The 55,164-nt window shown below is 41.4% G+C and overlaps 1 protein-coding gene and 1 pseudogene across 3 annotated transcripts; both read left to right on the plus strand.

Moving 5' to 3' along the window:
- Positions 1 to 10,732: 10,732 nt before the first annotated feature.
- Znf329 (zinc finger protein 329) lies at positions 10,733 to 25,520 on the plus strand. Of its 3 annotated transcripts, none has more exons than XM_029480011.2 (3): positions 10,745 to 10,773; positions 11,052 to 11,218; positions 18,105 to 25,520. In XM_029480011.2, the coding sequence occupies exon 3, from the start codon at positions 18,176 to 18,178 to the stop codon at positions 19,742 to 19,744; it is 1,569 nt and encodes a 522-aa protein (XP_029335871.1). In that variant the 5' UTR covers positions 10,745 to 10,773; positions 11,052 to 11,218; positions 18,105 to 18,175; the 3' UTR covers positions 19,745 to 25,520. The 3 variants fall into 3 exon arrangements, with proteins under 3 accessions (XP_021021619.1, XP_029335871.1, XP_029335872.1); XM_029480012.2 differs by having other exon boundaries at positions 11,052 to 11,195; XM_021165960.3 differs by lacking the exon at positions 11,052 to 11,218 and having other exon boundaries at positions 10,733 to 10,773.
- A 15,742-nt stretch (positions 25,521 to 41,262) lies between these two features.
- Positions 41,263 to 42,369, plus strand: LOC110297374 (dnaJ homolog subfamily B member 6 pseudogene; annotated as a pseudogene).
- Positions 42,370 to 55,164: the final 12,795 nt, after the last annotated feature.

Raw genomic sequence — 55,164 nt, forward strand, 5'->3', positions numbered from 1 at the left:
ATCGGAAAGGATGGACCATCTAGAGACTGCCATACCTGGGGATCCATCCCATAATCACCCCCCAAACGCTGACACCATTGCACCCACTAGCAAGATGTTGCTGAAAGGAACCTGATATAGCTGTCTCTTGTGAGGCTATGCTGGGGCCTAGTAATCATAGAAGTGGATGCTCACAGTCAGCTATTGGATGGATCACAGGGCCTAGTGGAGGAGCTAGAGAAAGTACCCAAGGAGCTAAAGGGGTCTGCAATCCTATAGGTGGAACAACAATATGAACTAACCAGTACCCCCTGGAACTCCTGTCTCTAGCTGCATATGAACCTAAAGATGACTTAGTTGGCCATCAGTGGAAAGAGGGGCCTATTAGTTTTGCAAACTTTATATGCCTCAGTACATGGGAACGCCAGGGCCAAGAAGTGGGAGTGGGTGGGAGGGGAGTTGAGGGAGGGGAGTGGTGGGGAGGGGAGTGGGACTGAGGGTTTGGGGACTTTTGGGTTATGATTGGAAATGTAAATGTAGAAAATACCTAATTATTAAAAAATAAAGAAAACGTTGAATAAAACCTATATAAAAATTAAATGAACACAGGAAGAAAGAGAGAGAGAGGATAGAAGGAAGGAAGGAAGGAAGAAAGGAAGGAGAGAAACAAGAAAGAAAGATTCTTTTGGAGAATAGATATTCAGAATTGAAATGCCATCTTGTTGGATTTTTTCTTTGAGGTGTATAAGGTTTTTTTTTTTTTTGATTTTTAATATTTTTATTACATATTTTCCTCAATTACATTTCCAATGCTATCCCAAAAGTCCCCCATAGCGCCCCCCACTTCCCTACCCACCCATTCGCATTCTTTTGGCCCTGGCATTCCCCTATATTGGGGCATATAAAGTTTGCAAGTCCAATGGGCCTCTCTTTCCATTGATGGCCGACTAGGCCATCTTTCGATACATATGCAGCTAGAGACAAGAGCTCCGGGGTTCTGGTTAGTACATCATGTTGTTCCAACAATAGGGTTGCAGATCCCTTTAGCTCCTTGGGTACTTTCTCTAGCTTCTCCATTGGGAGCCCTGTGATACATCCAATAGCTGACTGTGAACATCCACTCCTGCGTTTGCTAGGCCCCGGCATCGTCTCACAAGAGACAGCTATATTTGGGTCCTTTCAGCAAAATCTTGCTAGTGTATGCAATGGTGTCAGCGTTTAGAAGCTGATTATGGGATGGATCCCTGGATACGGCAATCTCTAAATGGTCCATCCTTTCATCACAGCTACGAACTTTGTCTCTGTAACTCCTTCCCTGGGTGTTTTGTTCCCAATTATAAGAAGGTGGACAGTGTCCACACTTTGGTCTTCATTCTTCTTGAGTTTCATGCGTTTATCAAATTGTATCTTATATCTTGGGTTTCCTAAGTTTTGGGCTAATATCCACTTATCAGTGAATACATATTGTGTGAGTTCTTTTGTGATTGTGTTACTTCACTCAAGATGATGCCCTCCAGGTCCATCCATTTGGCTAGGAATTTCATAAATTCATTCTTTTTAATAGCTGAGTAGTACTCCATTGTGTAAATGTACCATAATTTCTGTATCCATTCCTCTGTTGAGGGACATCTGGGTTCTTTCCAGCTTCTGGCTATTATAAATAGGGCTGCTATGAACATAGTGGAGCATGTGTCCTTTTTACCGGTTGGGACATCTTCTGGATATATGCCCAGGAGAGGTATTGCTGGATCCTCCGGTAGTACTATGTCCAATTTTCTGAGGAACCGCCAGACTGATTTCCAGAGTGGTTGTACAAGCTTGCAATCCCACCAACAATGGAGGAGTGTTCCTCTTTCTCCACATCCTCGCCAGCATCTGCTGTCACCTGAATTTTTGATCTTAGCCATTCTGACTGGTGTGAGGTGGAATCTCAGGGTTGTTTTGATTTGCATTTCCCTGATGATTAAGGATGTTGAACATTTTTTCAGGTGTTTCTCTGCCATTCGGTATTCCTCAGGTGAGAATTCTTTGTTCAGTTCTGAGCCCCATTTTTTAATGGGGTTATTTGACTTTCTGGAGTCCACCTTCTTGAGTTCTTTATATATATTGGATATTAGTCCCTTATCTGATTTAGGATAAGTGAAGATCCTTTCCCAATCTGTTGGTGGTTTTTTTGTCTTATTGATGGTGTCTTTAGCCTTGCAGAAGCTTTGTAGTTTCATGAGGTCCCACTTGTCAATTCTCGATCTTACAGCACAAGCCATTACTGTTCTATTCAGGAATTTTTCCCCTGTGCCCATATCTTCAAGGCTTTTCCCCACTTTCTCCTCTATAAGTTTCAGTGTCTCTGGTTTTATGTGAAGTTCCTTGATCCACTTAGACTTGACCTTAGTACAAGGAGATAGGAATGGATCGATTCGCATTCTTCTACATGTTAACAACCAGTTGTGCCAGCACCATTTGTTGAAAATGCTGTCTTTCTTCCACTGGATGTTTTTAGCTCCCTTGTCGAAGATCAAGTGACCGTAGGTGTGTGGGTTCATTTCTGGGTCTTCAATTCTATTCCATTGGTCTATTTGTCTGTCACTATACCAGTACCATGCGGTTTTTATCACAATTGCTCTGTAGTAGAGCTTTAGGTCCGGCATGGTGATTCCACCAGAGGTTCTTTTATCCTTGAGAAGAGTTTTTGCTATCCTAGGTTTTTTGTTATTCCAGATGAATTTGCAGATTGCACTTTCTAATTCGTTGAAGAATTGATTTGGAATTTTGATGGGGATTGCATTGAATCTGTAGATTGCTTTTGGCAAGATAGCCATTTTTACAATGTTGATCCTGCCAATCCATGAGCATGGGAGATTTTTCCATCTTCTGAGATCTTCTATAATTTCTTTCTTCAGAGACTTGAAGTTTTTATTATACAGATCTTTCACTGCCTTAGTTAGAGTCACGCCAAGATATTTTATATTATTTGTGACTATTGAGAAGGGTGTTGTTTCCCTAATTTCTTTCTCAGCCTGTTTATTCTTTGTGTAGAGAAAGGCCATTGATTTGTTTGAGTTAATTTTATATCCAGCTACTTCACCGAAGCTGTTTATCAGGCTTAGGAGTTCTCTGGTGGAATTTTTAGGGTCACTTATATATACTATCATATCATCTGCAAAAAGTGATATTTTGACTTCATCTTTTCCAATTTGTATCCCTTTGATCTCCTTTTGTTGTCGAATTGCTCTGGCTAGGCATCTAGTTTTAAAATGGCTTGGCATGGCAGTCCATTTTTGTGATGCCAGCATGTGGATCCTGAGGTAGAACAGTGACAAATTCAACATCAGCCTGAGCTTCATATGGCATTTTGGGCTAGCCTGTGATGCACAGTAAACCCTGACCTCAAAAAAGCAAACCAAATCAAAACAAAACTGCAAACTGATACATGTGGGCTTGAAGATTGCTCAGTGGTTAAGAGCACTGGCTGGTCTTCCAGAGGACTTGGGTTCCATTTCCAGCACTCACATGCTGGCTTACAACTGTCTGTAATTCCAGTTTCAGGTCATCTGACACCCTCTTCTGGCTTCTGAGGGCACCAGACATGCATGTAGTACACAGGCATATATGCAGGCAAAACACAATTTTTTTTGATATGTGATACATACTTACATACATACATACAATGACATATCAATGTATATATACTGACAAGTATAAAGTCTTCATCTTTGCAAATCAATGACATTGTTTTTTTTAGATAATATTTCATGTAGCATAGGTTGACTTCAAATTACTGTGTAGCTCAGATGACCATGACTTCATGACTCCTTACCTCCCTTCTGCTGAGATTAGAAACCTCTACCATAGTACTCAGCCTCAGTGGATTGTCTAAAACTCTGTTTGTGTCTGTGCCAGTATGCATTTGTGTGCACTGTGAGCAAATGGACACCCATGGAAGCCAGAAGTTATCAGGTCCCCTGCAACTGGAGCTACAGGGAGTTGTGAACCACTAAGCATGGGTGTTGAAAATTAGCACAGGTCATCTTCAAGAGTAGCAAGTGCTATTATTTGCTGAGTCATCCTTCTAAACTCCCCCAATGGATTTAATATATAAAAATATATATGTGTCCATTATATAGATCACAACTGTATAACTTCCAAAAACCCTGTGCAGTATAAAGGTCACTATTATCTTGATTATCCCCCATTAAATAGTTTTTCATTTTCTTGTATCTGGCTTTTTCACTCAACAATGTTTTTAAGTTTGTGCTAGTTACTGTATCAGAAGTTTACTAACTTCTGAGTATTTCACTGTGTACTTGTACCACATTTTGTCCCTTAGTATTGAAGGACTGCTGGAGTGCTTGCAGGGTTGTCCCCCTTAGGACTAAAATGTCTATAGAGAGCACCTCTGTTACATGTCTTTTGGGACATGGCTCACATATCATTATGAATTATTACTGTTATGTCCTCTTGGGGAATTTCTCCTTGAAAGAGATAGTTTTTGAATCTTTGCCAGTTTGAAAATGTTTACTCTCATGTATGAATGCTATCTGTGAAGAGGAAAATATTCTAAAACTACGTCCTTTTGTTACTGGAAGGAATCATTTCTTGTCCTCAAGTTCTTAGGATCTCTGAACAGGAGCCAGTGCTACATCCACTCTCCCTTTGCTGTGAGGGCTTTGGTTTGAACTTATCGTTATTCTTGGCATCCGAATGCTATAAGACAATGGGATGTCTTTAATTCTGCCTAGATGTTGCACCCCTAAGTAAATAGTGTAATGCTACTGACAACAAACACATTGATAAGTTATTATACTCTGTCTGATTTGTTTGCAATGAAAACATAGAATGTGCAGCAGAAATTGATGATATAACCTTCATCCTTCTTTGAATATTTTAAAATCATATACACATCGCTCCTAAAGAGTATGCTAGGATGTATGATCTCTCTGAACCTTCAAGGCTGATGGTCTTTTGGTTATCTATGATAAAGAAAGATATGTTGTTGTGGATAGCATTTGCATGCAAATTGACTATCCATTGCAATAATATTTTATCAGACATTGATCATCAGATCCCGAGTCCCATTAGTTGGTGTTTTTTGAGGCAAAACAAAGGGACTTGTAGTAAAGAACTGCTTGTCTGTGACTGAAGGAAGCCATGACAGTCTTCATGAATTTAGGTAATTTATTTGTTTATGGCCCCCAGATCACTTTGCCCATTTTATAGTTTATCTCTAATGGCAAATAAAATTGAATTTCAGCTCTACTTCCATATTTATTATGTGTGATGATATTTCTCTAACATATTTGAGTTTCCTGGCTTAAAATAAAAAGCTGTGCCTTTAAAGTTATTATCTTCAATCCCAGTACTCAGGAGGCAGAGGCAGAGGCAGAGGTAGGAAGGTGAGCAGTTCAACGTTATCCCCTGCTACATAGTGAGCTTGAAACCAGCTTGGGATACACGAGATCTTGTCTTAAAAAAAAAAAAGGTAAAGCTGTTGTTGAAAGATTACAAATTAACTCTCCCCACAGAGAGTTCTCCAGTATGAATCCTCTCACACGGAATACCCGGAGTGTGAAGCAAATATACTGTACTGGCTGGTTTTGTGTGTCAACTTGACACAGCTGGAGTTATCACAGAGAAAGGAGCTTCAGTTGAGGAAATGCCTCCATGAGATCCAACTGTAAGGCATTTTCTCAATTAGTGATCAAGGGGGAAAGGCCCCTTGTGGGTGGGACCATCCCTGGGCTGGTAGTCTTGGGTTCTATAAGAGAGTAGGCTGAGCAAGCCAGGGGAGGCAAGCCAGTGAAGAACAACATCCCTCCATGGCTTCTGCATCAGCTCCTGCTTTCTGACCTGCTTGAGTTCCAGTCCTGACTTCCTTTGGTGATGAACAGCAGTATGGAAGTGTAAGGCGAATAAACCCTTTCCTCCCCAACTTGCTTCTTGGTCATGATGTATGTGCAGGAAAAGGAACCCTGACTAAGACATATACCTAGAGGTTTTTGTACACTGGGTACACAATACAGTTCTCTCAGTGTGAGTTCTCTGATGTTGTCTCCTGAAGGCTGAGTGTGGTAGAAAGCCTTTTCCCTCACTACTCCCTCCCCCCACCCCAGCGTCTATTTTATGATGTGAAGAGAAGGACAACTTATCAAAGATCCTACTTTTGTCATTTTTCTCCTATATGACTTTTGAAATGTACTGAGATGAATCTTTCCTGGGAAAGACTCTTACATACTTAGCACACTTAGAAAGTATCTATCGAGAGTCGTGAGTTCCAAAGGGAGGTGCCGTGTGTAAAGACCATTTTACATTTATATAAACTCCATCCAGTGTAGTATGACTTCTCTGCTGCCCCCAAACCCTGGATTTTCTCATCAGGAGAATGGCAGGAGTTTAGCTCTTTCCTGCCCCCTGCTTCTTCCCTCTGGCTCCAACAGACCCCAGAAACCTGGCTTCCTAGGCACAGATTGTCCTGGTGTTTATAACAATTGATAAGCTCATGTGTCTCCATGTGTAATGAGGGCTGGTTGCCATTTTATCTGAGTACTGGACCTGAAACATTCAGGCTTTGACTTCCTTTGTATATGACCTTATAAGATTCTTCCCCTGGCCCCTACTGTACTAGAGTATGCAAATGAAGCACCCTCAATGTTCTTGCCCCATCCAATGCCCATCTAGCCATCCTCCTTAGGGTATAAATATCCCCTGCCCCCTCCAAACAAATGAACTATACTCTAACACAGTCTCCAGGATATTCTTTCCTGTTTTACTCAGTGCTGCTCAGGATCTTCTCTGTCCCTGTACCCGGCTCCCCCGCCATTGGGCTAGTGCAATAGTCCAATCATTGTCATCTTGGAACAAAGTGGGACTCTTATACTTGGGATGTCTATATTGTCTGCCACTGGCCCATTCTGTTGAGTCAAATATAATAAGGAGATCTGCATAGCTATTATTCATATTATAGCTATAGTTCTTATATTTAAAGGTGAGGGGGCCACCAGATGATTCAGCAGTGCTCTTCTAGGAGAACCAACTTAGGGTCATTATCATATTTTATTTCCTACATTTAAATGGATTCCTCCTCCAGGAATTACATGTAATGAGGATTGTGTTACATCAATAAAATTTTTGGTGCATAGATGTAATATACATGATTTATAAAAAGAAAAAAAAAAGACAGCTGAGATGGAGCATACCAGCACTCAGGAGGGAGAGGCAGGGAGATCAGAAGTTCAAAGTAATCCTCTATAATCCATTTTTTAAAAAATTCAATATAGTAGTCAATAGTATTCCTGTACTCCCTACTCCCTTGCAGTTTATGCAATACACAATTATTCCATATAAAATAAAATTCAGTGTATCGCATTTTTTCCCACTGTAACATTCTGAAAGTTGGATAGTGTATGGCCTCTAGGTTGTTTCCCCCCACGCCTCATCACAGATAGTGTTCTAATAGAATCCTGAATGTTTATACTTCCAGTGGATTAACTTTTACCACTGGAGGGCCTGGGACAAGTGTATGTGTAATTAACTTTTTGCTGTTGAAGATATATTTTTAGTAATGTATATGTATCTGTGAATAGCTATTGCATGTGAGTCCAGGTGCCAGAAGAGCCCAGAGAGAATATCAGATCCTCTGGAGCTGGAGCAGCAGGCAGTTGTGAGCTGTGAGCTGTGGAAGCTGGAAATGTAAGTTGGGTCTTCTAATAAAGCAGGAAGTGCTCTTGCCTGCTAAACCATCCAGTGGCCCTTAACTTTAAAGATATTGCCAGTACCAACTTACTTTCTCATTAGTAGCCATGGAAGATTATGTTCGCTCTCCTGTTAATTTTGCTAGTCTGATGACTCAGAAAGTATTTATTTTTGATTAGATTTTTATTGATTAATGGTGTGTATGTGTGTGTATGTGGAAGTCAGTACAATTTTATCTATCTATCTATCTATCTATCTATCTATCTATCTATCTATCTATTTTTATTTTTATTTTTACTTATTTACTTTACATCTCACTCAGTGGCCCCCTTCCAGGCACCTCCTTCTACAATCCTTCCCCCTTCCCCTTCTCCTTTGAGTAAGTGAGGGCCCCCATGGGTAGCCCCCCTCCTTGTACATCAAGTCTCTGTGAGGCTGGGCACTACCTCTACCACTGAGGCCAGACAAGGCAGTTCAGCTAGGTGAACATATTTCATGTACAGGCAACACCTTTTGGGATAACCCCTGCTCCAGTTGTTTGAGATCCATATGAAGGTCAATCTGCACCTCTGCTACCAATCAGTGGGAAGGCCTAGGCCCAGCCTTTTTATGTTCTTTGGTTGGTGGTTCAGTCTCTAAGAGCCCCGAGGGTCCAGGTTAGTTGACTCTATTGGTCTTCCTGTGGAGTTCCTATCTCCTTAGAGGCCATAATCCTTTCTCCTATTCTTCCATAAAAGTCCCCAAGCTTCATCCACTGGTTGGCTGTGGGTGTCTGTATCTGAGTCAGCTCCTGGGTGGAGCCTCTGAGAGGACAGCCATGCCAGACTCCTGTTTGTAAGCATAACAGTATTATTAATAGTGTCAGGGACTGGTGCTTGCCCATAAGATGGGTCTCAAGTTGGACTGGTTATTGGTTGGCTGTTCCCTTAGTCTTGCCCTCCACCCCTGGGTCTCTGCATTTCTTGTAGACACTATAAATTTTTGGTTGAAAGTTTTGTGGGTGGGTTGATGTCCCTGTTGCTCCATTGGGGTTACTGCCTGGTTATAGGAGTTGGCCTCTTCTGGTTCCATATCCTTCACATTGTGAGTCATAGCTAAGGTCACCCTCATTGATTTTCGGGTACCTTCCTTATCTCTTCTTGGAGATGCCTCCTACCTCCCCACCACTGTCAGTTGCAGATTTCCATTCATTCTCATAGACAGATGTCCATTGCACCTGTTCCTCCCTACACCTGATTCTGAACCCTCTCTTCCCCTCCCCCTACCTTCCCTTTCTCCTCTCCCTCCTACATCTGCTTCTTATGACTATTTTATCTCACCTTATAAGTGAGATTCAAGCATCCTCACTTGTGCCTTCCTTCTTGTATAGGGAAGTCAGTACAATTTTAGAGAGAGGTATATGCCTCATCTGTATATGTGTCTAGATGGATAGAAGACTGAGTCAAGGGCCGTTGCATCTTTTTCATTTAAGAAGCTGTCTTCTCAGAAAACGCAGGCTATCTGACCTGTGAGCTTCTGGTGCTTCTGTCCTCTTTCCCATCTAACTGTGGGTGTACTGAAGTCATACAAAGATGTGTGACACTGTACTGGGCTCCCCACCCCCTTTTAAAAATATGGTTCTGGGAATGGAATTCCTTGTCAGGTTTGCATAAAGCACTTTTACCCGAGCAACCATCCTGTGTCCCGATCAAGTTTTGATTTTGAACACTGTTTCATTCTGGAGCTTTGGCTCATCTGAACCTCACTATGTTGACCAGACTGGCCTCCAACTCAGAGATCCACCTGCCTCTGACTCCTAAGTGTTGGGATTAAAGGGATGTGCCACCATACCCAACAGTTCAGTGTGTTTCAAACACAGCTTTATAACCACCAGCACAACCAATGAAGAAATCTTTTATCACCCTAAACAGTCCCTTGTAGCAGATTCTGTTTTCCCATTTACAACTCTAATCTGCTTTTGTTGGTATTATTGTTTTTTAAAGAGACTTATTTATTTCTATTTTATGTGTATGGATGCTTTTTTTCCTGTATGTTTGTCTGTAACCCACTGATGGGCAGTGCCTGCAGACTTAAGAAGAGGACAACAGATCCCCTGGAACTGGAGTTACAGACTGTTGTGAGCTGTCGTGTGGATGCTAGTAATCAAACCTGGCTCCTCTGGAAGTGCAGCCAGTGCTCTTAACTGCTGAGCCATCTCTTCAGTACTGTTTTCTTAAAAACAAAAGTACGAGGCCAGCTTGGTCTACAGAGTGAGTTCCAGGACAGCCAGGGCTACATAGAGAAACCCTGCCTCAAAAAACCAACAAAACAAAGAACCCAAAACAAAACACAAAACATTTTATTTTTTGTGTTCAAAATGGAGAAATCCAGTTGTAACTTTTTTGTTGGTTAATCTTCATTGAAAATTGTCTGGGTTCAGAAACATCTAGGATATTGGTGAAATACACCTTTGACACGGGCCTGGAGCACTTATTGTTCTTCCAGAAGATTGGAGTTTAATTCACAGCACCCATGAGACAGCTTACAACTGTCTGTTATTCCAGCCCTCGAGAATCTGACACCTTTTTCTGGTCTTGAGGGCACTGCAGGCATGTGATACATACATACATGCAGTCAAAACACTCATACACATAAGGAAAAAAAAAATAAACATAGCTTACTTCCACTAATGATTGTCAAGAAAAGAGGTGTATTTGGCTGAATTTTAGTATTTTTCACCTATAATCGTGTTTTTGTTAAATTATGCAGTAAATAAAAAAATAAGGCTCTAGAACAAAATTATAACATCGGGAGAGTCCTGGAGATGCTGAGGTAGGGAACTCTCATATTCAGAGCCAACCCTCTCAAAAGATAGAATCGTGGTAGAAAATGAATATCCATGAGTCAATAACTTAGTTATAATTCTGTAAATAAAGGCGAGGAGACGTTTCTTCCTGATCGCAATGCCTTGCTCCTGCCTCTCCGCAGCTGCAGGTACGGGTGCAAGACTCTCAGATCAGAGTGCACAGCAGTCAGAAGCAACTGAACCTCTACGCGTGCGCGTCGCAGGATCAGGATCTGCGCACGCGCAGTTGTTGGGACCATGGCCGCCGCCGGCATCCTGTAGTGAGTCCTTCCGCGCCTCGGTGCCTTTCTGTTCCTTAGCTTCCCCTCTGCGTGTCTTGCGGGAGGGAGTCGAGGGGTGCTGGAGGGTGGCGTGCAGAGCTTTTGGGTTTCACGCGGGCCGAGGGAGTTTCGGGCTCACCCGGAGGGTGTGAGCGGGGACAACGCTGTCCCCGCGGGTGTGTGCACCCCCGGGTCGGAGGGGTCCCTGACTGGCTGGTGTAGATGCTCTCCGCGCTGCTGTCGGGTGAGGCTGTCCCTCTTTCCTGCTCGTTACTTAGGGCGTCCTTGTCTCGAGCCCCGCTGTTCTCGGAGGTTTTGCTGAGATCCTTTGGGCACCTGGCCCTTCTTACTTGCCGGTTTCGGGCTGAGTTGGCTGCCAGACTCCAATGAGCGACGAGGCTGTTTTCCATGGAATCTTCTAGGTGACTTTCCCTTCACTCTGCTGGTACTTGCAAAATCAATCAATCAATCAATCAATCAGTCTATCTGTCCATCCATCATCTATTTAACTATCCCTCCTCCCCTCCCCAGGGAGGTTCACGTATCATCCCTCCTCTGTTTTGTCCCTTCTCTAGTTTGCTGTTTCTTCCTTGGTTTTCAATGGTTTTATTTTCCTGGAAAAACACACTTTTTGTTCATCCTCCTCCAACAACTAACTTTTCCTCCATTCTCCTCCTGCCTTCTCCTAGTCTTCTAATTTGAAAGATTTCACACCCACAGCTAAATTGCAGGCATAATTTAATAGATAATGACGAAACCATCCAGATTATCACGTATTAACATTTTGCTACATTGGCTTTTCCTTTCTTTTAAACACATGCCCACTATATTTTACACACATAATGAATGTAGCACAGGCAGGCACGATAGTGTGTGTGTGGGCTGGGTTACTAGAAGTTATACTGTGAATATTCTAACACTACACATTGAAATTCTTTAGTGATGAGTCTCTTTAAAATGTGAACCTGCTTTTTTTTTTTTTTTTCCTTTTCCATGAGCAAAGGAGAATGGGTATCCTACCAGCCTCCCAGTGGCCACATTACTGAAATTAATGTTAATCTTGTGAGGTTGGAGAGACCCGGTGGTTAAGAGCACTTGCTGCTCTTCAGAGGACTTGAGTTTGGTTTCCAGCACCCAAGCTTTGGGACGTATAGCACCTGTAATTCCAGGTCCAGAGAATTCACCCAGGTATCCGATTCACCCAGGTATCCAATGCACTGTTCTGGCTTTAGAGAGTGTCAACACATAGGTGTCGTTCACTCATATGGACACACATATACCAATATGTAAAAAGAAATGTTTCAAAACAAAAGTCTCTGCCAACAACCTGAACTGCCTGTTTAATCCTCAAGGGGACATGGAATTCCATGCCCCCACCCAGATCTATGATAGAATGTTATTGGGACCAATCATTGTATAACTTATATATATTTAAGTTTTAAAAATTTTTTTTAAAACTGCATTGTGCCAAGGTTCATTCCAGGATCATGTGTGACATTAAGTTTGTCTTTTCAATCACCTTCAACTATTAATGCTATTTCTCTTTGATAATTTTGTAATTTAAAAAAAGATTTATTTATTTTATGTATGTGAGTACACTGTAGCTGTACAGATGGTTGTGAGCCTTCATGTCGTTGTTGGGAATTGAATTTTTAAGACCTCTGTCCTGCTCACTCTGGTCAACTCTGCTCGCTCCGGCCCAAAGATTTATTTATTATTATATGTAAGTACACTGTAGCTGGCTTCAGACACACCAGAAGAGGGCGTCAGATCTCATTACGGGTGGTTGTGAGCCACCCTGTCGTTGCTGGGATTTGAACTCAGGACCTTTGGAAGAGCAGTCCATGCTCTTACCCGCTGAGCCATCTCGCCAGCCCAATTTTGTAATGTTTTGATGGATGTTTCTTTTTTTTTTTTTTTTTTTTTTTAGATTTATTTATTATATGTAAGTACACTGTAGCTGTCCTCAGACACTCCAGAAGAGGGCGCCAGATCTCCTTACGGATGGTTGTGAGCCACCATGTGGTTGCTGGGATTTGAACTCTGGACCTCTGGAAGAGCAGTTGGGTGCTCTTACCCACTGAGCCATCTCACCAGCCCTGATGGATGTTTCTTACAAGACATAGGGTGTTATCTTGTGGGGTGTGCCTTTGTTTAGTTCACTGACAATCCTTTTCTTGCCTTGCAGATAATCACATAAGTAAAACACATAAAGTTGGTAGTGGTCAATTTTTGATCCTGTGGTTAAAGTGCTTGCTGTTATTAGTAAATCCTTCTTGTGGTTGCTACTTTAAATTCCTTGTTACTTTTTTGATTTTTAAATGCCCAGTATTCCTGGTTTTTCCTCTTTTCATATAGTTAGATGTTTCTTTTTCTCTTTCTTTTTTTCTTTTGGTATGTTTTATACCTACAGTATTTTAGAGAAGTTCTTTACCCTGGTAACTTGGATAACTCCTTAGTTCTGTATTTTGCTTTATATCTTTTCTTAGCTCAGTATTTTACCTTAAGACCTCTCTCTCCGTCTCTGCCCCCTGGCACCCTGTGTGTGTGTGTGGTTGGTTTTGAACTAAGCACCTTGTATATGCTAGGCAGTCACTGCCCTTGAGCTACATGATTTTAGCCATTCTAAGGTTTATGGAGAGCCCTGCCCCATAAGTTTTTTCTGCATCTGTTTATAAATATGAATGTGAGAATGCGTGTGAATTAGGAATTAGAATATTTTTCTCATCTGAAAAAGCAGTAAAAGAAATACACACTCTTGTTAGACATGGCGATGGGTGCCTACCATCCCAGAGTTGGGAGATGAGCAGTTTCTACACAAGTTCGGCACAGCCTTGTAACTGTTAATTTTTCTCCTGAACTCTTAATGAATATACCATCAGCTGGTGAGTAGGCAAATAGGTCTGATCCTGGCCAGCACACTTAAATCAACAATAACAAAAACCTGGCTTGTGGGTGTACCATGTAGTTTATCCTCTGAAGGGATATAGTTAAGATTTTTTTCCTTTTTTCTTTTTTTTTCTTGAGACAGGGTCTCACCATTTAACCTTGGCTTGACAGGAACTTGCAGTGTGGACCAGGCTGGCTTGAACTCAGAGATCCATTCATCTCTGCCTCCTGGGTGCTGGGATTTAAGGTCAGCGCCACCATGCCTGTCAAGTTTAGAATTTTTTCATCAATGCCCCCCCAGAAGAAAACTCATTAACTATCACTTTTATATTCTCCATTTCTCTTTGATGTAGCCTTGTTTTGTTTTGTTTTTTCAAGACAGGGTTTCTCTGTGTAGCCCTGGCTGTCCTGGAACTCACTTTGTAGACCAGGCTGGCCTCAGACTCAGAAATCCGCCTGCCTCTGCCTCCCGAGTGCTGGAATTAAAGGCGTGTGCTACCATGCTGGGCTTTTTGTTGTTGTTGTTGCTGTCTGTTTTGGACATTTCGTATACCTAGTTATAGAATCTGTAGTCCTTTGTGTCTGGTTTCTTTCACTTAGAAAACATCTTCAAGACTTATCCATGTTATAGGATGTATATGTATTTTATAGCTTTGTAATACTCTGTTTCTTTTTATACTTTGTAATACTTTATTTCTTCAATGTATTTTCTTGTCTTAGATGTCACAAACAATTTTTCTGTCTTGTAGAATAGCTACATGGATGTGGAAGTGATTATTGCCTCTTAGTGGATGTGGCTTTAATTTACATTTTTCTCATGGCTAGTGATATTGAGCTTTTTTTTTTTTTTTTTTTTTTTTTTTTTTTGGTAAGCTATCAAGTGAGCCTTTACCTAAACCTGACCATCGTTTTGGACTTCTCAATTTACATTTTTCTCATGGCTAGTGATATTGAGCTTTTTTTTTTTTTTTTTTTTTTTTTTTTTTTTTTTTTTTTTTGGTAAGCTATCAAGTGAGCCTTTACCTAAACCTGACCATCGTTTTGGACTTCTCAGACTCCAGGACTGTGAGGTATAAATTTCTGTAATTGAGATCATGAGACTATTATTTATTTGAATTTAGAAAGCATTCTAAAGTAAGACAAGATCTTTGCTTTGTTCGTTAAAAGAAATGGGTTGTTGTCATACTTTGTCTGCCTGTCTGTCTGTCTATCTTTCTATCCGTCTGTCTGTCTATCAAGCTGGGTAGGTATCAAGTTTGTTTTACATACTGCTTTTGTTTTCATTTTTATTTGCTTTGTATTTGATATTCTCCTGTTGATTGGTTGTTAGCTTGACTGCATTATATCCAGTAGACTAGTCTCTTCTGCTGTTGTCTGACCTTTGTTCAGTATGTTCTTTGGTTAAAGGAATGTTTCACATGTGCTTAGAAAACATTTGGCTTTCATTGTACATGGTTTTTCATCTGGCTTATAAGGCTGGCTACTGAACATTTTTGCTGTTTGTCCCTGTCCAGCAGTTTTTCTGAATGTCCATTTCTGAAAGGAACTAAGCTCTTTGTTTTATTTGTACATATTGATTTCTTCTGATTGTAGATGCCTTTCCTCTGTTTTGGCGTGCATTACTACTGTTGTATCGCACTGTGACCTTATCTGGTCAGCACTGCTTTTCTTTTCAGCATTGGATTGGATGTATCCATTTATCATTTCTTTTTCTTCCTGTTCCCTCCTTTCTCCAGTCCCTCCTCCTTTGAAGAATTGCTTTTGCTTTTTCTGAATTTGTTATTTTTGTAATTTGTTATTTTTTAACTCTCATTTCCAAATCTTGGTTAACCTAGTAAGTTTTCTCTTCAGTACTTCAAAAGAAACGTTCCATAATTCTTGGTTTTCTACTTTGATACTTTGATATTGAGTAATCATGACCAGTCATATTAAACTTCATCTTCACTATTATTGGTCTGTTTTTTTCCTTCCTTTTTCTTTTTTTAAAATTTCATTTTAAGATCATTCAGTAAGGGGTTAGAGAGATGGCTCAGTGGTTGAGAGCACTGGCTTCTCTGCAAGAGGACCTGGGTTCAATTCCCAGTCCTTACATAGTGGCTCACAATCATCTGTAACTCCAGCTCCAGGGATCCCACATGTTCTTCTGGCCTCTGCATGTATGGTCTTTTACAGATATGCATGCAGTACCCATTTATCATTTCTTTTTTTTTTTGCAGTACCCATTTATCATTTCTTTTTTTCATACATGCAGAAAAAAGCACCTATACACATAAAATAAATTAGAAAGCAGGTCATTTCGTAGGTATTGATTATTCACTTGTCCTGATTAAGACAAGTTTCTGAGGTAACCATGATTATATGTTCATGCTGGAAGGGAAAGAAAACAGTTTTATGTTTTATGTTTTAACAGCTGGTACCAAATTATTCAGCCACACGGACTGAATAAACACAGGCTTTAACTATCATATACTGTGTGCCAGCTGAGCTTTAAGTATGTTATCAAACTTGTATTTATTCATTTAATTAGTTTATTTATAGACAAGGGCTTTACTCTAACCTTGGCTGATCCAGGACTTGCTATATAGAGTAGACTAGCCTCATAATTGTGGCGATCCTCCTGCCACTGCCTCTCAAGTGCTGTATATACAGCACTGGTTTGCAATTCTGGATTTCCTTTTCTATTTTACTCATACCACACATCTGGTGTTGAGTTTTTTGTTTGTTTGCCTGCATATTTGGTGGTTTGTGACAGGGTCATGTAGCTTAGGTTGCCTCAAACTTACTGTGTGGCACAGGGTGATTCCTTATTTCCCAGTCATCCAGATTCAGTTTTCCAAGTGCTGGGAGTATAAGCAGAGGCCGCTCCACCCATTTTGTTTTTAGAGTTATAGTTTATGAGTCATATGATGAAGAAGATGGGCAGAAAGATCACTTGATCTCAGGAAGTTTGAGATGAATTTGGGCAACATAGTGAGTTCCTGTCTCAAAAACTAAAACAGAACAAACCCCAAACTAAGCCAAAGGAAAACAAAACACAAAACAACCAGAAGATGTAATTGAATAACTGACAGTATGAGAAGATGGTTGTTTTCAGGATTTCTATTTTTGCATTAGGATAAAATACATTTTTTTTTTCATTTCTGTATGAGTTCTTTGTTGATATTGGGTGATAATCTTTATCAGTATTTGTCTCTACCTTCCACTTGTATATTTTTTTATTGTATTTTGTTTCATTGAAAATTTTAGTGTTGACGTTGAATTTGTTAGTCTGTCTATATGGCTTTTGCTTCTTACGCTCTGTTGCTCAAGGTCTGTCCTATCTATGAAAGCATCTTTTGTACTTTAATCTTTGGTTTTATGTGAAAGACTTTATCATCTTAAAATATATGTTCTGAGTGAAGTGGCTGTTTTTACTTTAAAGAGAGCCAGTTTCTTTTTAATTTTTCCTCACAATGATTGACTGGTTGATTGAGGGCCTGGGCATGTGTGAAGGTCATGGCACATGTGAAGGTCAGAGAACAACTTTGCAGGTTCTTTCCTTTTAATGTGTGTGACCTGGGGATTGAACTCAGGTTGTCAGGTTGGCAAGTGCCTTTACCCACTGAGCCATCTCATTGGACCCCAGTTGTCTTAATATTATAAAGTATAAAGAGTAGGAAAGGTCGTAAGAAAGAGATTAACAATGGCGAAGAGCTCTGGAGCCACTTTCCAAATACTTTTCCTTCTGTATTCTTGGACCTTGCCTTAGACATGATGGAATTCTCACAACAACTGTGCAGGATAGTCTCTAAGGAATTTAGAGCACACACCCAGATCTTCTAGGTTCGCTAGCCTGTGCTGTCTTCTCATCCGAGAAAGCATAACTCTGATCATAGATCTGGGGCAAGAACTCCTTATTCTATGTTTTTGTAGATAACTCTGTGAAGTTGGGGTTGGAAGAATGTGTGTTGACTTCTGATGAGGGGCATTGGTGATGGGGATAAGAAGGCAGTGTCTAGCTGGGCAGTGGTGGCACACACCTTTAATCCCACTTGGGAGGCAAAGGATGGAAGATTTCTGAGTTCGAGGCCACCCTGGTCTACAGAGTGAGTTCCAGGACAGCCAGGGCTACACAGAGAAACCCTGTCTCGAAAAACCAAAACCAAAAAAAAAAAAAAAAAAAAAAAAAAAGGGCAGTGCACAAGATGGTAGTTCTGACTCCTTGTCTCCCTTGTACCTTACACAGTATTCCTTTGACCTGTTTTCTGAGAGTATTACAATGTAATGTCACTTCTTTTGGATCTGTTCTTGGCTTTAGCCTTCGACCCTCATTTGAACTCTCTATTTTACAGATATCAATTTGAAAAAGAAAACGAGTGAAATATATTCACCCCATTATCAGTTTTCATTTTCTTCCAGATATATCTGTGTTTACTTAATGTCTTTTTCTTTTTCCTTTTCAGTATGGAACACGAGACTGAGAATAATAGCTTAGAATGTTCCTGAAGAAGAAAGTGTTTCCTCTGAGGTAGAAATGGAAGGATTTACAAGAGAGGCTCCCTGCTTCCCCATTTTAGGTGATAATTGGGACTGTGAGAACCAGGAAAGAAATTTGAGGCAATCTCCTTTAATTGATGAGAAAACAGAGGCGCAGGAAGCAAATTGTGGCCATGTTAATTTGGGGGAGCATTTGAGTACAAACCCAGCCCTTCTACCCTCTCAGAGAGTTCCTGGGACAAACGGCTTCCATGTTTATAACTCAGATATTAAAACTTTTGATTGTGACCAAACCTTACATAGTTGCCCCCAAAGTTATGCAGTTAAGGGAACTGCTGACGGTGATGCTTGTGAGAAAGCCACCCAACCTTCCACGGAAGCCACTCAACTTGTAAGAAACCAGGTGAGAGATAAACCCTACAAATACATAGAAAGTGTTAAATCTTTAAACCACTTTACCACTGCCCTTTGTGATAAAAAAATTAAGAAAAGAAGCAAGAAATTTTATAAAGGTAAGGACTTTGGTGACATCTTAGCCCTGAGCTCATCTCTTAATGAAAAAAGAAGTCATCCTACTGAGAAACCGTATAAATGTGCTGAATGTGGCAAGTGCTTCAAACGGAACTCTTCTCTTGTTTTACACCATCGAACTCACACTGGCGAGAAACCTTATACCTGTAATGATTGTGGAAAATCATTCTCCAAGAACTACAACTTGATTGTACATCGAAGGATTCATACAGGAGAGAAACCCTATAAATGCAGCAAGTGTGGGAAAGCTTTCAGTGATGGGTCAGCACTGACACAACACCAGAGGATTCACACAGGTGAGAAGCCTTATGCATGTCTAGATTGCGGAAAAACGTTCAACAGAAATTCATCCCTGATTTTGCATCAAAGAACTCATACAGGGGAAAAACCATATAGATGTAATGAATGTGGGAAGCCCTTCACTGACATTTCTCACCTTACGGTGCATCTCAGAATCCACACTGGTGAGAAGCCGTATGAGTGTAGCAGATGTGGAAAGGCTTTCCGAGATGGCTCATACCTCACTCAGCATGAGAGGACACACACTGGAGAGAAGCCTTTTGAATGTGTAGAGTGTGGGAAATCCTTCAGTCGCAACTCTCACCTCATTGTGCATCAGAAAATTCATTCTGGGGAGAAACCCTATGAATGTAAAGAGTGTGGGAAAACTTTCATTGAGAGTGCATATCTCATCAGGCATCAGAGGATTCACACTGGTGAGAAGCCTTATGGTTGTAACCAGTGTCGTAAACTCTTCAGGAACATTGCTGGACTTATCCGGCACCAGAGAATTCATACTGGTGAAAGGCCTTATGAGTGTAATCAGTGTGGTAAAGCTTTTAGGGATAGCTCCTGTCTGACCAAGCATCAGAGGATTCACACTAAGGAGACTCCATACCAGTGTCTGAAATGTGGAAAGTCCTTCAGACAGAACACTCACCTGGTAGTACATCAGAGACTTCATAACAGAGAGGGTCCCAGCCAGTGTCCTCACTGTGGGAAAATATTTAGAAGGAGCTGGTGTCTTGCCCGACATCAGAGAACACACCTTGAAGAGCAGCCCACGGAAACATAATGGACATGGGCCATACTCTCCTTGAGTGAACAAAGGATTTGTTTTCAGATGTGACTTCCCTTGCTAACAGAAAAGAATTCTTTTTATATATATAAAAATTAAATACGAGATATTCTATAATTGCATTAACACTGTTATTAGGGAACTCCTGAAGAGAGGATTGAGTGGTAGTCAATGTAGTAAAGGCTTCAGGGATGATTCAGCCTATACCAAACATGTAGTGCATACACTGAAATAAAGCACCTGTCAGCAAGGAAGGCATTTTCCTAGAGATACTCATTTATCTTTACATCAGGATACTGAAATTGGAAAGAACCTGTGAATTCATTCAGTAGGTAACCAGTAGGAGACATCTTTAATAGTATCACCTTATTGTATACAAGCAAATGTTTATTATAGAGTCAAAGCTTGGAAGTGTTAGACACTTTTGTCAGTTTGTACTTTCCTGTTTCCATAAAGGCATAGTGGTGGGATGTCTTACCCAGTGCTCTATAACCTACCACAGGCTGTAGCTAGGGTTTTCTGTTTGAATGCACTTGTGTTTTATGGTCCTGCCAGAGCACAGATGACTCATTTAGTGAGGTGAAACTGGATAGAGGAGTTGCTTGTGATTGAAAGGAAGTTGACCCTCTTAAGACTAAAATACTCTCCATGGTGGAAAGGGCTGCTTCTAAGAAATAGGATCCATTGCTTTAGGCGTTGAACAAGAAAATATTGAATTGTATTTCAGTTATCACCTGCCTTCACTGTTGTTGATTATTTCAGATACTAATTTGTGTAGCGTTCAGGTCCTTTGAAGCAAAATCCAAAGGTTTCATTGCCATCCTAAAAATACTCGGATCATTGCAAAAGAAGGTGTAAAAGTAGATTTATTGTTGCTATAATTATGTTCGTATTTGGTTGTAGGTTAGCAGTGGAAGATAGAATTAAGTGGCTTCTTAGGAGACTACAATTGTGTTCTTTTTCCTTTTTATTTATACATTTTTATATAATAATTTGGTAATGTATATAAAAGTGAAGCTAAAAGGAAACAAATTTGGAGTCTCTTAGATCTTTGCCAGTGGATAGAGGCCAAAGATACTGTCAGACAACCTACAAAGGCTAGATCATGGCTACAGGAAGCCATAGGCAACTCCAGGTGTATACTGACAGATGCTGCTTTGGAATCAGAGCATCCCGAGGCGTAGAATCATTTCTTTTGGAATTTTGGATATAAAGATTATGGCATTATGGAGGGAGAGGTATAAGAGTCTAAGGATAGGGAAGAGAAAGTTAAAGAAAAATCTGGAATAATCTTACCATGTCCTTTCTCAGTGCAGTGTTAGCTGACTGAAAGCTAGTCAGTTTGGTTGAGAGCTTGAAAGGCCTTTGATTCCTCCTGGACATTTTGACTTGATCCTGTCTTCTACCTTTTGGTTCCTGTGAAGAGAGAATCATAAGCCTCTTTTGAGATGATTAAGACTGTTGAGTAGATTCATAAGGAAGTTAGACATCTCAGTCTTCTGTATGCATGCCCTTGACAGCAAGATGGTTATCGTATGATGGGGATGGAGAGATAGTGGTAGAGAGCACTTGTTATTCTTCCAGAGGACCTGGGTTTGGTTCCTAGCACCCGTATGATGGGGAGGGACTGGTGCCTAGTGAGTAGAGGCCAAAGATATTGTCAGACATCCTACAAAAATAGTCCTTGGAACAGTTATTATCTCAGAATATTATTGAGTACTGTGATTGGTATACACACACACACACACAAACCCCACACACAATCATTTGTAACTTACAGATTGTCTCTATAATGAACAAGAAAATATTGAACTGTATTTTAGTTATCACCTGCCTTCACTGTTGTTGATTATTTCGGATACTAATTTGTGTAGAGTTCAGGTCCTCTTGTTATATGTATGAATAAGGCATTAGCAAATACCTAGTGGACTGTCTATATCACTCAAGGGTGCAACACTTTGGTGTCTGTTATTCTCAAGTAAAACATGCATGTACCATTAGGTTAGTAGTGTCCCTGCTTCTTGATACTACATTTCAGATTCTGGAACAAGAAATCATCTCTAGGCCAGCTATGGCCTGAGGGAAGCACCGAAAGGAAGAGGTGTCAACTCTGAAATTGTAGTAAGTTCACATGGGATTTGTGTGAGGGTGAATTGTTTCCCCTTGCTCTTTTCTAAAGCGAGTTTTCTCAGATGAGCAGGGAAAACTGCTCTAGTGAAAATAACGACTGTATAGAAGATGGACACTTTTGACTAAAGAGGGAAAGGTGAGATTTGAGTTGGGAGAGTTCCTGATGACTTCCAGTGCAACCTGGGCAATTTTCAGTTGTAGGCCTGACTGGGGAATAGACAGGAGAGTATACTGGAATATCAGGACGAGTATCACTTAATCACACAGCCCTTAAATAGGTAGAGAAAACTTGGGCTGGAATCAGATGGAGAAAGTGAATATAGAGTATTTCAAAGACTGAACATTTATTTTACTTTTCCTGACTTTGAACAGTGCATAACTTACTGTTCCTGGCTTTAAGGCTGGAGAATCCACATATGAGTGGCTTCTGAAAGCCAGAGAGGCAAGAAAATGGATTCTTCCCCAGAGTCTCCCCAGAAGGAACTATTCCTGTTCTTACAGTCTATTGAATAACCGATGTGTGGTTTTAAGCCACAGTTTTTTTTTGTTTGTTTGTTTGTTTTGTTTTGTTTTTTGTGGTAATTTGTTATATTATCTGAAGGTGATAAACTTCACTTGATAGTTCTTTTTAGACTCCTGACTGAAGTGTGTTCTCTTACCAAGCAAGTTAAGTAAACCAACCCTTTCCACTCCATAGCTACACATTTTTTTTTAAAGGAAAAGAAGACTTATTTTGCCTCTTTTGGCCTCTGTGAGTTCACCACTTTAACAGCCTTGAATTTTATTACTCGTTTAGAGATTTAAATACTATGGATGTTCATGGGCATGGTGGCATACACCTTTAATGCCAGAACTCAGGAGGCAGAAGCAGGTGGATCTCTGAGTTTGAGGCCAGCCTGATTTACAAAGTGAATTCCAGGACCGCTAGGGGCTACCTAGTGAGACCCTGACCCAAACAATAGGAAATAATAAAATAAGTTCTGTGAGTAGCCATTTGTGGAAAGAAATCTCAGAAAAGATAGAGTAGCTTTCTTGTAACTTTAACCCCACCCCCGTCTACTTGGTTGGCCAAGAAGAAGGCAAATTTCAGCGTCATCAAGCATGCCCAGAGCAGATTCTACCTCCAACATGGAGATGGGGAACATTTAAAATTATGGTCAGTGTCTTAACTAGTTAACATTAGCCCATATCCTTTTGATTTTCAAGTTATCAGTGCTCAAGTATGCCTGCCTGCAGATTGCTCGTCAACTTCATGTCTTTCTTAGTTCAGCAGCTGTATAGAGTACTTGCAGTAAGAGTTGGTACTGTAGCAGAAAGCAGAACAAGGTGTTTGCAGTTCAGCAGGGCAGAAAAATAATTGCACAGCATGTATCAGATGGTGGTTGATGCCTGAGAGAAAAGTAAAGCTGAGAAAGGGGATGGGGTGTCTATGTTGGATAAATATGATTACAGTTTTAAAAAGCTTGATCATTCATTTCCTTTCCCAATGAAAGGCAATTACATGTGTGACATGTGAGGGGTATGATGTCATGCAACAAGAGGTTAGGATTTAGGGAGGAGAAACCTTCCACCATGTGAGTTACAGGGAGGAACAATTAAGTCATAGATGGAACTTCTTCATGAGTCGCAGTTAAAGAAATGGTTTCATTGCAGAGACAGGTGTGGAGAACAAAACTTTGTGCAAGGGTAAACCCATTTACAGGAAAACATCTAATCTATGATTCTGAAGATAATGGTTTCAGAATATGAACAATGAAGTCCTAGCAAAAAAATAACAAGTAAATAAGTTTATACTTGTATCTATGCTTAATAACCAAAGGTATTCAGCATTAATGGTCATTTCTGATAAAATAGACTAGTGTTCAAGTTTTAAAAATTAAAGGGACTATTCAGTGGCTCATGTTATTCTCACAAGTTCAGTCACTTCCATTCTGTAATTTCAGGACATTTTTCTTTCTTTTTTTTTAAGATTTATTTATTATTATACACAAGTACACTGTAGCTATCTTCAGACACACCAGAAGAGGGCATCAGATTTCATTATGGGTGGTTGTGAGGACATTTTTCATTATCCATAGAAAAGCCCTTTGTACATATTAGCATCCTCCCATTCCTCTGACTCGGTCAATCACCAGTCTCTTTTCACTGTGCATTTGCCAATTCTTTACATTGTACATCAAGGAAAAGTAAGACATGTGGCCCTTTGTAACTTCATTTCATTTAGCATAATGTTCTAAAGGTTCATGTTGTATGTTCAAGGTCCTTTTTGTGGCTGAAAAATATTTTGCCATATGATTAAAACCGTATCTTGCTTATTGGTTGATGGACATTTCAGCTTTTATTTTATTTATTTATTTATTTTTGGCTACTAAGAATAGTACTGTCCTGAAAACATACAAACTCATGTGCCAATTTTTAGTACTTTTGGGTAGATACTTAGGAGTGGAATTGCTGGATCTTTGTTTGCTTTTTTGAGGAAATGATGTTCACTTTACGTTTGATGTATGACTACTTTGACTTCTTCATGTCCTTACCAATATTAATTTATTTTTTTGCCCTAGTGGTGTGAAGTGTTTTCTTGTGGTTTGGGGAAAATAATTTATATAGTTAAAATCTATACCTTATCCCACAGATCAGCATTTTTTTTTTTCTGCAAGGGAAAAGTTGTATTTTAAACTGTGTTCAATATCATTTCTGCTGCAACTACTCAGCCACAGATGACTGTAATGTGGAAGTAGCTATAGATAATTTGTAGGCAAATGTGTGTGGATGTGTCCAATAAAATTTTACGTATGGACTCTGATTTTTTAAAATTGTATTTCACAGTGAAAATTACAGAAGATTCAAGTTTCATTTTTTAAAGTAGCCAGACTGGTGGTGCTTACTTGTAAATCTCAGCCCTTAGAGGCAGTAACAGGATGATTGCCACAAGTTCCAGTCAGCACGGACTACATAAACAGTCTCAAAAACAAAAAAAAAAACAAAAGCAACCAAAAGACAAAACTATAATAAAATACTCTTTGTCCAAAAACACAAGATTCGGAGTAGCATTTATCCAGGGGCTATAGTTTGATAGACAAACTATTTAAATGGAAAGGTGGCTTGAAGCTTCTAGTTGAGAATATCAAACTTTTTTTTTGGTCATCTTGGATAGGCAAACATTTAAAAGTGAAATGGGTATCAGAGAAAGGTTATAGTAAATTTAAGAATTCATATGCATCAGAAAGTCCATATAAGTGAAATGACAAGCAATAAAAAAAAGACCATTGTAGCTCATAGTTAACTTATATATGTTAAGGATCCAGCATCTTAAAGATAAAAAAAGACTCACTGAAAATGTGGGCAAACGCTTTGGTTCTGTACCATTTTGAAAGAGGAAATCCAAATAGCCAATAAATTCATGACAGTGTCCAAACTCATTACATGTTATAGAAATCCCAGGATACTGTATCTGTATGAGTAGTACAAGTGTTGACAGGTAACTAGTTGATAAGCAACTGCATTTTGTAGTCACCTGTCCTGTCTTCAAACCGAACTCTCCAAACTTAAGACTCAAAAGACGAAAAACTGTCTCGGAGAGGAAGCTGGGTTGCTTTGCAGAGCGTCTTTTCTATGTTCTTCCTTACCCCCTAATAAAAGCTCTTCTGGATGGGTTGATTTCTGTCTGCTCCTGTGTGCTACGTTTGTTTCCTTGCTGCTGTCACCTTAAGAGATTTTTCCTGCTTTTAAATTCTTTGAGGAAAGGCAATCCCTAGATTACCTAGGGGTAACAAATGGAAGGGCGCTGGACTCGCTGGGCGCCCTGGGTCACACCCCGCAGAAGGAGGGTGGGGAGACGGGTAGGTAGGTACTATTGCAAAAGGATGACCTCTCGTAGGAGGTTCGCGCAGTCTGGGACAGGTGGCTCGAGGTTTTCGTTTCATTAAGCCTCAGCAGTTTGCGGGGACTAAAAGCTCCAGAGCTCGAGACCGCAATGGAAAAGGAAGCGTCTGCTCCTGCGGCCTTGGATCTGGTTATCCCGGATAGCCTCACTCAGCTTTTAGTGACGCCAGGCAGCTCAGGAACACCTCGCGCAGACCTCTAGCGTCCCACGTGGGAGTTGAGCCCAAGGTGGTGAGTGGGCGTCTCCCTGGTTCTTAGGCGGTGTCTTCGTCCTTTGCTGTCCGCCCCCTCCCTCTTCCGCAGAGGCCGAGCAGAGCCCTAGACCTGCGTGTCTGGGCATCTTGGGATCTAACGCTGAGGCTGGGCTGGTGGCCTTTTGTTGTGCGTAATGTCACGTGAGTCCTCACCCCGCAGGACGCGGAGAATGGTTCCTTCTTACTCTGGGTCAGACTCCCTGAGGTTCGCACTCCTCCGCCTGTGTGCATCTTGCTGCTTTCCCTCCTAGTGCACTCGCAGACGCAGCTCCTCCCTCTCCCTTCCTCCTCTCCGTCTCAGGATTAGGGACTGGAATACCTACTGTGTTCTGTGTCCACTCCCAAGCTTTCTTCTCTGTGCCTTTCTGCCCACCAGGCCTTTTTCTGCTTTCCCTCCATCCCTTTCCTCATATAGACAGCGTTCCCTCCCTGCACCTGTGTGTGTTTTGTTTCTCTTCCTAGAGGTCTTCCTTCTCTCCCTGCTGAGTGTTGCCTACCTGCCAATACAGGCATGGACTGGGTTGTCTTTACCCACAGCCCCCTGATATCCATCCACTCCCTCTTGGGAGGTCAGACATCCCAGATTTAAGTGAGTTCTTAATTCAGCATCTAGTGTAGTCTCTGTAACTGACTTCTTTTTCTCCATTCCTCAGCATTCACCTCGATGTTTTGTTTTGCTTTTCTTTTTCTATTAGCCACACATTTTCCCCACTGTGTTTTCAGAATACATTGCCTTTACCTCATAAGAAATTCCCAGAATCCAACCACCTCCTCGCTTGTGTTCTCACAAGACAGCAGGGGAACTTGTCAAAATCATGACCAATTTAAACCACGATACTTTCAGCTCCGCAATCGCTAGAGTCCTCACAAGCTTAGGTATGGGCCCAGGAACCTACTTCAAAGCGGAAGTCAGAGCACAAGTCTGCCACCCTGGGCAGTGCGTTCTCTGAGATATGCTTGGCTTTATAAGTAGCGGTAAGAGAATGGAACAGGTTATCTCTAACCCAGAAAACAAATACAGATCTGACCCTAAGTTTGTAGATCGAGTATTTGATGGTAAGAGTGGTATGGTAAGAGTGGTATGTTTTGTTCTTCGACCTCTCTTCCATTACAGCGCAAAATCAGGTCCCATGCTTAAACATCGTTGCCTAGAAGAGAGCCTGGCACACAGTTAAGAGTTCAGTAGACTTTTGCTGAGTGAATGACAAAAGGCTGTCTCTGTGACTGCAAGATCACAGAGTGGGTGTGCAGTGCATCCAGCATTTTTCCCAGCGTCTCCAGGCCATTGTAGAGCTTTCTCTTTTAGAATACATGTTGCGTCAAGCAGTGTGGTGTGTGAATATGTGGAGTTGATATGCTTACTGTAGCTTGAACTTTGCCACTTGATTTTCTCACCAATTGACTCCGGTTTTCAGCAGTTTTTCCTGAGGATAGTAGTGACTGTTAGGTTATCTCTTTGCCCTAGGTGAAATGAGCCAATTCAAGCCATATTAAGTTATATTAAAGACAGGTTTATTACGAGGCTGCTCTTGGGCAAGTTCACTGGCCCCAAGGATTGAAGCCAGAAGAGTCGCCATGGGGACTGGGGGTCGGGAGGGCGGGGAGAATGAGAGAAAGGGCAAGCACAGAGAGACAAGGGAAGGGGGAGAGGAAGAGGAGGAGGAGGAGAAGAAGAAGAGGAGGGCAAAATGCACAATGTCTGGATTATATAGGGAGGAGCCTCTGGGGGAAGGGCAGCCCAACCCCTGGGCTATAAAGCTCAACGTTGGTGGCAGGGTCTACCAGGTAGAGACTAAGGGATGCTGGGAGAACTTGGAGGCCAGGTTTGCTTTGATATGTAAAATATGTATTTTAGACTCTTGTCCAGGGTCTGAAACCAGTCACCTTATGGAGATGTTGAGTTAAATTGTTTGCATTCTTTACCCTGTTGTGAACATACAAGTTCTCAAGCTTTGTTTTGCTCTGAAATGGGTTTGTGTAGCACAGGTTAGCCTACAACTTTCTGTGTAGCTTAGGCTGGCCTTGAGCTCATAGTCCTCCTGCCTCAGCATTCTGAGTACCAGGACTATAATTTGTACCATCACGACACATACACACTTTTTAGTGGTTTTTTTTTTTTCCCTTGTTTGTAGCAGTATGATAGGAGACACTTGACCACTGTCCTTGTGAAACACATTTTTATTGCCTGATAATTTTCCAACTTGTTTGATTCCTTGTCCATCATCTAAATTTACTACACGTAATATGTAATAGTTATGCATTATGGTGTTATGTGTATGTTTAAGTCTGTATTTGTGTGTACGACATATATTTTATTTGTGGGTTTATATGGAATTTTGTGTGTACATGTGTGTATCACATACATATGTATGTTCATATGTGTATGTATATATGAGTGTGAAATCTTTATGCATCTGTATATCATGTTATATATATATTTATGTATTTGAAGAAAACACAGTTACATAGTGAACTCTATAGATGCATAATTAGAGTTAATGTATGATGAAATTCTATTTACTAGAGATGAGCTCCTTTGATGGTACTTTCAAATTTCATTTTGTGTCACTGTAAAATAAAGGCTGTTAACCCATCACATAACCTTTCATTTAATTTTTTTAAATTTCATCATAATACCTTGGAATCATTTGAATCCGTTTCTAAAGAGAATTCACAGTTTTTTTTATGCTAAGCAAAAGATGTTAATGATGTAGGAACTACTTATACTATAATGTTAAGCATGGTAGACACCCAAGTTGAATAAGCAGTTTGACTCCAAGCTATGTTAAATGACCCTCTAGGTAGGGGATCAGAATTCCATGTATTTGTGACTTGATACTGACATTATGGATGATTTTTGTGCTTTTTAACACTTTGTATATTTTTCAGATTTTCTGCAATGAGTACATATTACATTATTTTATAGTGAGGTGGTGTATTCATTTATTTATTTATAGTATTGGGGATTGAACACTGGGCCTCATATTTGTTAAGCAAGTGCTTTTACCATTAATATACCATGAGCTCCAAAGAGGAGCAATATACCTGGCAAATTAATGGGACCCAAAAAAGGGACGATATACCTTGCAGGCTAAGAGTTTGGAACTAATAACAGTTAACACAGTTAAAAAGAATTTTCTTGCAAGTTAAGATTTCTAATTGTAATTAAGAAGTTTCTGTTTTTCCTGTGTTATGTCCTTGCAAAATAAGGTTTCTATTTATAATTAAGACATTTCTGTAAATCTATGTTAAGTCCTAGTTAAGGGGTAAGTCCCCGTTTGTTCTGTGTTACATCCTTGCTAAATAAGGTTTCTTGTTGTAATTCTGAGTAAGACCCTGTTTCTTAGGTCTGATGTAAACTGCTTGTAACCCCGTTCATTTGATCTGTATTCTCGCCTTTGCCCCTTCCATTTTCCTTGTATCCTTCTAACAATGTGGAACAGCTAACCCTCTCATTGCTTAAAACACGTTATCTCTCCTATAAGAGGGACTTCAAGAGACCAGCAGGGGCTGCTCTCTCTGACCAGTCTGCAGTGCTGACCAGTCCAGGATTAACAGCTAAATATAGCTTGCTTTAATTGGTGAGCTGTACACTTGATCTTTTCTCCTCAGGAATCTCAATTTTAACAATACCCCTTAAAGCCTGTAATCAGTTTTAATAGTAAAATATTGGGAAAATGCCCTTTTTAAAAATTTACTTGGAACTTTTAGAAGCATATTTGGCACATGTAGTAAAGAGGTCAAATAGCCTTGACCATGAATCACTTGTCAGCTGCTGGTAGCAGCTGGAAGCCCAACATATTCCATATTTGGCCAGCATAACCTGTGGTTTGAACACTCTGCTATACCCTAGTCTCACTTCTTAGAGGCTGAAATTCTTGGCGTTCCTGTTCTCTGCTGCTTCAAAACAAGTCTGTAAGATATTTTGTTAGTAGTTTTCCCAGGTTAAGTAAACTGATGGATTTCTTAAGGCTTTAGCTAGTGTTATATTTCACCCATGAACTCATTTGTAACCATCTACTACTAGCCTTCTGGGAAGTATGTTACTAAATTTGTTCTTGCCAAGTCCATAATGAATGCTGACCACAGTAGAGTACTTCTCCCAGAAGCATTTACATCTTTCCCATCTACTTTTTGTTTAGACAAGTTTCTGAAATATTATAATAAGATTGTAAAAGAGTAGTGAACACTCATTGTCCTTTGTGTAAATTTAGCAGTTAATACATGTAACAGTTATATATTATGTGCTGATATTATGTTATGTGCATGTTCATATACCTATATTTGTGAGTTTGATGTGTATATGTAATGGGTTTATATGTATTTTTATGTGTATTCTATACATATTTATAAGATCATATATGTTCACATACTTACATATGAATATGGCTACATTTATATATATTTTTACTCATATATATATTTAATTTATTTGTCTATACCATTTGGAAATACATTTTTAAGTAGGATGTTTTACCTCTAAACATTTCTTTACTTGTATTTTAAAGGAAGGAACATTGTTCTACATAACTCTTAATACCATTATCACACCTAAGCAAATGATATTTCTTACCCATCTATGTTCAGGTTTTTGCAGTTTCCCTAGCTAGGACTTTTATGTTTCTTTAGTCAGAGGCTTTTACACGTCATTGTGTTTCAACAGTTTTGAAATAATTGTAGATTCACAAGAAAAAAACATTTTTTTGGAGACAGTTACCTCTCTATGTAGCTTAAACTATCCTCCATTTTCTAGTTGGTGGGGATTTTAAACTGTTCATCTGTTGAAAAACAGGGAAGTTTCATATTTTTAAACTAGTTAAAATGGAGGGTCCTTAACATGTCAAAAAGGGTTTTGTCTCTTAAATCTTAATTTTCTTAGTATATGTGCATAACAGTGTACCATGCCTAGCTTTTTCTAGAACTTTTATAGTGCTGTGTTTTACATCTAAGACCCATTTTGAGTAGGTCCTTAGACAAGGGTTATCCTTAAGATAAGGGTTCAACTTCATTCCTTTGCATTTGCATATTCGGCTTTTTCTTACCATTATCTGAAAGGGGCTGCACTTTCCCGTGGACTGGACTTGTCGAAAGTCATTCAACATACATGCAGAGTTTATATATCTGCTCTATATTCTGTTCTATTGGTCTATAGTCTGTCTCTCTTGAAATTTTGTAGTCAGTAAATCTAGTCTAGTACTTTGTCTACATCATCAGGATAACTGTATGTTTTTCTTCTTTTGTTCTGTTAATGTGGTTTGTTACATTGATGAATTATTTATGTCTGAATCTTTGAATTGCAAAAATGAGTCTTATTTGGCTGTCATATAGGATCTTTTCAGCTTATTTGTATATTACTTTGTATTTTTTTCCCCTTGAAGCACATTTTTTGACATTGATTTTAACTCAATACTTGTTTTGTAGTGTAGTCTCTCTTGGAGGGGTATGGGATGGGTTGATATTAAGTCTGTAAGTGTTTGGTATAGTTCAGCCCATGCATGGCTCTGAAGAGCTACTGTTGATGAAGCTCAGCACAAGAGCGAGTATGGTCTTAGAGCTCATGTGGAGTCTAGAGCTTAGAAAAGCAGTCCTTGGTAATAGAGATGAGAGTAGTGGTTAACTGATCAGAGATAGACATGTTTTACATCATCAATTTCTGTGGATCATCAATGTGCGCACATGTGAAAGTTTTTTTTTTTTAAAGGACAACAATACTAATAAAAAAAATTGTATTTACTTAGAAGCATTCAGAATGTCAACAAAACAGCCGCAATTTTTTTTTTTGCAATTACAGAGTGGTATTCAGTTAACAGAACAACAATTATCTTCGTATAAGCTGCATCAGAGACAACTGAAGATGAAAAAAATAAAACCCAAAAATAAAACCAAAGGAAAAAAAAAACCCAAACTACTGTCCCCATATATAACTAATTTGTGCTGTGCACCAACAAGAACCTGCTTTAAATTTCCATGCCAATTTACAACCCCCAGACTGTACCAGGCAAGGTTAGTGGCTATTGAAAATACCACCAGGACAGGGCTATCTAAAGACACATTCGGTAGTGTGTTAACTATACAAAAAAAGACACTGTACAGTTTAAAAACAAATCTTACACAGCCTTACATTTCAATTTTTTTCTTTAAAAGGAGTGAGTTGTGTACAGGGGGGTTAAATGCTTTATAGACAAGAAAAAAAAACTGCGCTAGAACCAACTTATTCATCATCATCATCTTCTTCCTCATCTTCGTCTTCCTCTTCTTCTTCCTCTTCCTCATCTTCTTCATCCTCCTCATCATCTTCCTCTTCCTTCTTTTTCTTGCTCTTTTCAGCCTTGACCACCCCCTTTTTTGCTGCATCAGGTTTTCCTTTAGCTCTGTAGGCAGCAATATCCTTCTCGTACTTCTCCTTCAGCTTGGCAGCTTTCTTCTCATAGGGCTGCTTGTCATCTGCTGCAGTGTTGTTCCACATCTCTCCTAGTTTCTTTGCAACATCACCAATGGATAAGCCAGGATGCTCGCCTTTGATTTTGGGGCCATACTCAGAACAGAACAAGAAGAAGGCCGAAGGAGGCCTCTTGGCTGCATTGGGGTCCTTGAACTTCTTTTTGGTCTCCCCTTTGGGGGGATGTAGGTTTTCATTTCTCTTTCATAACGAGCCTTGTCAGCCTTTGCCATATCTTCAAATTTCCCCTTTTCTTTAGCAGACATGGTCTTCCACCTCTCTGAGCACTTCTTGGAGAACTCTGAGAAGTTGACAGAAGCATCCGGGTGCTTCTTCTTGTGCTCCTCCCGGCAAGTTTGCACAAAGAATGCATATGAGGACATTTTGCCTCTCGGCTTCTTAGGATCTCCTTTGCCCATGTTTAGTTGATTTTCCTCCGCGAGGCACAGAGTCGCCCAGTGCCCGTCCGGCTCGCGCTTGCCCCGGCGCTGTCTCTATGGAGCTCAATGTACTGCAATGGCTGTGAGAGCGGGAGCCAGACGCAGCCCACATGTGAAAGTTAATGGAAATGTATTTAAGGACTTGGTGAGTTGAATTTATTGCTTGAATGTATCATATTTGCATGCACATTTAAGATGGAAAAAGTAGTTATAGTTTAGGCCACAGCAGTAGAAGAGGTGAAACATAACAAAATTATGGGCTTATTTGAAGGTCAGAGCTGACAGATTAATTGTGGCCTTAGAGACAAAGAGCAGAATAGAGGATAATGCAGAGGTTCCTGACCTTTCCTGCTGAGTAGATGTTTACTGGGATGGGGAGGCTCAATATGCATTATGTCATCAGGTGAGAACAGCTTTAGCATTCATCTGTGGTGTGCACTGCCTTGCTTATTTTCAGGGGTCAAGAAGAAAGAGACAGTTCAAGATGTTGGTCTGCATTCAGAGGAGCCGAGTAGATGGCTGAAGTGAAGTCTGTGCTGAGTGAGTCTGGTACCCTGGGGCATGAGAAAGCGAGGTGTGAAGGGAGAGGAGAGGAGGAGAGCAGTTGTGTTCCTCACTTGTTGGAGAGCCCTTCCTTCCCACCAGTCTGTAAAGTACAGAATGGGTTTCAGGCTATCCCTTGCAGGGTTTTGTGGATGTTGAAATCATAGATGAAGTTCAGCCTTAGTTCTTTGATGGTGGGCTTATTACGCACAACTGCAGTATCAGCCTGATTGGATGATTAATTTGTTGAAATACATCTTGATAAACTAAAACTAATTTATCATGTAGAACCTCTGCAAATGATTGCATTTCTGTTTTAAGTAGCCACGCGTAAAGAAATGTTTAGTTCTGAATTGTGAGGAGTTAGGGAGAGCAAGTAATCAAGTAAAGGATGCTTTGTCATGTCAAGAGTTGGATATAATTCACACAGCTGTAGAATATAGACTAGGGAAAAGGATGCTGCACATTTCAAATAAATAATGATTTCCACTGGTATGTTCAACCTAATTCATTTGACTAACTGCTGGGGCAGATGTTCACTTGCGTAGGATCATTGTCTATGTTAGGACTAAAAGAAAACCTGGAGATCCTGACTCCATTCTTCGTTCAGTTGGACCATTGTCTAGATACTATATGCCTGAAATCCTATACTGGTGAGCTACACGTGAGTACACGTATTTCTCTTACTTGTTCCAAGGAGATTCTCAGATCGTCCTTTCTAGAGGTCAGTTTCTGTTGTATGGGATGTAACAGAGCATCTAGGAGGAAATCAGAAACCACTAATGATGGTGAGAAAATGTGGCTGCATTCACTTTATTCTAGGCTCTAGCAGTGCCAGCACCAAAGAGAGAGAATACTACAGAGATGTGCTGTAGCATTGCTTTGTGATGCTGGGTACTATTTTCCCCTGGGGAGAAGGAGGCATTCAGAAAATACTTTGAGAAGTAGACACACTCTAGTGTACTTGCATTATTGGCAACTCCTTGCTGAATTGGGTAAGCTGAAAGTCAAAAGAAATTTCTAGATTTTTGTTTTCCTGAATAAATGCCTAGTTATGGAAAAGTAAAATCAAGGTGTTAGGAAAGGCAGTTGTTCCCTTGGTGAACGGAGTGTGACAGTAATCTCGGGGTGCTGCTTCCAAGCCCACCTACCATTTAACAAGGCTCTGCCAATGCTGGTTTTCTCAGAAGAGGAGACATGTGTTTCAAAACTAAGAATAATGAAATCAGCAGAAGGCAAAGGGACATTTGGTGAGGAATAGAACTTCTCTTGAACATCTGGGCTGATTGACACAGACTGAAAATAAAAAAAAAAAAAAGTGACGATGACTATGGGCTGAAAGCCCTAAAAGGAGCCAGGGGGAGAATACAAACAAGAGGGCAAGAGGGCACAATTTCCACGAGTGGCTTTCATCGAAAATCATTTTCACTTTACAGTAATCAGAATCTTTAAGAGACTGAGGAAGCCTTAAAGGCACAACCCTGGATGTTGGAGGGAAGTGGGTGTAGTTAATAAAAGGGATACATACAGGTTAGATTCTTTTGTGTTGGAAGTATTCCTTTTGGTGTTAACTGTTCTACATTTTGCAAATGTTGCCATTGGGGTTGTGAAACACTGTACATTGGGTTAGTGTTTATTCCTGTTACAAATGTGTAACAAAGAATCCATCACCTGTGACCTCCAAGCACCCACCAATGAAATTTTAGATTACCTAATCCTTCTAGTAAGTTTCCCCAGTTTTCTATAAGAAGGCCTACACACTTCTGTTTGGGGTCTCCATTTCAAAGAATGGTTGATCCCCCCTACCCCCGCCCCTACATGCTGGTTGTTTCTGCAGAATAAATGTTCTTCTTTGTCTTTGCATGCTATTTGGATTCATTCAGTGATTTCGGACCCTTACAACCAAATACTCCGGCTGGTGTATTATCTGCTGTGTTAGACTTTCTGTCCCTTGATAAATACCCAAGAAAATAACTGTAATGGAGGAAAGATGTATTTTGGCTTACAGTTGCAGAGGTTATTGTTCCTCATTGGTTGGTATCATTGGTTCTGAGTCTGCACTGGGGCAGAACATCATGTTGTAAGTATTCATCTTTTGGCATCCAAGAAGAGAGAGGAGGAAGAGGGAAATGGAGAGAGAGAGAGAGAAAAGAGGAGATGAAGAAGAGAAGGAGGAGGGAGGAGTAGAGATAAAATGGCTCAGGACAAGGCAGCCTTCAAAAGCACATCTCAGTGATCCATTCCCAACCCTCCCATCCCAGCTCCCAAACTTTCTACCAACTCTGAAGCTAGCTAGCGCCACCAGCTGGGGAGCAAACCTTCAACACAAGAATCAACTGGTGACGTTCCACTTTTAGACCTCAAGAGCTGCATAGTCTGAACATATTACTTGGGCACCCTTGATCTCAGGGGACGATAGATGCTTCAGCAACAAGTGCAAAGTCAAAATGAGTTTGACTCCAAGGCTAGGAGACATAGCTGTGATGGAAAAAGATGTCATGTGTTTGCGGGCAGGTGTGGAGGGATATGCTTCCCAGAGGAGGTGACCTTGAGAGTCTGGGGCCAAGGATATTGTTGTGCTACATGTTTGGAACAGAGATAACTGAGGCAGACAACAGATGGTCTCCAGGAACTATTAGTCTCTGTACTTGCTTGAGAGTCTGTAGCAGCTGTGGTTGGTCATGGGAGATCTTTAGTGGTGATGTTGGAGAAACCTACCCCAACAAATTTTGTATCAACTGATTATCAAGGTGTGCCCCTGTTTTCACAATTGTTAATTGTTTTGCTGGGCGGTGCCACATGCTGGCAGGATATATGGTATTGCCATTACTATAGTCCACAAGACCTCTTTTCTGTATAAATGTTTGTCACTTCCTCATCTGCCCCCAAAAAATGATTCTTTGAGATTATCTTATTTAAAAACCAAGCTGACTGGGGGATGTCACACAGCCCTCAGTCTGGTCCAAAGGCAGTAATAGATAGGGGTAGTCCTGCAATGGATAGGAATACCCACCTTAGTTCAGAGTGTTCAGAGCTGTGGAATCTCTCCCACTATGCTAATAAGCCTTTTTAAAAAAATCATAATGGAGAGGTTTTGGATGCATAAAGAGCTAGAGGCTGGTGCTAGGGGAGAGCCTTAGCAGATCATGGAGGCAAAGCAGAGAGAGCCAGGAGGTGGATACCTGTGGCTGGGGAGTTGGCTGAGTAGATGGCTAGCTGCAGGACTTACCCCAGCAGAAAGGCCAACAGGTTTATACTATACAGATGTCTACATGTCTTTATTACTAAACCCAAAGTGGAGCCCCCAAATTTCCTGCAATATAATGCTACTGGGGAGCTCTTTTTCTCTGCTGATAGAGCTTTCCCAGAAACAACTGTGAGATGTTATTAGCTGTTGTTTGCTAGTGGCAGGATGCATGGGAGGTGAACATGTGGCTACAGGTATGACTAGAATAATGGCCTCAATGTTCTAGATGTGTAGTAGACCAAGGATTCTGTTAACTTAGTGTGTGGTGGTAGGAGGCTTCTTAAAAGTCTTATCTGTTCCACTTCTAGAAAGTCAGACTTCTTTGGTGGATATTATTTATTGTTTGCTAAGATTAAAAATCCGTAAAGCTATTTTTATTCCCTACAAATGGCCCCATCTTTCCTATCTTTCATGTTTCCCTATCCTGCAAGACCATATCTGAAAAAAAAAATCTATGGATGCCTAGCTAGGTGCTTATTTTGTTGGTGTGTGTGTGTGTGTGTGTGTGTATGTGTGTGGTGTGAATCCGCTCATACACGTTTTCCACAAACATTTTCTATATAATGTACATGGTGAAAATATAGGCAAGAACATGTTTCAGAATTGTTACAAAGTAAACATACTGTGTTTTTTTGGGGTCTCCCTCTCTCACAAATTGTTCCTGAGGGGTTTTCTAATATAACCAGTAATTAGTCATTTTAACTTTAAAATTAGGATCTTGCTGTATAGACCAGGATGGCCTTTCATGCCTAATCCTCTTGCCTCAATCTTCTCAGGGCTAAGGTTGAAGGCATATGCCACCACACCCAACCAGATATTTATTTTTGTTGATGTGTGTAAATCAAGAATTTATTCACAGTTCATCTAGTAGGTGAAGATTTGGACATGTTGGGAGTAGTGTTGCTGTGATTTTGCGTATACATTTCTCTTAGGTGTGAGCCTACATGGAAATTGTTTACAGAATGGGCAGAGTCAAGCTAGTAGATATTTGCCTGGCATGTTTAAGGACTTATATGGTACCATTTTTCACTCTAGCTTTTTTCCCCTTTCTTTTCCTCCCACCTAGAAGGATTCAAATATTATTCCCTTTACTCCCAGCTTGGGAAAGAAAAGTCTAATGAAGGCATCAACTCAGGATGTTTTTCAAGAACTACTTAACTTTGCAAACATGGGAAGATCCATCAGGTTAATTCCATTTTATCTGCACTAAGAGAAATCTGGGAATATGAGGACCAGGTAGAAATGTACCATCTATGCCCAGAATGACATTTGAGTAGAATGACATCCATTAAAGAAGACCCAGAGGCCAGGTGAAAGGGTGTAAGGGTGTAGTTTTTACAGCTGGGGGCAGTGTAAGTCTGCGCAGTCCTCAGTTCATGTTGGAGGGCTCCTTTAAGAAAAGCGTGCCATCAGCAAATGTACTTAAATGTTTCAGTTATATGAATGTTTCAGTCACTGACAGAAAGGCTCTAAAGATAGCACGTTGGACAGAAATGAACTTGTACCTCCTGCACAATGGTTCTGTGTATCTCTATAACGTGCAGTTATTGCAAAGGCGATGATGCAGAGAAAGATGTGAGGTGGTCTCTGATTGGAGAACATAAACCCTGGAAAACAGAAGTGACTTTGGAAGTGAATGTTATGCTTGCAGTGAATGCCGACCCTCCTTCAGTCAGTAATCTCATTTCACTGGGCACCAGAGGAGTCTCAGTCGAAAGAGGCCTATTACTGGAGAATCCTTCTTCAACAATTATAACCTGATTGTGCGTCAAAGAATTCATGTGGGAGAGGAGTCCTTCAAGTCATGGTAAATGTGGGAAAGCCTTCAGAGTTCATTAAGTACAGGGATCCTTCAGTGCTCTCTGTGCTTTCATGAAGCATGAAAGGACCCATATGGGGGATGCTGACTATGATGTGTCCATTCTGGGAAGTCCATCAGCCTCCGTTCTTTTTTTTTTTTTTTTTTTATTATATGTAAGTACACTGTAGCTGTCCTCGGACACTCCAGAAGAGGGCGCCAGATCTCGTTACGGATGGTTGTGAGCCACCATGTGGTTGCTGGGATTTGAACTCTGGACCTTCGGAAGAGCAGTCGGGTGCTCTTACCCACTGAGCCATCTCACCAGCCCGCCTCCGTTCTTTTTTTTTGTTTTTTACTGTAGGACTCATCTGGAGAACAGCTGTGCAGATGTAATGTGTATGAAAAGCATTCCCCTGGAGTCTCCTGCCTTATTATGCATCTGAGAATTCACACAGGACAAAATGCGTGGAGTGTGGAATGGCTTTCATTGGTGGCTCATACCTTATTAAGTATAGAATTCACACTGGAGAGAGACTGGGAAGTGGGTAGAGTTGGAAAAATCCTTCAACGGCAGTGGTCACCTCATTGCATGTTAAGGAAAACAAACAAACAAACAAACAAACAAACAAACAAACCAAAAGCAACCAAAATCCTTAACAGAAAGAAGTCCCTCATGTACAAAGAGTGCCTCTGCAAGGCATCAGAGGATTCATACTGCCTCTGCGGAGAAGCCTCGTGGAGTTTTAACTACTGTGGTAAAGCCTTCAGGAAGAGCCCCTCCCTGACCAAGCAGCAGGAGTCACATATGCATGAGGTCTTTTGCTAGGTGTTCCAACAGGAGAAATTTTCAGTGCACCATTTTCCCAGGTTAAATACAGAGACTTCACACTGTAGCAATTTCTGGGAGACTCAGTGAACATGGGTGGCAGTGACTATCAGAATCTCTTTAGTTACTGTTAAAATTTATACTCAAGTGTAGTTTGAAAATATAGCAACTCATCTAGTCCATGGAATAGAACCCATGAGACATTATATCTCTAATAAACTGGAATTATTTTGCTCCTGTCCAACAGACTGAAAATGAACCTTAGAAATATAATGAATTAAAACCATGAGTTTACACTTCACTAAATCTAAGGCCAGAAAAAATTTGAATGCTGGTGACAGGATCGAGAGAAGAGGAAGACTTTATTCTTACTACATTTCTTTCTTATATACAGATGTTTATTCATAAGCTATTTTAAGGATGTGCTTGTAGTTCAGTGGCAAGGAGGGCTGTCCAAGCATTTGTGAAGCCCTCAGTTCAATTCTAAGCACCACTGAATAAAAACATAGGAGTTGAATGAGCGAGCGTGAGACCATTTGAATTGGGGCTCTGGCTTTGTTTCCCCATCAGTGGACTTAGTTAACACAATCAATGGCAAGGTTAGTAATATCTGCTAGGATGCTTCTGTTCGAAGGATGCACTTGGAATTAACCTATACTACAATAATGTGGAGAACCCTGTTAAGATGCTTTTCTTTGTGTTTTAAGAAAACTCAGTGGGTCTGGAGTGATGACTCAGTGGTTAAGAGTGCTTGCTGCTCTTCCAGAGGACCTGAGTTTGGTTCCCACCACCCACATTCACAATCAACTTTTGACTCCCTTTCCAGGGTATCCAACTCTCTTTCAACATCTGTCAACACTCAAGTATACACATGCACACACATGCACCCTCCCAACACACACATGCATGCACACACACCATCACACACATACTGTGCACACCTGCATTTGAAGTAAGTAAAAGTCAATTTTATAAACTCTCACACTAGAAACAGAAGACATTCTATACTGTGTGGAAAGCTTTCAGAGAGCTGATCTTTCGTAGTTGCTTTATTTGCTGGAAATAAAGCATTAACCACACACGTAACTTGAAGTTCTCTAATATTTACATGAGAGAAAGAAAGAAAGGAAAGAAGAAAGAAGGAAATGGAGGGCAAGGATTTGGCTCAGCAGGTAAAGTGCCTGCCCCTAGGCCTGATGACCCGAGTTTGATTCCTGAGACCCATAAGGTGGAAAGAGAGGATCAGGACTGGGAAGTTGGTACCCATATGGATAGCATAGTGCCCGTATACACACATGCACTAAATAAGAAACGAGTGGAATTATCAGTAACATTTTATCTTACCTTTGTGCTCCTTAAGCAGTAGTATTTACAGTGGGGTACTTGCTGTATTTCAGATTCTGGGTCGTTACATCGAAGTGGCTACTGCATTAAGCATCACAACTGTAGAACATTAGGGAATGTGTTGTACAGAGCTTGTTTCTAGTACACTTGCCCAGTACAAGTTAACGTTCAGGTTTTTAGTAGATTTCTGTTTTTAAAAAGTAAGTAGTCCCTAGTTTACTGTGGTTTGAAATACAATGTTTTAGTTGTACTTTGGTGTGAAAGCATTTCAGACAGTCTGTGTTTTACATATTTACATGTATAACAGTAAGTGGTTGAACACTTACTATTGCCAGGTTTACGTTTGATAATTTGCCCATCTGGAGGCTAAAACATAAATGTTCTGGGTATGTGTCAGAGAGGCTGGGCTAAGCTGTGATGGTTTTAGCATGTGTTTTAACTGCATTGTTTGTGTAGGTACTTTGGGATGCTAGGCACATGCTCTGCTCTTACTGCACATCCTAACCCCTTAAGTGCATTACTTAGGCCGCCGCCACCGCCACCACCACCGCCACTGTCACCAGCGCAGCTGTGCCACAGCCGCGAGGAGGCCGGCTGCCTGGCTTCCCTCCTCGCTGGCCGCCGTGTCCTCGGATTTATTCCAACAGTCAGTTAAAACATGGTGGATTACTATGAAGTGCTGGGCGTGCAGAGACATGCCTCACCTGAGGACATTAAAAAGGTGTATCGAAAACAGGCACTTAAACGGCACCCGGACAAAAATCCTGAAAATAAAGAAGCAGAGCGGAAGTTCAAACAAGTAGCTGAGGCATATGAAGTGTTATTGGATGCTAAAAAGCAGGACATCTACGACAAATAAGGCAAAGAAGGATTAAATGGTGGTGGAGGAGGAGGTGGAAGTCATTTTGACAGTCCATTTGAGTTTGGTTTCACATTGCGGAACCCAGATGATGTCTTCAGGGAATTTTTTTGGTGGAAGGGACCCATTTTCATTTGACTTCTTTGCAGATCCATTTGATGACTTTTTTGGAAACCGAAGGGGTCCCCGAGGAAGTAGAAGCCGAGGTGCTGGCTCATTTTCTCTGCCTTCAGTGGATTTCCTTCTTTTGGAAGTGGATTTCCTGCTTTTGATACAGGCTTTACTCCACTCGGGTCACTAGGTCATGGGGGTCTCACTTCATTTTCTTCAACGTCATTTGGCGGCAGTGGAATGGGCAACTTCAAATCAATATCAACTTCAACTAAGATAGTTAATGGCAAAAAAAATCACTACAAAGAGAATTGTGGAGAACGGTCAAGAAAGAGTAGAAGTTGAAGAAGATGGGCAGTTAAAGTCCTTGACAATAAATGGTGTGGCCGACGAGAACGCCCTTGCAGAAGAATGCCAGCGGAGAGGCCAACACACACCAGCTCTGGGCCCTGGCCCGGCCCCAGCACCAGTCCGGGTCCCCTCCCAGGCCCGGCTCCCGGCCCCAACTCCAGCCCCAACTCCAGCCCCAGCTCCAGCCCAGACTCCAGCCCCTTCTGTCAGCACCCGCCCGCCCACAGAAACCACCCAGGCCTGCCTGCCCCAACGGCCAAACTTGGGTCTAAAAGCAACTGGGAAGATGACGAGCAGGACAGGCAGCGGGTTCCTGGCAACTGGGATGCCCCTATGACCTCAGCAGGGCTCAAAGAAGGTGGCAAGAGGTAGAAGCAGAAGCAGAAAGAGGACTTGAAGAAGAAGTCCACCAAAGGGAACCGCTAGGCTGGATTTGGTGGCAGCCGTGGCAGCCACTGTGTGTGTGTGTGTGTGTGTGTGTGTGTGTGTGTGTGTGTGTGTGTTGCGCATGGCAGCGGCATCCTTTAAATGTCGCCCAGGGTCACTTCGCTTAGCAGGATTATGGATGTGTGCCCACGGATCGGTAGGATCCAAGGGTGTTGGAGACAGAGGCAACAATCCCGGGTAGCTTGTATAAGTTTGTGACACAGCCTGAGCCTTGTAACTCTGCTTTGCCCCAACACTAAATCCATAGCTTTTTTCCTCGAGTTGCCTCATTCTTTTCAGCAGCCCAAGCCCTGCTTTGAGCTCTGAGGTATTTGTAGTTGTAGGAGTCCATAGGGTCTAGTAGGGAGCTAGGTATGTGTTCATGATAGACTACCTCCTGGCGGTGGTACAGTGCGCAGTTTTAAGTACAGCGGAACTTAGAGGTAAAGTAAGCTGTGCCTTGAGCCATGGGTGTCAGGATGCTTTTGATTCAGGGTACTCTGGCAACACTTAAGGCTATCAGGAGCCACTTCAGATAGAGTCTTTCCTTATTTATTGTTCAATTTTTAATCTTCTCCAGGTAGTCAAAAATTGACACCAAATATAGTTTAGTTTTGGGGAAATCTCATCTTTTCTTCTTGGAGAAATATTTGTCCTTTTTCAGTCAAAAGGTTTTTCTTAGCAATACCATTTCTAGTAATGATAGGTCAGTGCTACTGGCTATTTACACAAACACACAGCACACAGAGGCACGTGCGAAATAATCAGCTAGGAAGCAAGAAGCAAATAAGGACCCCTTCACAAGCTTTGACCCGTCATAACCCATGCCATGCTGTCACCTAACCTGTGGTTTGCATTGAGCACCAAGTAGTTCTGATGCCATCTCACTTCTGGGCTGCACGTGTCTCTTGGCAGTGTCACTTCCTTTTGGCCATGAGGATCTATTGTTTGAACTTTGTCCCCTTGGCAGTGAGCACATGATGAACAGTGTTGGTGAGCTTGAGATGGGTCTGCAGTGTGGAAAGGGGAAGCTTTGTGAGTTCTGGGCACTGCTGTAGCTAGGAGCCAGGACAGGACCCACCCGGGTTTTGAGGGAGTGACCACGAAGTGTTTGCTGAGTTTGCTTGGTTTTGGTGGGAGGTGGTGTGGGCACGTATGGAGTATGGATTGGTGTTAATGTGTGTTGTGGAAATGTGACCCTCAAGGAGGAATGTATTTTAGTGCTACTGACGTAAATAAAATGTAAACGTCAAAAAAAAAGTGCATTCCTGAGTAACCTGCTTTACTCATTTTCTTGTTACATTTATTTGGTTTGTGTGTGCACAAGCTGTTGTGCCCGTCAGGATGACAGATGACAACTTGTGAGAATTGCTTCTTCTACCATGTGGGTTCTGGTTGTCTGTCTTGGCAGCAGGTTCCTTTACCTGTGCTGAGCGAGCTCATCAGCCTTTACTTGGATTTATTGAAACAGAGTTGTTCTCTTAGCTAATCTGGAACTCAGTATGAAACCCTGCTGGCCTTAAATTCACAGCAGTCGTTTTTCTCAGATTGTCTCCAGGGCAGAACTTTCTTAAAAAAGGATTTATTTATTTATTTATTTTTGTATGTGAGTACACTGTAGCTGTCTTCAGACACACAAGAAGAGGGCATTGGATCCCCACTATGGATGGTTGTGAGCTACCATGTGGTTGCTGGGATTTGAACTCAGGACCTCTGGAAGAGCAGTCAGTGCTCTTAACCACTGAGCCCAGTGCTGAGATTTTAAGAATGAACCACCAATCCCACCTTAAATGTAGTTTTTATTTATACTTTCAACTGGAGCATTAGGTCTCTTGGGGCGCGATGCCATTATAAATTATGGGGCACCTGTATCTGAAAGTTAGATCTCTGAGGACTGAACTACATTTCAGTCCTGCCTTAACAGAACCATGGTGAAGTCTGTGTTGTTCCAGGGCCATGCAGTGCCCAGACTGAATTTATTGTTCTCACATGCCTTGTACTGCTATTCCTGAGCTTACTGTTACTAATGGTGATATTTTTAGTATTGATGGTGATGGTTTTTTATTAGGGATGATTTTGGAGCTCCTCTCCTGTGACTGAAAGCAAAGGGAAGCAGGCGGCTCTCCCATTTACCTGCTGATTCTGAGACTTATTACTGGTAGTTCACAGAAAGCTTTGCTTCCTACAGTCTGGTGTACATGATCGGGATTGGGAAAAGGCTGGTGCTCAGAGGCTGAAGGTTTCCTAGGTGGGCAGAGTTGTACAATTAGAGGGAAAAGTATTAGAAACTCCAGCTGGTTCATCAGCAGGTGGATGATGATAACTGGGATTTGTGTGGATGAACAAAGCAAGCGGTCAATTGGCCATTGGGTGTATACCCTTCAGGGTGATATCACAGGTTGGGATAACATGGAGCAGGATGTCTAGTTCTTATTCATCATGGTGTATATGGTATCCACAGCAGTCAAAGCCTGGGATTGTGCAGGCTCTTCAATACTAAAATTACCAGCAACGACCTCTACCCTATTCCATAGTTCCCCACTCTCTTAGTGTTAGCATTCTGTCTAAGCTCCACCCCACAGTTACCTGGCAACAGTCAGGTAGGCCTGACCCACTATAAAAGGGGCTGCTTGCCCCCTCTTTGCTCTCTTGTTTCTCTCTTGCTCCCTTGCTTTCCCTTATCCCCTCTCTCTCCCCATGCTCATGGCTGGCTTCTACTCGCACACCACCCCCTGTCTTTCTATCTTTCTCTGCCTCTACCACACTCTTAACTCCCCTCCCCATGCCCTGAATAAACTCTATGTTATACTATACCATCGTGTGGCTGGTCCCTCAGGGGGAAGGGGCGCCTTGGCATGGGCTCACTGAGGCACCCCCTCCTCCATACCTCACCACACCTCCATAGAACATATCCCCTCCTCTCTTTATCTTTTTATAAACACAGGATGCCTTGAAAGCCCTTAGTTTCTGAGGGGAGTTTATCTCCTGTCTTAATTCCTTCTTCCAGAGAGGAATCCCTGATGGAAACAGTTAATCTACTTTCTGCTGCCTGTGGACAATAGAAAAGGGTAGAGGTTGGGAAGGTGGATGTAGAGGCCCTTGATAGAAACTAGGAGCTGTTTTCATTCATTTTCTATTTGTAAAGCCATCAGGTTTATAAAAAGATAAATAAGTATTAAGATATGTTCTATGGGGTGTGGTGAGGTATGGGGGAAGGGAGTGCCTCCGTGGGCCCATGCCAAGGCATTCCTTCCCCTGAGGGGCCAGCCACACAACAGTATAGTATAGAATAGAATTTATTCAGGGCATGGGGAGGGGAGGTAGTAGAGGCAGAGAAAGGCAGAGAGAGGGAGAGTAGAGAAGTAGATGCAGGCCATGACCATGTGGAGAGAGAGGGAAGAGAATGGGGAGACAGGGGGAGCAAGGGGGCAAGAGGCAAGAATAAGAGAGTAAGTGAGTAAGAGATGGAGGAGGGGGCAAGCAGCCTCTTTTATAGTAGGTCAGACCTACCTGGCTATGTCAGGTAACTGTGGGGAGGAGATACCTGGCTGTTGCCAGGTAACTGTGGAGTGGAGTTTAGACAGAATGCTAACATCGGTTTTAGTTTTCCCAAATCCAGAAGAGAGAAAGTGGCTGTTAGCTTGATAGTGTGTTGGGCAGTGGAATGATGACCTAACAGCAGGCCTCGGGAGGGGAGGAGCCAGTAGAGATGTCGAGCCAGAGGCCTTTAATCTTCTTAATTTTACACCTGTTGCTGCAATGTGAGAAAAGTTAACTAGGAAGTTGTTATCCCACTTTCTGTAGATTATGAAATAAGGTAGACATCCATTGTGAGAAGGTTCCAGGAGGTCATATCAGATACAGTGTGTGGCTTAGAACACCCACAGGTTAATTCAACCACAGTCAAAATCCCTAGGTAGTACCTTTTCTTTTCCTTAGACTCACAGTTACCAATGCTTATTCTTTCTTGAGGAAAGTATTGATGCAGAGGTTGTATGGGACCTGTGGTGAAGCCTGTTAGCCAGTGTCTATGGGTCCAGGAACCCGTTTGATTCAGTATCAGGTTCCCCAGGGTGAAGTAAGTGTTCCAAACTCGCGTGGCCATGCCTCTGAGAGATCTTTTTGGAAGTGGGCTAGGGAGAAGTGACATGTTTTATCACTAGCAGAGATGATGGAGGTCGCCCAACATGCTGAGTGTGGCACTTAATGACTGAGACATTTGAGGTCCTCTGGGTGACAGTCTCCTCAGATGCAGAGTTGTCATCAACATTTAAGCTTCAGGAGAGTGCAGATAATGGGGTGAACTCCTGAAGTCGGATTCTGACCACTATGTATGCATTCTCCACTCACAAGGGAAAGCCTCTGTTCACCCTGTATGAGTCTCTGACTCCTCTGGAGGCCAAATAGCTCCATCCTGCACCCTTCTGGTCATGTCCTGGGTGAGACCTCCAAATGTTGTGAATCCTTGGAGAGGGACAGATTCTTTCTTGACTCTTGTGAATTTAGGGAAGCCAGCATGATGGATGATCCAATGGTCACTAAAGTCACTTCGAGTCAGTGGCTTGCAAGATAGTTGCGTCATGTCCAAGTAGAATAGGAAACCTGGACAAGAAGTGATAAGAGCCAACTTAGATTTATTAAGGATGTGTGAGAAAGGCAAGTTTTGATACTTTGTTGTGAGTCCTTCCAGAGACATTTATTGGAGAGCAGTTCTGGTTTTGGACTCATAACATTCTGTATTTTGTACTGGCAGGCTCTCTGCCCCTCTTATCTAATTCATTTTAATGGTTTCATAGTAATTCCTTTACACAGGCTTCTGAGGAGGAATATAGGGTGATATTACATCATATGGTAATATTATTTAGTCCTGTAAGTGCTGCAGTGTATCGGCATTTTATACACATGCAGGTGTACCTGAATATATACTTGGATGCCACAACTTTCCATTGCTCCTACGAAATACATGAATCAACTGAAATCAGAAACGTTTACATTGTCTGTCAGTTGTACAGGTTTCAGCCTAAGATCTGCTGGCTCCATTTCCTAAGGTGAAGTGGAATATCACAGCTTGGGAACTTGTAGCAGAGGAGGATCCTCACTTCATGACCAGGAGGCAGAGAGGTTACAGTCAGGGTACATAAAGACACTCCCTTCCATCCCCCCAGTGACCCACTAATTCATACTAGACTCTACTTCCAACTTCTAATAACCCAGGGAGTTAGTTACCCATTGGTGATGTCCATACTCTTGATCCAGCCTCCTCTCGGTCTGTCTGGGGACTGGACCTTCAACACATGAGCTTTGTCAACATTTTATATCCAAACTATAGCGATGAACACACTTGGAGTAATTTATGTGAGTGAAATTTCTGAATCAGTGGGAGGCTGGGGAAAAAGGATAGCCAAAAAGGAGGATTAGAGGCACCAAGTCTTCAAATTGAAATCCAAAACCCTTCTTAGTGAGAAGGCTGACTGAGGGGGGACACTCGAGTTTAGTATTGGAGACAGAGGCTGACTCTTAACCAGAACGGAGGAAGAAAGAATGCACTAGGATGGAGGGTGACAGAGTGTGCCAGCACTGCAGTGCAGCAGAGAGAAGGGCTGTACCAGAGGGAACGCTGGGACAGCTGGACAGCAGAGTTGCTATAGAAACAGGTGCAGAGCGGCTGCGGGGTGTGGGGGATGGCTGAGAGAGCACTGGCTGCTCTTCAAGAGCTCACAACTGTATCTAATGCCAACACCCAACACCTTCACACAGACAAAATACATAATACAGGCAATGCACACAAAATGAAAACAAACAAGTTCTCTAAAATAGCAGAAAACAAACAAACAGGCCCAGAGCACAAAGGATGAACTTGGTTGATTTGATCTGAGAGCTGCACGGTGGCTCAGTGTTTTGAGTTATGTGCTTAATACCTTAACCGTGAATTTCTGGGACAGGCAGTTATCTTCATTAGGTAATACCCGAGCTGGCTGCTTTGAGAAATATTTAAGACAAGAAATGAACAAAAAAATAAAACAAATCCAAAACCAAAACCAAATAAAAAACCCAAACCAACCAATGAAACAAACCAAAAACCAAAAACCAAAACCCAAAACCAAAACTAAACCCAAACAAAGCAAAACAAAGAAGCAGGGAGTGCCTTTTCTCTCCCTTAGACTTACAGAAAATACTGCCAACTTGGCCCAACCAGAATTGCATTGTAGCACAGTGCCACCCCCATTGAATGGCACTAGAGCAAGACTGCTGAAAATACACACAGTGAGTCAGGGCCAAGCCATCCACGACACTGGCACCTGCTTTCCCTTTAGGGTTGCAGCTTGGCTTAGCCACCTGGTCAGCAGCCCACGAGGACCCGTGGGTACTGGGAAGGCACAGTTGTGGGTGGCAGAAACAGTGGAACCTTCTGTACCTCTTGCACCCAATACAGCTTGTTAGCTGGCTTTCCTTGTGGGTTTCCCTGGGGCTCCTGTGGCCCTGTGCCAGCCTTGCCGTGGAAATACTTGAGTAAACTCCAGTCAAGGAACATTGTTTATGCTACCTTGTACCAAGGAGCTGAGAAACAAAGCTCTTCAAACCAGATTTGGTCTTAAACCACGGGCACGAAACAACTGGTGAGCAGCTGTGCATGTGTATATACAAACACATAAAGAAGAAAATCTGTGCATCGAAAGCAAGATTATTTTGTCCAGTTCTTAAGTAGGTGAACAGGTAGGTACATGTCTTAAGCAGCCTCCTCTCGATGGCACCACTGTCTAGGGACTGAACCTTCAACTTGTCCATTGTGAATACTAATAAAGTTTCTCAATCTGACATATGGAATGTGGTGTTTTGCCTTATTGCTGCCTCGTCTACTATGAAAGAATTTATTTTTGCATGGATTTGTATTTTTATTTTGGTCTATCTTTATTTTTGTCTCTACTAAGAAAATTAGTTTTTAAAATTCAGATGGATTTTATTTTAAGGCAAAGCCTTGGGGTGTTGAGAGAATGGAGTCAACCTTGGGATCCTTCTTCCTGCCTGTTTCATAAGTGCTAGAATACACATACCCAGCATTCTGCCAAAAGCAAACGTTTGCTTCTAATGTATCCATTGACTAATTTTTCATTTTGATTTTAGTTTTTTGAATACTTTTTATATGGGTCTGTAAAAGAGGAAAGACACCATCTAAGCAGGGCTGACACAGTGCTCTGGACAGGTTCTACTAACATGGAAAAGAAGATCCATGTCCCTACTCAGTGTGGAGCCTGGAGCCTGGAGCCTGGAGCCTGGAGCCTGGAGCCTGGAGCCTGGAGCCTGGAGCCTGGAGCCTGGAGCCTGGAGCCTGGAGCCTGGAGCCTGGAGCCTGGAGCCTGGAGCCTGGAGCCTGGAGCCTGGAGCCTGGAGCCTGGAGCCTGGAGCCTGGAGCCTGGAGCCTGGAGCCTGGAGCCTGGAGCCTGGAGCCTGGAGCCTGGAGCCTGGAGCCTGGAGCCTGGAGCCTGGAGCCTGGAGCCTGGAGCCTGGAGCCTGGAGCCTGGAGCCTCTCATTTCTTTGCCTCTCTGACTTTGTTCACAGAACACAACGTGAGAGCCCTAGACCAGATTCTTGGTGATCTTAGCTCAGCCAACTCTTAAATATCTTTTCTCAAGAGGATCCCTTAAAAATGACATTTGCCAGTGTTTGGATTATGATATCTCTCAAATGAACACTAAGCAAAGCCCATACCAAGATTTAAAATTTCTCTTTTCTCTAAGTTTTATTTTATACATTCAAATCTTAGACCATTCCGGAGTTTTAATATTTTAATATTTGTCTTGAGATACAGATTTTCTTCCTCTTTTTTTCCCTTGCATGCTCCCCAACCCCCCCCAAAACCCAGTTAATTGAATAATTATTTTCTCCAGGACTGTAATTCTGTGTTTATTCTAAACTACATTCTGATGTATATTTTTTCCTAGACTCTATTACATTGTCCTGTTTCACTGTTAGATATACTATAGTTCTAACAAAGTAATTTCAGTATTTACAAGTCTTTGCTATAACACATCAAACAGATTTTATTGTTTCTAACTATACAAAAATCTATAGAGAAAATTCTCTTCTGTTATTCTGATGGCTTTACTAAAGCAAAAATATTCCCAAGGACTTCCCGTAATTTCTTTTTTATAGTTACATACTTCATAAGGATGCTGTGAGAATTAAATGATATATGTGGAATATCCCTACAGCAATGCCTGACCCTGCTATATAAATGTTAATATAAGTATTATAGAATTGCTGCTATCATTACTTTTTTACAAATGCATGCATATATGCATACATACATAAAGGATTAGGAAGTTTGCATTAATTTTCAAATAATATAGTTTTTGCATTCTAACTTGTAATTTTATGTTTTTTTTTGAGACAGGGTTTCTCTGTATAGTCCTGGCTGTCCTGGAACTCACTTTGTAGACCAGGTTGGCCTCGAACTCAGAAATCCGTCTGTCTCTGCCTCCCGAGTGCTGGGATTAAAGGCATGTGCCACTACCGCCTGGCTAATTTTATGTTCTTAATTGTTGTCAGTATGTAACTGAAATATAATAAAATTGATGATCTTATAATGGGGCCAAAATACAAATTACCAGCATCAGGAATGAAAAGTGGTACCGGTAGAGATCAAGCAGACATTGAGGATAAGGTCTAGTCTTAATCTGCAGGCTGCTTTAATAAAAAGGCTGTAATCTGAGTAATTTATAAACAATACAAATTACAATTCTGGAGGCTTGGAAGTCCAAGAAGAAGGCATCAGTAGGTTCAGCCATAATACTTTGACAGCCTGTTCCTTAAAATCAATGCCTTCTTGCTGTGTCCTCATACCAGTGTGGAAGGAGCCAGTAAGCTCCCGCAATCTGTTTTTATAAAGGTATTAACCCCACCCATAGAGTAAACCCCTCTCAATGCACTGTGAAGCCACTACTATCTGGGCACTAATAGCAAAGTTAGTACAAGAGAACTGCAAACTAATATGCCTTATGATTATACACACATCAAGCGCTCTCTCTCTCTCTCTCTCTTTCTCTCTCTCTCCCTCTTTCTCTCTCTCTCTCTGTGAAGTTAGACAAACTTATTCTAAAGCTTATGTGGTAAAGAATAAGCATAATGGAACAGAATGGAGGCAGGAATAGACCCACAAAGTTACTTCTGACCTTCTCAAAAATATCACTAAATAAAAGCTTGCAGCAGATGAGAACAATGTAGACTACAGAGGAGTTCATCCTAACAGTGCAAGACTGGCTTAAAAAGCCATCACAATCCATCCATTCACAGATTTTATTGTTTCACACAGAAAGCATTTAACAAAGCTCTCTATGAAATCAGGAGTAAAGGGGTGTGTCTCTTTACTTAGAAAGGACATATATAGTTAGCACAATTCATGTTGAAGATTTGTTTTTGTCTACTGTCTGACAGTGCAAGGATGTCTCCTGTTCCCTCCATTACTGAGTATCACACTAGGAACTCCAAATCACCTAACTAGGCAGAAATTATAGTGCAACTCTCTTTAAATGTTCAGAAAGGTGGTTTAGTTTTGTTGTTTGCTTGGCTGGTTGGTGTGAGGGTGTCTGGAGCAGTTTCAATTTGTAATCCTTGCTGGCTCTGAACTCAAAATGCTGCTCCAGTTCCCAAGTCCTTCTCAACAAAAGGCATGTGTTATGTCTGGTCCCATCAACTTTTTTTTCTCTTGTGCATGTAGACAAATTTATTCTAAAGCTTTTGTGATAAAGCATAAGGTTTCACTAAAACTGTTGTGTTTTATAAAAATAGAGAAGGAATATGTTTGGTGGAGGTGCAGTAAGGTGTGGGTGAAAGAGGTGTCTCTGTGAGCCTATGGTGAGGCATCTCTTCCCCCTGAGGGTATAGTATAGAATAGAATTTATTCAGGGCATGGGGAGGGTAGTTGAGAGAGGCAGGGAGGGGGGAGGAGTGTGGGGAGGGAGGGGAGGGAAGGGGAGAAAAGAAGGAGGGAGGGGGAGGGGAATGGGGACAAAGGGGGAATTGGATAAAGGAGCAAGGGCAGGTGAGCAAGATCAAGAAAAAGAGAGTGGGGGGAGGAGGAGGGGGAGGGAGAAATGGAGGAGGGGGCAAGCAACCCCTTTTATAGTGAGTCAGGCACACCTGACTGTTGCCAGGTAACTGTGGGGCGGAGCCTATAATAATTGTCATCAAAAACTATTTTGAAAAAAAAAAGTGAGAGAATTAATGCTCCCCAGTGTTCTTATTTTGTCACTGTAATGATCAGAGAAGTTTGGTAATGGAACAGAACAGAGGCAGGAATAGACCCACAGAGATACTTCCAACAGAGTTTTTCTTTTAAAAATGCAAAAAGCTATTCAATAGAGATAGGTTAACCTTCTCAACAAATGGTGCTAGAGCAGTTTCCATCTGTAGTATAAAATACATTTAGTTTTGTCCCTGGTTGTTGGCACAGCGCTAACTCTTGCAGTTTCTTGGTAAGAGTGTCATTTATTCATAAGGAACCCCTTTCAACCACACTTTATATTGACAAATGACTCAGGATTGGGTCCCTAGATTGCATCAGTAAAGGCGTTATCAGCAGAGAATTAACAGATGAAAACTCAAAGCACCTTCAGCTTAACCAAACCAAACCAAAACAAAACAAACCCAAAAACCTTGTTGGGTTGGCAAGTGTGTGGGTGCTGATAGAGTGGTCCCTCACCTTCCATTCTCCTACTCCTCTTAACCAACATCTTACTTACCTACTCTCCCCCTCAAACCTTACCCACGATACCACTTTAATTGGTCTGTTTCTGATTTTAAAAAAATCCTTCATAGTAAACTAGTAAACAGAAGCAAAGTGAGTTCCTATGTTCTGTGAATTGTTCTAGCAAATTGTGTGATGGAAGTGGCGGGTATAATCAGTCTGACACTGTGTGGTTGTCCTGCAGTTGGTGTCTAAAATGAGACCAAGTCCTTGGCCTGTTCAGTGGTACTTCTGAGTCGTGTTAGAGCTGGATTGGATTGTGGATACGTAGTTAGCTTTGGAGAATTGTTTGGTGTTGGGAAGGTGAGCTGTCAGAAGAAAAGATACCCCAAACCTGTGGTTGAGGGATGGGGATGGACTTCAACATAACCTTTACAATATACAAAATTAACTCAAAAATTTATGATGGGCTTAAATATAACAGGTAAAAACTATAAAACATTCAGGAAAAATATAGGAGAAAACATTCAGGGCTTAGGACTCAGCATGGGTTGTTAAACTTGACAACTAGGAACATGGATATAGTTCATGAATTGCACATCTAATTTAAAATCCTTTGGTTAAAGGTTATGATAGGGACATATAAAGCAATATACTGGGAGAAAGGATTTGCAAACTCTATCTGGGTAAAAATAAAGATCTCTTGGAACACAACGCTCATTTAAAAAGTAGAAAGTAGGCTAGGTGGTAGTGTCACATGCCTTTAATCTCAGCAATGAGAAAGCAGAGGTAGGCAGATCTCTGTGAGTCTGAGGCCAGCCTGGTCTACAGAGTGAGTTTCAGGACAGCCAGGGCTACACAGAGAAACCCTGGCTCAAACAAACAAACAAACAAACAAACAACAACAAAAATTGAAAATGAGTGAAACAAATCAATAGATCCTTAAGAGGATACATAGATGGCAAATAACCACGAAAATACGTTCAACATTATTGGCCATTAGGGAAATGGAACTCAACTACAATATGATAAGTATACTTAGGACAGCCAAAAGACTGATAACCACCCAAACTGGCAAGATTGTGGAAAAATGGACTCATACATACACCGGTGGTGGAAGTGTAAACGGCACAGCTCTAGAAAAGGGCATGGCAGTTTTCCATTGGTTTAGTTTTTCACATTAAGCACATGCTTACTTTATGACATAGCAACTGTGTCGTGAGTAATGTTCACACAAAAACGTGAACATGAATTTTCATAGCATTTATTAAATATCAAAAATTTGGAAGCAAGCCTACAGTTCAACTGGTGAATGTTTAAACTTGTATATTATTAAATTTTAAGCAGTAACAAGGAACAAACTCACACATACTAATGGATTCCAAAGGAATTACATACAGCGAAAGACATCTCAAAAGGCACCATACTATAGGATTATATTTATATGAAATCCATAGGAACAAATCTGCACTGGGCCCCCAAACAACAGAGGTCAGAGGTGGTGGTGGTGTGATTGTTAAAAAGGAGTAGTGTAACCATCTTGTGGTATTAATTAAAATTATCAGAACAGAATAAAGTGGTTTTTTTGTGTGTAAATAAGGAATAAAAACGCTTTCGGTGGTAAGCAGTTCAGCTACACATTTAAAAAACCATGTCAGACGAACAAACTGGCTTTCAGAAGCTCTGCTGTGGAAAGCAGCTTCCTTCCCATCTCTGCAGGAGCATCCTCCTCTTCTTCCTTTTTGTCTTGTTGCTCAATCAAATCTACCAAAAATCTGGTGAGGTGTTTGAATTCAGTTTACTCTCTGAAACCTTAACTGTTTTCAGCCAGTCTGTTCAGTGCCTTCCTCCCAGTCTCTCCCTCTCTGAAGTCTTGTCTCAGGGTGTTTCACTACAGTGAGGTTTTTAGCTCGGTCTGCCCACAGTAGGTCTGCGCACTTGTTTCTTGACTGTTCATGGTCTTGAGTCTTCATTTGTGCAGGATCCCCATTTTAGGTCTCCATCTCCTCAGTTTCTCTGTCTCATCTCTGGACTTCTAGACTAGATCTTTACTTTACTGTCTTTGGGTCTCAAGGTGCC

This window comes from Mus caroli, unplaced genomic scaffold (assembly GCF_978045245.1).
Source record: "Mus caroli unplaced genomic scaffold, Mus_caroli_1 scaffold_8, whole genome shotgun sequence".
NCBI classification, from domain to species: domain Eukaryota; kingdom Metazoa; phylum Chordata; class Mammalia; order Rodentia; family Muridae; genus Mus; species Mus caroli.

Excerpts from the sequence above, each read along its gene's own strand:
- Znf329 (XM_021165960.3), top strand. The coding sequence starts at position 18,176 with ATGGAAGGATTTACAAGAGAGGCTCCCTGCTTCCCCATTTTAGGTGAT.